At 42.1% G+C, this 57,400-nt stretch overlaps 3 protein-coding genes across 3 annotated transcripts; all 3 read right to left on the minus strand.

Annotated features, from left to right (window-relative positions):
* Nucleotides 1-836: 836 nt before the first annotated feature.
* On the minus strand, nt 837-4,073 carry LOC137285289 (uncharacterized). The gene is made up of 4 exons (XM_067817621.1): nt 3,935-4,073; nt 2,782-3,013; nt 1,302-1,421; nt 837-967 (listed from the first exon to the last, which is right to left on the minus strand). The coding sequence occupies exons 1-4, from the start codon at nt 3,971-3,973 to the stop codon at nt 951-953; spliced, it is 408 nt and encodes a 135-aa protein (XP_067673722.1). The 5' UTR covers nt 3,974-4,073; the 3' UTR covers nt 837-950.
* Nucleotides 4,074-5,977: 1,904 nt separating this feature from the next.
* LOC137285298 (NACHT and WD repeat domain-containing protein 2-like) lies at nt 5,978-29,976 on the minus strand. The gene is made up of 27 exons (XM_067817633.1): nt 29,882-29,976; nt 27,245-27,339; nt 25,895-26,097; nt 25,394-25,509; nt 23,589-23,800; nt 22,815-22,943; nt 22,087-22,215; nt 20,593-20,804; nt 20,166-20,308; nt 19,523-19,628; nt 18,639-18,851; nt 17,649-17,979; nt 16,970-17,272; nt 16,266-16,482; nt 15,685-15,841; nt 15,272-15,440; nt 14,368-14,730; nt 13,393-13,638; nt 12,092-12,416; nt 11,220-11,349; nt 10,582-10,759; nt 10,343-10,452; nt 9,433-9,646; nt 8,973-9,098; nt 8,418-8,584; nt 7,956-8,112; nt 5,978-7,035 (listed from the first exon to the last, which is right to left on the minus strand). Exons 1-27 carry the CDS (start codon nt 29,974-29,976, stop codon nt 6,950-6,952), a joined length of 4,932 nt encoding a protein of 1,643 aa, XP_067673734.1. The 3' UTR covers nt 5,978-6,949.
* A 2,804-nt stretch (nt 29,977-32,780) lies between these two features.
* On the minus strand, nt 32,781-54,805 carry LOC137285307 (uncharacterized). The gene is made up of 15 exons (XM_067817645.1): nt 54,474-54,805; nt 53,242-53,388; nt 47,151-47,320; nt 46,545-46,650; nt 41,718-41,818; nt 41,222-41,383; nt 40,295-40,388; nt 39,226-39,295; nt 38,439-38,494; nt 37,517-37,809; nt 36,649-36,706; nt 36,227-36,444; nt 35,865-35,955; nt 34,909-35,026; nt 32,781-33,850 (listed from the first exon to the last, which is right to left on the minus strand). The coding sequence occupies exons 2-15, from the start codon at nt 53,369-53,371 to the stop codon at nt 33,652-33,654; spliced, it is 1,866 nt and encodes a 621-aa protein (XP_067673746.1). The 5' UTR covers nt 53,372-53,388; nt 54,474-54,805; the 3' UTR covers nt 32,781-33,651.
* Between the last annotated feature and the right edge of the window lie 2,595 nt (nt 54,806-57,400).

The following is a 57,400-nucleotide window of genomic DNA, read 5'->3' on the forward strand; positions in this document are numbered from 1 at the left end:
AACTGTAGCTGCAAGTTAAAATAAAGTGTTACATCATGATATCAAATTCACAGGGGCTTGTAACGCTACAAACTGCTATCAAGACATATGCTGTCTCCGATGGGAGACTATCCTCTTCTATAGTACTAATACCGGATCAGAGACAGTACATGCCTTGATGGCAGTTTTTAGCGTTACAACCTCCTGTGATCAAATCCGGAAATGTCCTTCACGTGTTTAACATAACACCTTCTAAGGCTATGTTCGTTTCTTCAGCGTATCAACCTTGATCAATAAATTTATTGCAAGAATCGTATGATGTTCTTTTTTTCCAAATTCTAATGAAAGAACGTGTCGGATTTGCGTCAAAAGTTGCTAAATGTAGATCAAGAGACTGGACCAAACTACTGGAATATGCTCGACATATTAAAACGTGTTTGGAAAGCCGTAACAGAGTCACAAAATATGAAAACCTAACACTCTGACCTGATGATCACACAGAAGCGTTATAGCATCAGCATGAAGAACGGTTCGAACATATGATTTAACTAACAGTTGGAGTTACTGCAACGCAGTACAGGCAGGAACAACAGGTGCTGAAGTTCACATGAAGTACCTTGCTCATGATTATATTTAGATCCAGTGTCAGGGTTAAGCCGATAAGCCAAACTTCCTGAAAAGCCGCTCCCAGAGTGCACTGCGTCAGAAGTTCGTGAAATCAACTGACAAAAGGGACCGACTAGTTGGTATTCTTTGGTAGCTTCTTCATTCATGGTTTTGATTGCCCATTTCAAAGAAATTATTCTGACTGACTTCAAGGCCTGACTGAAACTGCTCCGTCTTAGACCACGACTAGGTTATACGATGAACAGGCATTTTATTCCTATTGGACATACATGATACAAATGTTTAGGTAGTGTAACACAAGGTACTTTGAACAGTTTTGCTTGTTTCTGTGCTGAATTCATCTCCTAAACACTGCATACACCTGTAGAAGGAAAACACAAATGTTCAGACTACACACTAATTACAGGCTGTCTGTTATCATAGTTCGGTTCCCATATCTATATACGTGGACATTAACACACAACAAGCCTCTGCTACACAGGTTCCGTTGGGGGATCAATATCAATATTTTTCATTTGTTCTAGATCCCCCGTATGCCATCATGCTCACGCTCTGTTCACACCGAAGCAGAATATATCTCTTCTACCATTTGATCGTCGAACAATCTTATTGGAGTGAGGATCGGCTGCGCCGTATGAACTGTCATTTAAATGATACCACCATCGTTCATTCATTCTACCCAGGTACGTACGTACCCACTTGTCCCCCTGGGAGGAACATGCCGTTGGCCACACAATACAGTCCCCTCTGGCACGGGCAGTCGTCGGTCATGTCGTGTGGAGGGAAGTAGGCAACGTCTGTCTTTGTCCAGCAGACTTTGAAGTGAAATACAACAGTGTCAGAACAATGGAGGTTGTATGAATGGATTAGTGACCGTATAGTACAGTATTCCACAGTGTGTCAGCACTGGCAAAGGATTCCAAGGGCCGCAACTCTGACAGCGAATTGCGGCCCCATAGAAAACCCAAGGCCACCAGAGTGACAAAATGAGTGCTACACTGATGACTGTGGCTGAATGTAATTTAACGGTAATACCGTTTTGATACGCCCCCTCCGTAATCATCCTTTCTTTCCTGACTGGTGTTGGTACCCACGTCACTATCAGGAAACACACTATTCCTCGATATCATGTAACGTGGGTCTGATGACTTTGCATCGCACAACTTTAAAACCATTTTTGTTTTTTGAGGAATCAGTCGGCGCATGTAATGTCCACCCATGTCGGACGCAATACCGCCAATCTGGGAGGTCGTGAGGGCTCGGTGACCATTAAAATACCGCTACATGTCAACTGTAGTGACATGTTCACCCTTACGTCTCTCCTTGTCACAGAGACAGGCAGTCTGGCAAACAGTATCCAACATATCACTCCCAGGAACTCGAATGACACTGATTACAATAATAATAAGTATACGAGGCAGGACAACAACAATCACCAACATAACATCAATAACAAAAATCATCTTCATGATATTAAACATAAAATTCATATAGCGCGAAAGATTTCCAAGTAACATAAGTAAACTTGTTGGATGTTTGCATATACGGTCCCATCCTACCGGGTAACAATTTACTACTTGGTAAATAACAGATTTCGAACATACACCCGCCTTGTTTGAGGAGACAGGATATACGTCCCTTCCCTTTAAGTTTGGGTGAGAGTGGGCGGGGGCACGCCCATCCGCCAACCCGCTGTAAATACTGTGTACAACACGTCTTTGTCGGCGTGTTAGATAATCAGTGTCAGTCAGTCTGGCATCAGGTGAGCATAGGTAAGCTCTAATCATGGCTGATCTGTTCATCTTCAAAGTACAGATTACTATGCAGTTCTAAGTGGAAAATAAAATGACACCATCGTGTGTCTGTTGTTTTGTTTCACATCTTGGTCATACGTGCCACTTAATATCAATATTAAATCTTAAATATATTCATGTGTACCTGGTCTGACATACACGGAATGTGAAGCGACTGATATGGAATGAGTGAGTGAGTATGGTATAGCAATATTTCAATACTACGACAGGGGACACCAGAAAGGGGCTACATGTGCAGTACCCACGAGGAGAATAGAACCTGAGTCTTCAGCGAGACGAGTGGATGAACGCTTCAACCACTTGGCTTCTACACTGCCCTTAACTAATGTGGCGAGGAGGGATGTAGTTCCGTGAAACTCACGTTGTCCTTGCGCCTTCATGCTCTGACAGGTACCCCTTACTTCCCTTCTGCCGTCTACGAGGTCGTTGTTGCCGTCATCGTCAGCACGCCTACCTACAACAACGCTAGAGCTGTGCTGCTGGCGAAACTGGTTGTCCACGGAGTTCCCCGTGGGCTTCACACAACAATATAGGAACGGACAGTCATTGGCGGTCAGACATGCCGTCGCCAGCTGATCATGGGTCACAGAGCACTGGAGATGAAATAGCAAATCAAGTTTGTGGATATAATTAGAAGTGACAAACATAAAAGTGAAATATGATGAATACAAATACGCGTACCATGGTGAACGTGTTCTTACCACAAATGAAGTGAAAATATTAGCTAGTAAGTCTTTGAGTGATATTTTAGGTGATACACGTGGGAATTGTGTGGATACCAAATTACCTAATGTGAGCAACACCACATTTCCGAGTATGTTCTTTCTCCTTCATCGGGGAAGTAGAAAAGTCGTGTTCCTTATATTACAGACGTTGGCATCCATGAAAGTTCACTACTGACCGACTCTATTTGTTTAATATACCACTCGGCACTACTCCCCTCAACACTAGCTTTAATCAATATTACAACTAATTCACATCACCCGTGCACTCGTCGTAAACAAAGCATACAGAATTGTGGATGGGGACGGCTGAGGCATATGCTGTAATCGTTCAATCAATACATAGGTTATGAAATTGGTGTGTTCATCTATATAACTTCCCGTGGAAACTCGCCCAGGCATCTCAGGTCAGTATGAAAACTTCCATACGATAAGACAACTACTCGTCCTACATTTACAATAGTTGACGTGTTTATCCTGCTAACGGCGTCCGCACAGGTCAACTTTCGTCGTCGCTGACATCATGTCGTTAGGTGACAGAGCTTTCGTGATCATCCATTACATGACGTCGAGGCTGAACCAGAGAGTTAATGGGGCGATGATGAGCATCGATATACGCATGTAGGTTAAGATGTCGTCCAACAAACAAGATAACGAGCCTGACCATCGATCCATTTAAAAAGGAAGCCGCTCTTCAGGTCGAAACATAGATGCACCTCGTTATAATCTTAAAACTTTCTAAATATATAGGCGGATAAGATACAGTCGCAATGTCTGTGTAAAGCTACTCACGACAAGCACAACGAGTGCTACAAGCGACACCGTCTTCATGCTGTCTGTAGGCCTCTAGTGATCAGTACACAAGTAGGCCAGTGTGACCTTCTCTATGTAGGCTCATTTACACGTGAATTACTTACTGTTCCGTCTGTCTCTGACCAGTACAATGTGCCATTTAGGTTTTATCTGTCGTCACTGCCCCACTGTAGCGGTAGTGTTTAAGTCAGTCGTGGTAGTGTCAGTGTTTGAGATCGGTCGCTGTAGTGGATGTGTTTGGGGTCGATCATGGTAGTGGTTGTGTACGCTATTATACGCTTGGTGTTCGAATCCAATACGGACCTCCACCGAGGCAGAGATGATACAAGGTGTTGTGTTAGAGGATTCAAGAATTCATTGCATGGATTCGACGCTGATGACACGAGGCGTGGTAATTCAAGTTGGTCCAAGACGTGATGAATCAAATGTATATTTAGTAATTCAAACCATTGTGTGTGAATCGAATCATTGCGTTCTGACTTTGACATGCTGTATGAGGATTCAAAGCGTTATGTGATGACTGAGGATGTCGTTTGATGAAACAAAACTTAGAACGTCCTTACAGGGTACATTGTCAGTACTTCCAATAGTACTGACATCATCCTGTAGTGAACCAGTGGTGTGAGGCCAACCGTTACGTAAGGAAGTCAAAAGATCCGTCTACTCCATGCATGCAAACACTTTCTCAGCCAGCAAGTATCGCTACTTCCGGTACTAAGCTGGTCGCCGTCTATCTTTGCGCGATATTTGAGACGAGGTCCAGGTAACTTGCGGTGCCAGATTTCCGGTGCCAAATTAACCATTTCTGGTTTCAAAAAGCTCGACCGCCAAGTATGACTTTAGTAGACCTGACCAGCCATGAGGTTGTCACGACTGTTGACAGTCGTAGTTGGCCACTTTGGGAATGGCGAGATCGGAAATGTGTTATTCCTACCGGCGCCTAACAAGCCATTTTTTCTTGTAAGCACTATAGGTTGCAAAGCTTTGTATTTACATAGTATTGAGGGCTTGCCCAGCCTTTTTAGCAAAAGGTGTGTGTAAACCCTGACTTTATCTTATAATGGTAGCCCTGTCCTACACGAATTATGGGTCCCTTACTGTCAACTGACACCATGAGACTATTCGAACAGGTATGAAACGTTGGTTGTCACCTGAAGTAAAATTACGCTCCCTATGTGCAGAGAAAACAATCATGAGAAACACTGTTCAACCAGAGTTGAAAAATTTATTTTTGTTTGTTCTTTGTTTAAAGCCACTCGCGTGAGTATCCTAGCCATATAACAGCAGGCAATAAAATTGATTCCGAAAGATCAGTTCGTCGTGACACAGAACAATTTCCACATGTAAGTAAAACATGAAGATTTTTCCCTTTTCTTCAAATATGAATGTAAAAACTTCAAACGCATTTCTGTATCTAGAAAACAACAACCGACGGGAATATATATGAAGAGATAACCAAGAGGTGTACATTGTGGTGATACACCCGCGACTTTATATATTTGTGACCGAGTTTAGTTTTACGCCACACTCAGCAATATTCCAGCTATAGGGCGGCGGTCTGTAGATAATCCAGTCTGGACCAAAGCTGAAACATACAACTTTATGGATAGCAGCTTATTCTATATTGCATAGAGAGAGGTTTCGATATTGGTTCTTACACCGTTATTAAGCTAAAAGTGTCTAAAACGGTTGTAAGAATGGCAAGGGTCTAAAATCTACATGGAAACGTGACTCAAGAATACCTTGTCATCAATAAGGACGTATATATGTTTCATTTTTGACTCACCAACTTCTAAAAATGCCGATCTAACAAAGAGTCTGGACCAGACAGTCCAGTGATCAGTAGGATAAGTCTCGAGCTACGCAACTGGGATACAATGATTAACGTCAGCCAAGTCAGCGATCGTGACCACGCGGTCTCGTCATTCGCCTCTTCGGCAAGCATGAGTTACTGAAGTTCACTTCTTTACGGCTCGACTTTCTATGAAGGTAACATGGTGATTTTGACACAAAGGCATTATATTGGTGTAAACGTCCGTATTTTATTGGAATGAACAGGTACAACTAAACAATTCACAATGTATATACAAACAGAATGTTGCGAATATCACAGTTTCACTTTTTTGTAATATCAGATGTGAGCTGGCCCATGCTACAAAAGATCCGCAAAGGAACAATTTGACCTTCCATGAATACAGGTCCTACAAGCGTGATGGTAAACACTTGCAGCTGTTTTGCCACCCAGAATTCTAAGTGTACGTTGTACAGGGAGACCGAAGCACTACAGTGCGAATGCCACAACACATTTCATGTGGTAAACTAGTAAATGGGTGTGAGCACCTTCTTGGACCATAGCGTTCCACGTGCGACGGAAGAATGTAATTCCACTGACCAGAGCCCGTGACGTACGTGTCCCCGTCAAGTCCCACGAGCAAGCCTGTGGCTGTTCACGTCAAAACTGTGAGCGAGTATTTTACGCCGCTTTGGGCACTATTTCAGCAATATCGCGGCGGTGGCACCAGAAATGGATTTCACACATTGTATCCATGTGGGAAATCGAACCCGTGTCTTCGGCGTGACGAGCGAACACTTAAACCGTTCTTCCACATCGTGAGTTGGAAAAGTCAGCAGAGCCGGATGCCACAGCAGTTTGGGTGACTTGTCTACACAAGGTTATCAGGCGTGAAGTGACGATGATGTATGTGTTTAGTTTAAGAGGGAAGAAATACCATGTTTAAAAAAAATATATATATTCTTTGACACTGATTTAACTGCAGTAATACAAATCGCACGGAGATTTTGAAGAAGGTAGAGAGTCACTACGAACCACTATATGGTTTCAAAGTAATTTGCAAACATCAAGACCGAGGATTGTATGGTTTTGATATCACTATCACGGTAATCACGATTCTTCCTCTTTGTGACAGTTTTTGGACGTGGAATTGCTTGAGGTATTTCCATCTTTGGCACAAATGTAAATAGCATCAAGAAAGATCACGTGACCACATCTTCATCACTGTCTGGGTCTTCCGGGTCATCTGTCAAGTGTTCCCGAGGACAGCTCAGGTCCGCTTCCATATCTAAATGAAACAAGAAGACAAAGTCATCAATATCCTCCGCTACGGTACAATACCCTTCATGAATGTGTCTACTAATTATGATTATTACAGTACGTCAACGCTTTGGTGTGCATATGGCAGAGTGGAAGGGGAGTACTGTCAAATTTAGAGGTTCTGCTCCTGAAAAAAAAAACACTTTCACGAAATTTCCACGAGGTTGATCTTCTTGCTATGGAAACCCAAAAAATATTTTATTCAGATATCTAAACCTACCAGTAGACACCACTATACCACCAGACCTATCTGTGCGCCACGTTTGGTGAAGAATAGTGAAGAGATTTAAAGTTCTTCCCCGGAAAAGAGCACAACCATCAATTTCAGTCAAAGTCAAACATGTTGTCATGGAAACCACAAAAATTCACACACTGGTGTAACCTCCAGAAGTCATGTTTCCATGGAAACTGCAAAAATAAAATTCTTATCTGGTTCTAATCCCCAAAAGGCTCAAGTAGGGATCATGCTTGATATATGTACCAGATTTGATGAAGCTAGCATTTATAGTTTAGGATATCTGCTCCGATCAAGGTGACATCCTCATAGTCACAGCTCGTCATGTTTCCATGGAAACCGCAAAAAATAAAATTCATATTACTACGCTGTTATCAAACACTAAAAGATACATAGTATGGCAAGAGGTAAGCAAAAGCAATGCTGACAACTGTATCATTCGGCTTGTACGTACCTTCTTGTAGAAACGCAATAGGGTAACAGTAAAATACGTCAATCAGACCAACAATACTCCCATCACACCAACAATACCTGTATCACACCAACAGTACACCAAACAGACCAACAATACGTCAGTCACACCAACAATACGTCTATCACACCAACAATACGTCAACCACACCAACAGTTATTTTTAAGGTCAAACTGCTTACAGTTATTGCCATAGGGGTTAGGTAGACGCTCCGTGCCCTCTGTGTCACCCCCAGTCGGGGTATCCCTACCGTGCAGCGTCCACAACACAGGGTAGGGGGTGGTGTTAAAGTAACCAAGGAGTGTGCGGCCGTCACGTGACAAAAATATCTCTCGGGGCTGAAAACACACATCATGACCATATAGTTTACAGTCTATATATAAGGAATCGGATACAGTTTCAACCTTAAACAACTTCCATGTGTTCAGGGAAACACGGGTTGTCATTAAGAAAAGTCACTTATACGTCAATGTGTGCCCAAACCAGACCCAGGATAATACAGATGCGACTGCTTAACAATGTCACATTCATAAAGTGACCCGTACACATTTCTAGCATGTCATTTCAGTATGGTTTAAATCAGTTTCATGCATCCGAGTATTAAAACAAGGTTATTAAGCTGGAATAAGGATCCACAGCCTACCCGAATATCCGGCGTAAATGAAGTCACACACTTTACTGGTGATGTCTGCCAAAGTTTCACAGCGTTGTCGTCGATGTCGTTGTTGAATGTGGTGAAGTAGGGGCTGTTGTAGCGGCAACAGATACGTGACGTGCCGTGTCGGCTATGGATGCAGTCTAACTGTTCTCCTGAAGATACACGAATGTGTTTGGTAGATCGGTGTTCCTCTTAACCATAAATCATATAGTTACCACAATCCCTGAGGGCGTGATACATGGTGTATTAAAGGCACTATTTCAAACGACACTTTAGTTACAACTAAGTTACAACTACCGGAATTATTTCAGACATTCTCATGCCTCAACAGGAAGTCACAGTGAATGCATATGCCACGATATATACAATATCAGCCAAAATATTGTTGAAAATGTGTGAGCGCCTTTAAAGTAGGTGACATGACCGACAAAACCAAAGTCTCTGATCAACAACACTCTCTGCCATCTGCCCACATTACACAGACACAACTGACATTCATGTTAACCTTGTGAAAATCCAATGTTTGGGAGTTTGACCAACCTGTGGAAATGTTGAACACGTGTAGGTGCGCGTCGGTGACAACGACAGCAGTGTTATCGGCCACAATATCGAATCTTCGCACTGGGCCTTCACTTTGTTGAGTGCGCAGACAACAGTGCTCAGTCTCTGAAAACATACCAACAATTTAGTAAAGGTAACATAGAATTCTTTTATATTTTTCTTCATCTTCGAATGATATTTAGATGCTGGTATCATGAACAGGAACAGGAATAAGGATAGATAACTTCCTATTTTTTTATCGTATTACACATTTGCGAGCAGTGTTAGTGAGTTTGTTGGACCCGCCTTCAGCAAAATTCCAACAATATCACCCCGTGGGGCACCAGAAATGGGCTTTACGTATTTGTTGTGGCATATGCAGACATTGTAACTGATGACAAATTAACGCGTGCGTTATGTCATAATGAAGTCATAATGAATATATTGCTTCAAAACGTACTTTTTGTCATGTCCCACACAACGACAGAGTGTTTATCTCCTACATCCGGTCTGAACAGCAGGAAGTTGTGTGACGTCATTCTAGCATCAACCACGTTCTTCAGAGACACTGCGGTTGTGTTGACAGAATACAAGAAACAGCACGTCTTTGTGTTGAACACAAGTATCGGACCTTTAGTTGTGCTAGCAAGTAACGTTTCCTCGTCAGTACTAAGCTGTAACAATCAACAACCAACATCTGTCACAATATGTCCTGTTGTTATTGTGACAAAATCTCATCTGAGTGTCTTCTGATATCAAATATTTCCCCTCGGGCTGATGAAAGTGTGAAAACTTAGATAAAACTTGATAAAACATGTGGTGATATATTTTATATCAAAAGATATGAGAGTGTGATTCTGGGTATTATCCAATACCATACTTAATTTGTCGTTTAAGTGAAATTAATACAGAAGCGTCGCCTGTATTGAGTTCATTTGAAGACTTGCGTATGAGTACATCCAAACTTGCAGGAGTGATGGAAGTGGAACACTATTACATAATAAAAATAAGCACATAAAGAAGAAGTGCTAACATTTATTGCCTTGAATTCTGCACAAGTTTCGCCATTTCCTGGTGGCATTTTAAGTAAACTGTTACATCGTTTGAACAAATCATGAACAAAAATAACTGTCAAAAATGACTTATTCCGTCAGCCATCTTTGTTTACAGCTATGGAAGATGAAAGTAGTCTTAAAGTATTGACCAATGAACAATTAGAATACAACATGAAAAAAACGATATCCCCTAGGAGATGTCGATTGATCTGTCACAAGCGATATCACTGCTGAAAACCAGTATTGGACGATAAAGTTCTTTTTATACATTTATAGAGGATGTCAGTTTGGAAGTGGTGATATTGGTCACCGTACCTGGAGACCCGATATTCGCTCTGACTGACCCGCCTTCATCACTGACGTCACACGACCGGTTGCCAGGGAATACACTTTGATGTTCCGCCGCGCTTTTGTTGGTGTCACAGCTGAAACATTGTGACGCAGTGAGTCCTTGAGTTTTCGCTTTCATTCCTGACCTTCGTCTTCTGAAGAAAACTGTTCCTTCTATAATTCGTAAACAAAACGTTACTGGGTTAACTGGTACTTTTACAAACCTTTGTTACTGGCAATCACTCGGATGTCGTTCGGCGAGGTAGCCATTTTTGGTAAATAGCCTTGTAACTGTTTGGTGAAGGTCAAGGTCACAAGGTCAAGGATATTCGCAGTTCTGTCCCATGAGCCAACAAGAATTGTGCGATCGCCGCAGGGAAGAATCAGCTGATCTGACTTTTGCTGTAACAGAGAGAAGGAAGTATAATAGTCCTTGATATATTTTTTCTGAACTGATATTTGAGTTAAGAATTATGATCTAGCCAGTGAATCTAGTGTCAAACCATTATCTCAGCTGTGGGGACACCTAAAATGACCGACAAACATTGTAGTCGTTTTAGTGATTAACCGCTTTAATCACCAGGCTACTCACGCATTAGTGGTAGTTACACAAGTCGTGTTTTTTCACCACATCTGGTCATGGGTACGCATGCGTAGCGTCCCTTACTATCAAGATGGTGACATAGCAGTAATGTATATTTGGTGACAACAACTATTCAGACGCCTACAACAAACGCCATGTAGTCAGCTATTTGATTCCATTCCAGACACAGAAGATCATGGTGATGTGTTAAGTGTCGTCCACTAACAGCCTTAACTCGTTTTCTATACGCGGAAGCCCAGTCAAACAAAGAATACCCACCAGTTTGACCTGTCTAAGAATGGTGGCCGTTGTGACGTCATACACCCGGATGTACTCCTTGGATACGCCCTTGTGTTGGAATGACCCATGAAGCAGGAGGAACCGAGGGCTGTCCATGGTATACATGGACCTAAAACAAGGGAGATAGTGCGTCAGGTAATATAAAGCCTCATGGGAGATTATGCGTCCAATAGTGGCCATGTTGGTGTAGTGCCGCCATGAACACGTTTTTACATACATGATGTCAGTCAGTGATGTACGTCTTAGACATTTACCAGCATACGAACCCAAATGAGCAGGTGGTTTGTGCTGACAAATGGTGATATCACCTGAATAATTATAAACCGACCTAAAACCTTACTCACTTACTCATTCTCACTCACTTCCCTCGGAGCGTGATCAGTATCAACAATATTCCTCCACATATAATAAGGCAGCCTTATTCCTGTACATTGAACTTGCCGTTTCAGTTCGTTTGCTAAGTAGCATGCGATGCCTTGAATTACCTCTTAACTTATAAATACCTCAACGGTGATTGACTGATTAGAATGTTCCTTGGCGCTTTCCATGGAAGTGTCCTAAGAAAGTTATTGTATTTCTCATGGCGTGTGATTTGTACGTTTACGCTGCTTTCATCAATATTCCGGCAATAAAACGGCGTGGGACATAATGGGCTTCACATATCGCACTCATGGGGTGAATTGACCCCGGGACTTCGGCGCTTTAACAGGCTACCCAACCGCCCCTTCGGTGTGACGAGTGAACGTTTTTACCATAGGGCTAACCCACCGCTCCTTCCGTGTGACGAGTGAAGGCTGTAACTGCAACGATACCCCTCTGATCCGTGTCATCTATGGTCAGTAAAGACTTACTTCAGGACAAAGTACTCTGATGATGGGGCGCCACTTGTGACGTCAGTCTTCAATGGCTGTTGTTCTGCAAGCAGAGCTCCCAGCCCCTCAGCGTTATCTCGGGTCAGGTCCCAGATCCTCAGCATCAGGTCAGTGGTGACCGTGACGAAGATGCGCATGCCCACCGTCAACGCGTTGATGACTGACCTGTGGTTATGTTGCAGAACGATATGGCGCTCTGACTTCTGAAGATCCCAAATGACCACGTTGTTCCAGTTTGAGGAGATTAGGTAGTTGCCGTCGGGAGTGGCGTGGAGGAACGGAGACATACGGTCGTGCTTCACTCCTAAAGGGTCGGGACATTATATGATGGTTACACTAGACATTCTGACTTCGCAGTTCGCGTTACATCTCGCGTGTGACAACGAAAATATGCAAGACATGAATGTGAATTGAAATATGCAGGCTAATGACACATTTCTCCTTAATGACACAATTTCACATCAAACTGCCATAAAAATAATTTATGTTTTATGTTATCAAACAATGTAATAGATTCAGAACAACAACAGCAACATATTTAAATATTAAATTAAAGATTTCGAATGAAATCGTTGCATGAAATCGACACTCATGAGCTCTAACGGCCGATCACATTTTCAAGCGGACCCCGTAAAGTTAGGCCCCTCGGAGCGCTCTTTACGAATATCTCATAACTCCTTTGGAGACAGAACTCAGTTCTGCGAATTTAGCCGCTGAAGCAGCACCGGCTGTCAGCGTCACGTTTCGACATTTCTGCAGGAAGGTCAGATGCCTATACATTGGATTTCACCACATGTATGCTATTGGCACCTCTCGTGTATGCTATTGGCACCTCTCGTGTATGCTATTGGCACCTGTCGTTAATTTACATGGCGATCGGAGAAGCTGAAACTACTTACATTAATACACTGGCGACCACAAGCATCAGAACCAATAAGTATACATGACCCGGGGAGAATCGGTCTCCAGCAACCCATGCTTGTCGTACTAGGCGACTAACAGCACAGACTGACTGACTTAAGTGACTCTTTTCATAGTATCGAAATGGCGTAAATTGACCCTCATGATGTTGATCATAGGAATGTTCCTGACAGGACTATTTACGGCCCGCCACCATATTGTGGAGGGTGGAGTTAAGCGACAACTAAAACTAAAAAACTATAAAAATCAGCTTCAGAGATTAGACCAGAAGTCGTCGAAAGCATTTTTATGGTTGATGGACGAACAACGTGTATTAACAGATATTCTCCTCGAACAAATGAGGCGTTAAACTGACTTACCGGGCAGAGTACGAACTAAATCACCATTGTGGATATCAAAGAACATATGATGGCGTGACACTCCCCCGCCGATAACCACGTGTTTCCGGTCGGCTGAGAAAGCAGCACAACTGATAATGTCCTTCATATTTCCTATGGATACGGGTAACGCTATCGTTGTTGACAGAAAAGATGCATCCTTGATGTTGAAGATGAACATCTTGTTTCCATGGTTACCTTCAGATACTGCCACAAACTCTTCGCTTCCTGGAAACATATGAGCTTTCCTAGAGCATAGTGTGGAGGAACAGAGACAGTCTTGTGGATAAGGCGTTCATTCAAAACATACTATTTATTCCATTACATTGATAACGTTAGGCAATGGCTTGCTACAGTATTCTACCCGGGCATGGTCACTCCACACATTCTACGTGGCATGTGTGTTCTAACAATATATGTAAATACAAAGTATCTGATTTGTATATATTGGATGGCTAAAATATTTCTGACATGCAGAAATTCTGTCACCCATAGGAAAAGCCCAAATTTGACTTTTAAACAGTACAGTTTGAAACATATAATGAAAGATGGCATATATTTTTGTTAATTGTTTGTTTATTAGATTGTTGTTTAATAAACATTTAAACAGACTACCCAATTTAACCATTCACACTTGCTTATTAAGCGCCTGATCCCTGTACTAAAATATATATCTCCTATGCCACGCTCCTAGTATAGCCCACGTCAAAGGATCGGTGTGCACTCAAAGTATATTCTCTGCTCTCTTTGGGTATACAACGTAACCTTCCAATTTGCCGCCCAAAGCTATGCAATATGCATTTGCACAAAAAGTCCATACAAGCCGACACAAGGCTAGTGTAATGGTTCACTGATGATGAGCAATGCTGTTGAACATTTATTATATGAGTGACTGAGAAAGACGAGTTGGAATCTTTTGTTCCCTTACTTAAAAACAACCATTGCTAACTAACAAACCTGCCACAACAGATGAACTTCCCATGTTCTCATCTTCCTGCAGATGCGCATTAGAAGATGTTCCCAGAAACGCGCCATCAGCAGTGGAATATATCTGCACGTTCTTCCCGAGAAACACAAACATGGCGGTCCTGTCCTTTCCGGCAACGCAGAACCCTGAGTTGGCCATATAACTGGACACAGTGTAAGCTTCCACGCCAGAGTGGAGGTCGAATGCCCGGATGTTGTTGCTGGTGACGACGACGACGAGTGTGTCGGCACAGGCTGTGAAGACCCTGTTGGATCCAGGGCCTGTATCATCTATGGAACAGAGGAGTTTGCCGGTCCCTACATCCCACGTTTTTACGGAGTTGTCCATTCCACCTGTGAGAACGGTGAACAATGGTGTTTATTGTCGTCCCGATTCAAGGGAGATAACTGATTGTAAAATTTCCACTCGGCGCAAATAGGTCTTCCTAAAACCTACCTAACAGTTTCCACCTTTGCACAACAGGGCAGGAATTAGAAAGTTGTAATCTGGACGAACGAGCTGTTCATGGACTAACATAGTTCTGTGAAAACCGCTGATAAAACAAAGATTCTAATAAACAACATGGCGACTGAAGCTGAGACTCTAGTAGCTTCATGTTCCAGTAACTGAGCTCCTTCAGATATTTGACTTTTTTCATGTTTTTTTTTATAAAAGTGCCCGTAGGACTTGATTAAAGATCTTTAAAAGATCTTCAGATTGTCTTGACTATTCGAGACCATCTCATTTGGAGCTTGTGCAAGTTATGTGAAATGAGGAATCTGACTGGCCGATTGAAAAGACATGGAAGGGACATAACTCATCATATCATCAACATACACAAAGCGTTGCAACAGACCATTGATGCAAACACATCTGTGTTAAGTCTGCACTTACATGTGACTGCCACTTTACCATCACAGGTGAGATCAAGGCCGGTGATCTCCTGTGTGTGTTCCGCTGGGGAGTGGAGAAGAGCCCCACCAGTCTGGGTCACTATACGCTTGGACGGGAGAAGAAAGGGGGTTGGGGAAGCGTAGCACTGAGCGAGAAAATCCTCCAGACCCTGATAACACATAGAAACCATAGCAACGTGACATTATTATATCTCTCCAATTTTAATTAGGATCTTTATAAGCCTATCATAATGACATTTTATATATGTCTAGTCCAGTGCGGTGCAAGATTGAAAGTATCTCCTGACGAAATTTACGTATTTCTTGTATACTACGTTCTCTTTTAACTGGCGTAGTGAATGTGCCTCAGAAATCCATGCGATAAGCGAAATGTATAACCGGAACGCTACTGACATTTCTGTCCTTGATCCTGCTGATGAGCTGAGCCGGAAGTTCGTCAGGACTGGTGACCAATGCACTCTGGGACAGATGTATAGCTTCTGATAGTGTCTTGAGCGGTTGAATATCTGGAAAGCGTGACGTAGCATCGAGGTAGTCGTCTGTAACTTGCCTGTAATGAACCAAAGAGAACGAAATAAATCTGTGGTATTTTACTACAAAGCATGTTGAGTTTTATTGGACAGTCACTGCAAAATCGCATCTCATTGTTTGCTGTAAGTGAGAATGGGATTTACCTGCTTTAGGTACCATTATTGCGATATCAAGGCGAAATCAGTTTCTCCCTCGTGAGATATATCGACGTGACGAGTGAACGCTGTAACCATTAAGATACCCCATCACCGTTTCCACTGTCTAGGTCAAAGCCAAATTTAAAAAAATGTATCTATATTTTCCAAACATTCAGCGTTCAATGACGGATAGACGAAATGATCAAATAGTCACCACGACCCAAAATAATGAGGAATGTGAAAAGAAGATGGACATGCTTACCGATTCGTGTTAAATAGGCAAGGCAAAGCAAAAAGGGTACTCACCTAAGACCCTCGGACTTCAACTTGGCCGACACGAACTCCAGATTACACAAACATTCCTCCATGAGGAGCTCGCTCTGACCCGCCCTCTGACGGTGGTAGGTTAGGTTGTTTAACTTTCGGCGATTAAAATTCGTCCCATACTTGACTGGCTGCGACGCCACATGACGGTCAGCTTTTCCGGACTGACCTTTAGAATCTGTGTATGGTTTAGCGTTTCCTTGAGATAAAAAATAATATATTTCATTGTGCGTAGTAATTATTATCAAAATTGATTAATAAGAACAAACTGCATTATGTGATTATGGTGCTGTCAGTGAGTGAGTGAGTGAATGACCATGATTTTACGCCGCTTTTAGCACTACTCCAGCAATATGACGGCGGGGGACGCCAGAAATGGACTTCGCACATTGTACTTATGTGGAAATCGAACCCGAAGGCATGACGATCGAACGCTGTAACCCCTAGGCTACCCCACGGCAATGTATATATTACTTGTCAAAAGAGAAAAACACATGAAATATCAGTTATTAACCAACCGATCTTCAGCGAAGTTCTTCCTTGTAAACATAAACAAAAAGGTTCAATGAAGGTGAATTCAAACGGTGCAAGCAGTGTAACCGGTGCAACCAGTCGTATGTGTATGATTATACAAAGATTACTTGAACCGTTTGACAGGAAGATTCGCTAAAAACTACTTAAAGTACCATTTGACCAAATTCCCGAGAAGAACTCTCCCAGAGCGCGATGTCTCTGAACAACATCTTTAACATCTGAGCAATATCTGTCTAGTGCCGCCTCGATGAACTGTCTGTGGTACCAGTAGAACACCCTCACACTGTCAGCTCCTCGGTCCGCCAAGTACGGTCCAAGTTCGGCCTTGACCCTCACTAGGAGCAGTGGCGGAAGTCGTCTGATTGGCGGAGTCCAGTACATGTACACGTCATTGAGAACGTCATCGTCACATGACAGAATGTCCTCCAACTCCGTCTCTGATAGGCCAGATCTGCCTAAGGAGAAGAAACAGATGATGAAGAGAAATTAAGGGGAAATGGAAAATTTATTCCATTCCATTGGAAATGTTTCATCCGTATGAATATATATTGCATTATCACACATGCATTGGCTTTGACTAGTGGCATGCTCGCAAGATGGAATATTCTCTGCTTCTTTTGAATCGAGCCTCAGAAGAGAATTTCAAAACCCAAACCTGAGGAAATGTAGCCTTCATTCACTGCTTTTAGCATTGCAAAAAGGACTGAGCGGATTGAAAATTTGCATTTCACAAAGCGTGAGACAGACTTGTACTCGTAATTTATAGTACAGCTTGAACAAGAGACAATTCTTGCAGCTTTATACAATGTGGATCGTTCTCTGTCTACTGACTTAGTGTAAGGTAGCCGAGCGCCCGCTCCACGAGGATCTTCCCATGCAGTTCTTCAATCCTCTGGAAGAGAGTGTCGATGCAGCCTCTCACGGTCTCCTGTAGCACGGTAGTGTCGCTAGGGGAGTAGGACCGCCACTTCAGCGTCTGGTCAAAAGACAGCTTCAGGAACAGCGGTAGCGGGCACCTGCTGAAGGCTTCCTCTACTGTTTGTCTCTGACCTGGGGTCAGCCTTCGTCCTGCTTGGTCAAGCCATGTGTCCACTATGCTGGTCACTTCAGTCAGCGCCAGAATGGGCACTTCAGCAAAGTTAGAGCTACTGGGGAACAAGGCCTGAAATATTTCAATAGGCGTATATACAGCTTGGCCAATGATATTGACAGCAACCATCGCCGATAACCTTCATAAATCCAAACATTTCGAAAACGTGTACTGCTAAATCCACATCAACACATTAATCTGTGTCTTTAATACGTCTTATAGGGCCAAAAGAATGGTGAACATTTTATTTATAGCAATGATTTAGTTAGCAGGTGAATGTTATTCTCAGTTTCCCTACAAGCGGCTTCGTCAGCCATTAAAAGCAAGAGATGCAATCTCTTGGTTCGCTATAACGACATCATGGACAACGGAACCAATTTTTACAAAGTGAACGGTGGTAAAACTAAAACCAGAATCAGCCAATCAGAGAACAGCTCTCTAACACGTCCCCCATTTGGTCCCAATTCTGAGGTTGGCCATTTATGCAAAGATGATTTCAAAGTGGCGACGTCATCGTTATCATTCACTATTATTTAACAGATGTATCCTTTAATGGGATAGATAGAAACTCCCGCGCACAGCGAGTGGAACTGCACTGCGTAGTAATTGGCGCTGTGCAAAGATCTATAGGACAACGCACTTCTGACACTCGTGGGGTATTAGATTTGGAAATCTTTAAGCAGTGACACAAACCAGGTTGTACTGTGACCACCATACCCCTTTTTACTCACCTTTAACCGTGGTAGAATTTCATATTTCTCTTCCGGTAGAGTGGATAAAACAATCTTAACATTAAGAGGAAGTTCTCGTGGTAACCATAGCAACTGCTTTGCATCACCGGAAGGGTCGAGCTGGTCCAAGGAATCCAAGAAGAGGACGAGTGGCATCTCTGCGGTTGCTCTGGACAACACTGACTTGAAGAACTCTCGCAGATCCTTAATTGTCTGTTATATACAGAGTAACTGCCTTAGATTATGATATACACGTTGTACACAGCAGTATGACCGACGATAACATCGCGGTGTACTGTAAGAGGGGTGACTGGGTGGCCTAAAGGTTGTAGCGATGTGTGCCATACAGTATGCGCAGTTCTGGTTCAACCTGTTTTCTTATTTCTAAAACTGTACTAACCTCATTTAATATACTGCTACATTTATACTTATTAATTAGGTAGTAGTTTTCAAGTTAAAAACAAATGTGTTCGGACGGACAGAATTCCTAGGTGTCAATATATATTTTAGGTCAGTGGTATAAAAATGAGTGTGATAACTGAGACAATGTTATTGACCTCTAGTCTCTATAATAATCATTATATTACATCTGCAATTTGCATGATTTGTGTCGCACATTCGACGTTTTAGGTGTAAATTCACCTGTTACGAATTTGTGTTATCTAAGAGTGAATATTGATATTGAAACAATCGATTTATGATGTCACTAAAGTCAGTGTGTGATAACTAAAAGCATATTTTATTGATATCGGAATATCGATTTATATATACTGGTGGACGTTATTGTGAAACAAATAAAGTCGTGACTTCATGAGTAGGGATTAACATCATTCCAGCGTGTGTAACCAAGGCAACGGACAGGATAGACTGCTAACTGTAGTTACCGGAGGGAGATCGGATGTGTCGAATGTGTACAATTCCCCGAGCTGCGATATGATGCTGATGAGGAGACTGGCGATGTTGGAGCTGTCCGGGGTCGTGCCGATGAACCTGCAGAAAATTTACTATAACTGCCGCGTCCAAGACAAATCATTTAACACGTGCTTTGGGGTTTATCACGTGACCATGCAGATGATTCCAGCTCGTAGAAGACGATCTACATGGTCTAGGGATAGTGCGTGAGTGAGTTTAGTTTTACGCCTCTTATAACAATGTTTAAGCAATATCATTGCGGGGACACCAGAAATGGCCATGGGCTCCACACACTGGTTCCAGGAATAGAGCGTCTTCCAGATGATCGGTGGCCTATTCCCAGCCTTGTCATAGACATGCTACTTGTTGTTGCTGTGCCTTCCGCACGGCATTGAGGTGATACAACAACTTGTCGGCTAGTAGTCAGTAACAACAATATTGTTGATTGTTGCCATACAAACAAACTTAAACAACGATATGTCACTCTTGTCAGAAATAAGATTTGGCTTCTTTTTCCAGCAAACTGGGCATTTCATTTCAATTCTGGGCATTTCAATTTAAATATCTGGTACTTCTGATGCACATTTAGACCCCCTGTCTCTCAACCGGTATTACCTTGTAATAATTGCAGCTTTAGACTTCAGTGTTTCCCACGCACTGGTAGCTGCTGTGGCTATGATGGAGGTTTTGCCGCTGCCGGAGGGACCGTGGAGGATGAAGGGTTGACGACTCGAACCAATCAGATAACCTCGGATTTCCTACAATAACAAAACCTCGTTTAACAGGAATCCGTAGAAACCTCAAAAACCATATGTTCATCGAGTCAGTCTCTGTGCTGATAAACGAGTGGCAGGTCTTCAGAACTCACCTGCGGTGTTTTTATGTTGCTCTGAGGAGGACGCCAGACATTGATTACTAACTGGGTCACCTGCAACGTTTGCTCTGCTCTGAAAGTCGTCAGACACGGGCTACCTCGCCGACTCACCTATACAGTTTAGTCTGCTCTGAAAGGCACCAGAAAACGTCTGCTCAGCTGACTAACCTGTAATGTTTCTGTCCTGCCCTGAAACGCCCGACACTTCTCCTGACAGAAGAGCGTGTGCTGTACGACCTCCTCGAAAACTGGGTGGCTGAGGTAGGTGTCCTGTCGGGCCTGGATGGCCTGAGTGATCATGCTGGACACCTTGAACTGGAAGTCTTCACACAGACGGTCAATGTACTCCTCGTGCTCCTTGACCACGCTGGGGTCAATACCTGTCCGGGCACAGAGACAAGACATATTTCCTATGTATATGCCAGTCGTATAGCAAGAACCATAAGCACCACAGTGAACACATTGATAACAACACACACATCCTGCTTTACAAATACGCATTGCGAGAAATGTGGAGTCAGAATTATGCTGGAGATCAGTCTTACAAGTGAAAATATCACCCCTTCCTGCACACCCGGAAAGACAGGGCCTTGATACTTCACGATTCCCTGGAATCATCAGTTCTGCCCGATGATTTTATTACCTCCCTTGAGTGACTTTTTACCAACCAGGTGTCTACGTTGGGGAGTTGAGCGTACCAGTCTCAACCCACTTTCACTTTTTAAATTATCTAACCGATTCAGCTTGGCAACACAAATTACGCAGAGGTATTCTGAAAGCGGTAGAAGGAGTTCTTGCACTTTTTGTAAAATTTCGGACCTGTCAATGTCCCTGTATGATTTCCACCAAAATCTGAGTTGCACTGTGAAGAAACCTGCGACCGCCATCTTTGTGACACTAGTAAACTCGGGTGCAAAGGCGGCTTAGCTGATTGGCTACTGTGAGGATCCGGGGCCAGTAAAGGGAGGTAACAAAATTATCGGGCTGAGCCGTAGCTGCGTCCAGGGTATAATGGAGATTTATCGGAACGTATAGCCCGGAGATATCTAGGATGAACAGACCTGTGAAGGTCCCGGGGTAGAATAGGCCTTCAGCAACCCATGTTTGCAATAAAAGGCGACTATGCTTGTCGTAAGAGGCGACTAACAGAATCGGGTGGTCAGACTCGCTGACTTGGTTTACACATGTCATCGGTTCCCAATTGCGCAGATCGATGCTCATGTTGTAGATCACTGGATTGTCTGGTCCAGACTCGATTACTTACAGACCGCCGCCATATAGCTGGAATATTGCTGAGTGTAACGTAAAGCTAAACTCACTCACTCACTCTCTCTAGGATGAACAAGAAATTAAGGTTTACATTCTTATACAGTGTAGACAGTGGGAAATGTAGTTCCTGTCACCTGGTCGTGAGGAACTGTAATGTAAAAATAAAGCCATTTAATCTGAAAAGGAACTCAGCAAGTTGGAGATTCAGGCAGCGCCTAAACTTGCTTCATATATGGCTTTATCTTTGCAGGGAGGACTAGGCAATAGACAGAATAATGTGGTTCAGAGACTGTTAGAGAGACTATGGTATATGCGAAACCTTGTCTCATATTGCATTTAATGTGTACGAAGACGACGTCGTGTTCGGTGACGCAATGTTACGAGGTCGTTTACCGTTAGGATGCCACGTAATGTTGTAGGACAGGATGTTCTGGGCTGGTAGTTGTTTGGCAAGAGTTATGTCCCTTAGCTGGGAGAGCCGTTGTCTGGAATCGCGGTCACGTTCCTCGGGACCGAGACACTCTGTAACACAAGGGGGTAATGGCTCAACGAAACTCTCAGAACTAATTCATTCTTAAATGTTATCTTCATGACAACATCCATACCCTCATTGGACATTTTGGTGCCTCACTGGTACAGTATGGTGCTTACATTATCAGACGGGGCATCTACGGTCGAACCTGGTACAGAGTTCACGCCAAAGCTTAACTGAAAACTGCTCTCTAAGAAACGCCACTAAATGTTGTTGTCGAACATATCTGATTTCAAATGGCCAGAATCTGCATGCTTACGTTTGGCGTGAGATTAATCAGTGTTGCCATGAGAACGTGACATGAACAATAAAAGTATGAGTCTCAAGACAAAGTGCATAAGAGTTGGTAGATATGTAAGCAGCAAGGTGGACTTTTCAGAAGACAAATTAATCTACTATGTATAAACAATTCCCCCAATATACGTTAATGTACCGTGTACCCCTTTTCTCTCAGCAATGATACGAAATTTGAGACTTTATTTGCTTCGACGTATCTGACATTTACTGGTATGTATCAGAGATACTGATGTCGTAGGACACCCATCATGCTACGCTGCACGTTCCACCTTGATATCAAGGGATAGTGTACCTTTGTATCTGCTGAGCAGGTAGCTGGTCTCCTGGCTGTCAATGTCTTGTATTTTCCTGTCAAACCAAATGCATTGTCTTGACACATCCTTGTTGGAGTCCATTGCTCGACAGATTTCTGACTCTGTCACTGTGGAAGAGAAGCGAACAACCTGTACGTTACATGAATATGTGAGGTGGACTTTTCGCATTGCATTTAGTTGGTTCAGTTGTGCATTCTATAAGTACATATATGATTTACCGCTTCAACAAATCCACAAAAGGACAGCCGTGACGAGTAGACCAAACAGGTTTCGAGTAACCATGTGTCATAACCCAGGGATATAATTTTTCAAAGGTAATACATCAGAGAAATGGCTTTGGTCAATATGTATAAGCACGTTTATGTTTAGATGAGAGTTACCCCCCTTGATGTGATAGTCTTGTCCTTTACGTAGGGCTCACGTCCATCTTTGCTCGACTGCTCGGGCATCTTGCTAATCAATATTTTGGGTCGTATTACAGTAGTTAATGGTAGGTCACTGTTCCTGCCTGAAAAGTGTTGAATTTCAGTCCTACTCGGGTCTTTTTTACCAGTGCCCCGCCCTACAGAAACGTTCGATATTCATTAGACTATGATAATCTACAGTTACAGGTTGTGATGTGTTGAATGCCTTGTGGATCAGGATCTTGGGCATTGCAAACGAGTAGACGTTCTGTCCACATATAGAACGGGGGAAACTGGTGGGGAGGAAAGTGGCGCCGAAAGAAGATGTTTAGCGTTCTGCAGCTGTACCTGACTCCGCGTAAAGATGCGCTCTGTCGGCGTCCACGGCGTGTCTCGCGGCATCAGCTAGAGCTGACTGCATCACCATACTTTGTTGAGACCATTCAGATTTGGCACTGTTCTTACGGCTCTGATCATTGGTTCGGAAGTCTGGGAGCATGGAGCTGATTGGCTGTAGGACATAGATGGGTGGCACCTTATTCTCATCCTTCTGGAACCATCTGTGGGGTACAATGTGGCAGCGACAAGTTTAAACCTAGGTATATCGATGTGCACATCGGTTCGGTCCGTTTCGTTTGGTCCGTTCCGTTTGGTCCGTTCCGGTTCGGTTTATGAAGTATGATGACAATGCAGAAAATTGATAACAGCCAAAGCATACCTTACATTGTTTAATAACACGGAAGACGTAACCATAATCTGCGTTATATTGAATGCACAAGACTTTCATTATATAAACTATATTAAATAAAGTAAATAAATTAACACAGCACATAAAAACTGGGTAGCAAATGGTAAATGATCCTCACAAACATGTCAAGAATTACTGTAGGTTTGGCAAATCACCAGGATGTTGTTGTTTTTTACCAGAACACAAGTCTCACTGGACTATCTTTTCCCTTTGATGGATAACAACATCACCAGATGTTATCTTTATATATACTACGAACAAAAAATATGTTATCACCCAAAAATTTGATAGCCACGTGTATTTTGAAACGTGGTGAGGTCATTTACACTCTTGGGAAAATGTAACTGTTTGTGTGCGCAATCTACTCTTTGAACGACATGTTAGAATTGGTAGTAATGTAACTGATTCAAAATTTGTTGAATTTGAGTGTGAAATGAAACCACGTCAAAAAACACGAAAACAAGGGTGCTGAAATACACCATGTTTGAGTCAACCCCCCAAACACAACACACTAGTGCATGTGGACGACAAACTTCCGATTAGTGTCTTTTTATGTTTCAGGCCATTTTTTGCATTTATTCTAAAGCCCAACCGTTGTGTATTCTACCAGTCGTATTTGGGTAGACCAAGTGGAAATTGTACGATATGTAACAACTCGTCCGTAATGCAAATGATATGTTTACATAACGTATACAGTTACACACGATATAAGACGACTAGACAAATATTTGTATTTGCAATAACTGGAAAAGGAACCCGGGTACTGATGTCTTGCTGACTTGTAGATCTTAGAAGACGACATTCGGGGAAATGGCGACCGTATAGGAATGCATAGATTTGGACAAGATAGTTCGATTTCTAGACATTTTAGAAAAGCTGACTTGTCTTCATGTGTTTGTCTGCTGGAACAGACTTTTTTGTGTGGACATTTGCCGTCATCACTGTTTCATAGTAGTTCTAGGACACGTGCTTACGGTATAATCTAAAGTCGTACAATCGCCCTCCTTTCCAGTGAATATGGAAAAAGGTATTAACGTTTATATTTACAACAATCACACATGTCCGGATTGCCTGACAGTCATATCCTGTCTATAAATATTATAGTGAGAGAGTGAGTTTAGTTTTTAGCCGCACTCAGCAATACTGGAGGATACAAGGGCCACCCAATCGTGACAGACTGTCTTGTGAAGACACGAGTTTGTTTACAGAGCACCCGGTACGTGTCAGTAGTGAGGTCAGGGTTTAATTTTCCTGATCCAACCTCGTTACTCGCGGAGCACATGGATTAGGTATGAATGCAACGTATGTTGGGTCGAGGTGTCGTTTAAAGCAATGAGCAATGAGTTCCGAAGTATTTGCAGTACATCATGTTAACACTGTGTTAGGAGTACTCAGTCCTCCTCACCTCTTCAGTAACGCCACCGCCTCGTCAGTAGGAACTTTTGTCAGGAGCTTCTCGAATTCAGTAGCTTCTATCTCCCTTGGGACTTTGCGGTAGCCATATTTGTGGGACAAGAACGTCTGTAAAAAATAAAACATGTATTCTGTACACCAGTCATAAGCTAAGCTCCATGTTTTTTGTTTGCTTGTTTGTTACTAAACGCAGCACTCATCAGTATTGAGATACGATGACGTGTGAACCACATGATATACAACATGTGTCTGCCTGGCCACTCGATATCTTGCGACAAGAATGGGTTTGCTGACGATCAGTTCTAACTCGGATCTTCATGTGTATGTGTAAGCTTACGAGTGAGTGAGTGAGTATGGTTTTACGCCGCTTTCAGCAATATGTGATAGGGGTGATAAACTGACGAGAAACACATCACTAGTTGAATGCTCCAGTCCAGCAATATAGCTGGAATATTGCTGTATACGACGTTCACCAAACAACTAACAAACTTGCCACAAAACATGGCCCGGTGGACAACTTCCGGCACAGGTCAACTTCCTTCAGACAAAGCTCTGGCCCCATGTGATCGTCCGTGGCCTCCTCCCTGACTCCCCATCTCATGTCCACCACCTGGAACTCGTATCCCTGCTGCTGACACATCTCCTTCAGCACCGGGTACACCCTCTCCATCAGGGCGTTCCGCTCATGCCGGGTGTCTGGGGATGGAACAATGCAGATAGTGAGTGGATATGGTTTTACGCCGTTTCTGCAATATATTAGCGATATCACGGGGTGGGACGCCATGAAATGAGCTTGACACATTGCACCCATGTGGGGAATCGAACCCGCGTTTTTGGCGTGACTAGCGGACACTTTAACCACTAGGCTACTCCATCGGCCCAAATGTAGATAGACATATGCTCACGGTATGACGTATAGACGTTTACATGTCATCTCAGGTATACTTATCCCATCCTTACTTGTCAAAACGTTTATGTCTCTATTCTATGATGATAAATACCCTGGATCCATTCTCCACCATAGCTTGTGTCGGAAGTGACGTCACACGTGACGTCAGATTTTCTCTGTGATTTCGTCGAAAAATGGATGTTTAGCACACTGCATACTCGATGCTTTTGGTGACATGTACGCTAAGTGGACTATATTTTCCGAAACGGAAGCGATCTAGCACGTCTAAGATGCTGCAGTCAGTTCGCCAAAAGTTAAAGATAGTTTAACAAAATAAAAATAGTTAAAAGTTTGACGTGATTATGTTCATAGGTTAGTGAACACCATGCTTCTGCCCCTGGGTTTCACCAAGGTAGTAAACGTGTGGAATCCGCCTGTTGTTCCTCAAAGAATCAGGTTTACATTTGCTTGTAACTTGTTCTTAATTTTAGTTTCCACATTGCCCATGGGTTACTCGTCTTAGATGCTTGATTAAATAAAACGTAAGCGATTAATATAAATCATTATAATTCATAACTTACATACGGAATAATTCTGTAAACCACCGTCTCCCCAGGACATTAATCTTCATCTGCTTCTTAGATCTTCACCCGTAAGGTGTTATGGGCCGCCTGTATGATTTTGGACTGAATCTACCTGTAAGGTCTTAGCGGTAACTTGCTACTATTTTGTTGGTGATGGCAGTTTGACCTGTAAGGTGTTAGGGTGGACCAATCTCAAACATTTTGGAACGGACCTACCTGTCATTTGTTACCATGAACTCTACCTGTGTAGTCTAATAAGGCGGACCTACCTATAAGATGATAGCATGGATCCTACCTGTGTGGTCTTAAGTCGCACTTAACTGTATCTTCTACGTGTGGGCCTACCTGTAAGGTGTTATGGCGGGCTTACCTGTAAATGTGCTGCTAGTGAATATGCGGACGATCTTGGCAGTGGATGGACACTCCAGGGACGTGTTCCCCCTCAGCAGCTCTGCCTGGTGCCACCTATACAGGGACAGGCAGATGGGGCAGTTTAGTGTGACTTTAAGCTAACTGAGACACTATCAGCTAAAAGATAGGGGCATCATAAATGAGCTTATCAATTTTTACTTATATCAAACTGATCAGTCACACATCTTCACCAAGTTTCTGGGCTATTCCTTGCCCGTTCGTCAGATGGATACTAACTGGCAGTTATACAGGATACGCACGCAAGCACGCACGCAAGCACGCAAGCACGCACGCACGCACACAGACACACACTCATACTCAAGTAATGCATATGAAGCCAGAGTGAGGATTTCAGGCGTGCATATACAATAGACAGCAGATTATAAGATGAACGCGAATTAAACATACAAAAGCCGACATGGTGTTGTTACTACGGATTAAGTGGTTAAACGATAGAAGCCAATGAGTGTACAGCTGGATAGCTGATAACTACGATATACAAAGGCTAGGCTAAGACATACAAGGTAGGGGTGAAGCTGTTCCAGTGGAATAATAATCTAGGTGATAGGTGAAGCCTTAAGTCCAATTAATTTCCCAGGCATTGGGTAGGTAAACCCCGTGGTCTCTCTCCTACATGTCTGCGGCCACAGTCAAACATAAGCTTGTAGATGCAGCCCCTGGGGCTTGTGAGTGGTGTTGGTTGATGTACTTCTGCCATTGGCCTTCAGAATGGTCTGTCCCAATATTTCTGTAGACAACCTAATGTTTTAATATGTATCAATATGCCGTGTGCTCTCTGTGTCACTACGTGATTTTTAAGAATAAATGTGTTCTCTTCTGTTCACAAGGTTCAGTTCCACGTAAACTCTAATTAGCAACGATAAGTCCATACTATAGGACAAGTGAGTGTGCCGTGTTTTCTACGCCAATGTCTCACAACTGGGAGTGTCACAGCTGGGAGTTCTGACAAATGGGAGTAGACCTATTGATTTTCCACAGGCGTATGGTAAAACATCAGCACACAGTGGGACAGGGCAAGTACATACAGTGTTCCCAGAAATTATTGAGAAAATCTTTGTTTTTTTTTCTAATGATGCTAAGATTGGAAAAAGGGCTTTCACTATGCACTAAGCATACTAAATAAGGGAGACAATTCTTGAAGACTTAGAAGGCAGCTCATTGCGTCAAGAGTTATCTCCCTTGTCTGAGCAGACGGCTTCCTTTGTTGACATGGCAGAATTTACAGCAAGAGAGAAAAGAAAGGTCATTCTAGATGATTTTGAAAGGGGTGAGGCTGATGCTAAAGTGTTAGCTTGTAGACATGGTATTCCTCTGTCTACAGTATACAGAACTTTGAAGAATATTCAAACAGGAACCGGGATAGAGCACAAAGCAGGGGCAGGTCGGCCTAGGAAATTCAGTGTTGTGGAAAGCCGAAGACTTGGGCAGATTGTGAGTAGGGGCAATTGAAAAGTGTTGAGAACATCAGAAATGAAATGATTAGCAGAGGAAGTCCTCAGGTATGCAATGAAACAGTTAGGCAGGAATTACAGAGACTTAATTGGGTGAAAAAACGGTGAATGCCCTCGCCGTTGATGAAAGATGCACAAAAGGACAAACGTTTAAACTGGTGTCGGGCTCATGAAAATCAAGATTGGGATAATGTTTCTTTTCGGATGAAAGTTCTGTTTGGCTTTTCCCTAATTGTGTGAAAATTTGGACCAAAGATACTGTCAAACCTATCTACCAGCGACCAAAAACATAGCCCGAAGTTTCACATGTAGGGTGGCATATCGGCTCGCGGAGTGACGCCATTGTTTGTTTTCACGGGAAACTTAACAAAAGAAAGATACGTTGACATTGTAAATGGTCACCTTCTTCCGACAGCACAAACATTGTATGAAGATGATTGGATTTTCCAGCATGATAATGACCCAAAACACACTGCGCGCTACACAAAACAGTGGTTGTCGGGCGAAAATGTTCAAGTTTTAGACTGGCCCAGTTACAGCCCAGACCTAAACCCAATTGAGAATGTGTGGGGAGTCATGAAGGACAGAATAAACCAAAAGGGACTGAGAAATATTGAAGATATGAAGGCCGAGGTGGTCCAATATTGGGATACCCTGTCACACGATTACCTACAAACTTTGATGGGTAGTGTGCCTAGGCGTATTCAGGCATGCATTGCTGAGCGAGGAGGTCTAACAAAGTACTAAAACAAGACCGAGACTGTAAAAGGATGATGTTTTAACATGTTTATGTAAGTAAAACGCCAGAAGTTAATAAACGTAATGAGTTACATGACGCAACATGATTCTCAATAATTTCTGGGAATACTATATGTACGTCACATATCTGATTGCTATAGAACATGATTTTAATTGATAATAACCCCAGCACGTGCAACCCCGGTTCGGGTGTAACTGGTCGCTCTCCCATCTCATTCAGACGCCTTTGCTATGTAAATCATATGCCTGTATCTTTTTCAAAATCCTACGTTTTAAGAAACAAGGCGTTGTTATAGAGTCAGCACAGCTTAGGTGTGGGATAGATGGTTGGTGTGGTAAATATGTAAAGATGATTTAATACTTACTGCTTGTATCGCTGTTTATCAGTACCCGCACGTGTAGGTACTAAACCCCCTGGATTTCCCCGCGAGGGGGGCAGTTGACTATTAGCACACCCCATGGTAACACAACCTGTATGTATGGATACTATGTATCATGTTACTATCATACACACTTCGTCTACAATGTCCGTCCTCAATCAGGCATCATTTGCCTCATATATTAACGCAGCTTTCCGTACATGTCTGTCATAGGTATGGCGGACGCCATGTCTAGTATGTTTACACCGGGAAAACTCTACCGTAAATGCTTTTGTAAGTCAGTGGAAACGCACACGCAAATATTACATGGATGTGTGCGTGTGTTTTCTGAGGAAACTTTACTATTTTTCTTTCAAGATACACAATGCTATGTATATATTTCAGATATATTTATTGCATCGATTCCTCTTGTATTTTGCGTGGTATTTCTCTTCTGTTGTGTGTCTCCTACAACGACTGCACTACGGTAACCATATACCCGTGGCTCCGTTCAATCGATGATCCGATGTCGCCTAGCAACAAGGTAACAACAACGTTTACTCGTCGCTCGTGAGTGGTTATTCACTGAGTCGTGTAAATAAGGTCAAAGGTCAGTACACTGAACTCGTTGTGAATGGTAGTAGTCTCAAACACGCCCTGTGAAAAATAGAACTCATTCAGATAGTAAAATCATGTAATATTTCATACGAATTACTAACCATTATCCATCTGGTATTCTCTATTTCCGAACAGTTAAAATCCTTGTCAAATATACACCTAAATAAACTGACCTTAATTCATCATTCTTTAAAAAAGTTTAATAATTTCGTGTTAGCTTGTAAAACCTCGTAATTTCCTACATAAACTACTGGAATAAAGAAGCTGAGCTATATTCTAGGGATGTCGTGATTCGCCGATGCATCGTCGGCAAATTGTGCTCGATGGGATACACGAATCATGTGATTTTTATATCGAATCGGTTCTATTAATCTCTACAACAGAGGTTTCCAGGTTTTCAGTGAACTATGGTTTCAACATCACACAACGTCCCATCAAGGTAATGGCTGCTTGTTATGCACAAAATGTCAAAAGTGTTCGTATCGTATCGTGACCTGGGTATCGAGATACGTCCTGGCTAGCGGACGTCCATCGCTGCGTACCAGTTATCGCCAGTACATCAGTATTACACGTTAAGGTAAGCTACAATTCCAGTATTTTCATCCCATGGTATTTACAACAATAAATACAGTAAGTAACATGAGAGTGAGTGAGTGAGTGAGTGAGTGAGAGCGAGCATTTGGTCTTAGTCACTCAGCAATATTCAAGCAACATGGCGGCGGTCGGTAAATAATCGAATCTAGACCAGACAATCCAGCGATCAACAACACGAGCATCGACCTGCGCAACTGGAAACGATGACGTGTGTCAACCAAGTCAGCGAGCCTGATCACCCGATCTCGTTAGTAGCCTCTTACGACAAGCATTGCCACTTATTATGGCAGGCATGGGTTGCTGAAGGCCTATTCTACACCGGACCTTCACGGTTAAGTAACATGAGAGAAGAACAGATAATTTAGTATCATTATTAATTCTGTTTCATTAATTTAACGAACGGTGGAGTAATTTTGTAAAACTACTACTAAAATATGGCGATAACTGTTCACTTGCCACTGTTATGGTGAGGGACCTGTATCGTGACACCCCTACTTTATTTGATGTGGTGCCATTTTAATGCAAAACGATGATAACACGATTTATGGTGTTTCCATTAATCACTGTTTTACTGTAGACAAGATAATATCAAAATCTGCATGATTTGACCCAAGGCATCGTGAGACGCCCATGGTGTGAAAGAAACTCTTCCTGTCTTTTCAAAACGAGGTCCTTTATGTTACAGGTAGTTTAAAACCACAGAGATCTTGGTATTGTTTAAATCTTGTTTCTAATACATTTCTAACCCACTCTTGTAGTAAGAGGCGACTGTTGGCATATATAGAGATAGCTGTCCATGCTGGTGGTCATTGGTTCAGACCACCGCCATCTAGCTGGTTTATTGCCGAGTGGCGTCATTTCAGTTCATAACGTAATTCAGTTCTGTGCAGGTCGTGATCCGGAAAGAACTGTTATCCAGCAGCCCATGCTTGTTCCAAGTGTCAATTGACGGGATCGGGTGATCAGGCTCGCTGTTTTGTGGTCATGGTTGCTGCATGTCATCGTATCTCATTTGCGTAGATCGATGCTCATGCTATTGATCACTGGATTGTCTGATGAAAATTAAGATTATTTACATACTACCACCATATAGCTGTAATATTGCTGAGTGCGGTGTAAACCTAAACTCCACTTTTCATGGGTTTGAATGCAAATGTCGGTTCAATTATGATCCAGGTCCTGTAATCACAAAGGTATAAAATAAATGATATTCGTTTTAAAAAAAACTACTAGGGAATGGGAAAAATACTCAAGGGACTCCAAACAAGATCTAACATAAGGACATAGAAAATTGAAAATATTGTTAAAATACTAACATACATATTTCATACGGTGTTTTGTGGTTAGAAGTTTTAGGTTTGGTTGAATAAGACCTGGATTTCAATTTTCACCATGAGGTTAGTATCCCTAACCACAAGATCACGTGTAGGCTACTCTCCTGTATGTCAGTAAATACAACTATACCATTTAAGAAAGTAGGAGATATTCCATTTTACGAGCATACCACTAACCAGTGCTGATGCATATGAGAACATTTGATTGGCTGATGGCTCCATGCATCCTGCATCATTTGTGGGGATGCAGATGTCTCCTGACAAGATGTTCATTGTCATCACAGTGTAATCAGTTGTAGTATGTTGTTGCATGTTCATGTGCTAGACCTCACTTACAGGACAAACTGACGATAACCCTCTCACAACATATATCCATGTCTGTACAATATTTATTTCACCAAAAATAACTTTAAATGATCATTGGAATCTATATCACATATGGACATTGCACTATATTCTTATAAAAGTTAATGCTATATGTGTTGTGTAAAGCTAATTGCTCAGGATATAGAAACAATTCTAACATAATTAGTAATATTTGGGGGAACTGAACAAGATCGTAAAAAGAATAATTTATAATATACCATTGTATAGTCTTGATTACAAAATACATTTCCCACTGAAATGTGAAAACAGTTTGTGAATGATTTCGGCTTATCACTGCTTTAAACAGCACTGATCCATGAATAATTAATGAGTGTGGGTTTGAATCCCTGATGTGACTTTACTTAAACAGCAGTGCCAGAGTAAATCTGTACATTGAGAAAGTGTAAACCCAAATGTAACACATCTTGTATTAAATTAATGCAGTTACATCAGATGTGTCACCTTGATTTGTGTTAAAACCTACATTCATGTAGGACTCAAATGTTCACCAGCTTGGTGAGACCCACGAGTCCAGGTCTGATGCTGACACATGAATGAACAGGGACTACATGAAAACATTCCTTGTATGTCCAAGTCTCCACAGTTAATAATGGCACTTTACACGACGGGAGCATTTATGGTCCTTCTCTACAATAATATAAGGATCTACTGGCGGTGTCCTCTGTTCTTACACTATTAAGGACACCCTTGAAACACCATACTTATATTCACATACTTATATTCACATTCACTCTCTCACATTCTAATGACAAGATTTTTCACACTGGTCTAAGATAAGCTGTTCCTTAATCGCTGGAATGTATGGAGGTACCACGACCCAACAATACACAAATGAAAGGCGAATCATGATTTTGGTTTTCCACGAACCCTAAAAATTGCATAGCCGACACAAAAGTAAACTATGAGAGTTACAGTGTTTGCTAATAGATACATATACATTGGTAGAACAGTTCCAACTCGTTCCAGCACCACGTCTGCTGTGACAAAGTCTGTACCATTACGTCCACACTGGGGATACGAGTCCAGGGTCACATTCGAACATCTGTAACAAAACATACAAAACTGTGGGTTTCTGGGGTCTAATCTTGAATTCCCATTAGTTTGGAAGGTAAAAAGGTGAAGAATTCTTCAAATGGTTTTGGACAGTGATGGGGTAGCCTGGATGTCAAAGTGTTCACTCATCACACTGAAGACACAGGTTTGATTCTAAACATACAATGTGTGATTACTGAAATATTGCTAAAAGTGGCGTAAAAAGGTGATACAAGCAACAAAAGTTGTACCTGCATTCTCTTTTGGTAACTTATTACAGGATACGAGCAAATCACTTGAATATTAAAGAAGGTTACATTGATAACATTATTTTGTATTTACCACCACTAATTTACCACCATTAACTGTATGAAAGAACATTAATCTAAAAATTAATTCTTTTACTTGAAGTATGGGAGAAAACAGTGTAAAACCGGAGCCCCGAGGGATTTCCCGACCCAATGGTTTTATATTGTCTACAAAAACCAAGGAAAAGTGTTTTCTCTAACAATTATACCGTCAGTGATGGACAATTACAATGTAGATGATCATTTAATGAAGCTACATAACAATAACAGAAGCACTCGTAAAATCAGTTTCACGATAGTAACTGTAAGCATATCATTTAACCCCAGCAACTTCATCTGCCTGGTGGCCATGTGCTAGAGTATCTGCATACAGATCTGACATTTGCAGTTCCAATACCGCTTGGGAAAACATTTGTAGTGTGAGAATCTTCAATGATACTTTTCAATTGATTTCAAACACGCATGTATCATTTGAATGTTGATGTTCATGTAAAGTTAGGAAAAGTAAAACGGTCTAACTAACGAAAAGTAAAACTTGGGAAGAGGTCTTTCTAGCGAAAAGTAAAGCCTGTCCCTCCAAAAACAAAAACCTCAAATGCGGTTATTCTGGGAGAACAAGAGATGACCTAATATATAGTGGGTAGCACACTTAGGTTTATATATCAGAAGTAAACACTGCCAGTTGTTTGCTGCAAATGCCAGCCTACACTGACGGTACTCATGAATGGGGGACAAGTCAGCCTACACTGAGGATACTCACGGAATAGGGGTGAAGTCTGCTAACTCCAGGATCAACATGGCACTGAGGGTGTGTCCAAACACAGACAGGTACCGAGACCAGAACAGCCATGGTGGCATCTGAGTGATGTACAACCCACCTGGGAACAAACTGGCACAGGTTATATTGGTAATGGTGTGTGGTCCTACGTATAGAGCTCAGCTCACAATTCCATTGAAGCTAAGCAACATTGGGTGTGGAAAGTCATTGGATGGTTCACCGTGTTTGGCAGCTTGTCTCCTGAGAATTTCTTGGACTTCTTTCCTGCCCCAACACAAAGCACATGTGATACATGTTGTCTCAACTTCGGTAAGCAAGTTTGTTCAAAATTGACTCTGTTAATCCAGGAGAAAATGGGTACCCGGTGGGATATGTCACGTGACCATTAACCTTCAAGCGACTGACATTCATCTTGCGTTATGTAGGGTAATAATGAATGGTCTGTGCTATGAGCATGCTGTCAGTGTGGATTTAGTGCAATACAAACAGACTGATGAATTATAAAATTATTTACTACACCTAATTCTAGGAGAGTAAACTATAAGACTATTCCAGACTATTACCTCAGATACATTATGGAAAAGGTATGGCAGGAGTTAGATATTTATCACCAGTCTAGTATTCAATACATGCTTCCATGACAGATATACGGCTGACAGATATATCTCCTAGCCACTGGAAGTTCATTACTATTAAATTGTACACCCAAGGTCAAACAATTGTTACCAATGGCAAGACACAGCATGACACATGGTCCACAAGTGCACTGTGGTACTGATGGTGAAAAAGAGGTACTTTGCAATGCTGAGTACAAACAGGTCACACAGGTCAGTATATACACAGGTCAACTGAGACACAGGTCAGTAGACACACAGGCCAACTGAGACACAGGCCAGTATGTCTGGAGTGATGTCCCCTGATGGAAAACTCCAACTCACCAACCATGATGAGGGACACCATGGTAGTGCTGGTGACGGTGATGGCCAGCTGAAGTTTCCAGATTCCTGGACCAATCATGAAACCTATAGCCTGCAAAACAACAGATACATCCAGATAAACATCAAGATGTATATTATCTATGTCTAGGGATATACTACCTACATCCTGGACTAGATTACCTTCATCTAGGGCTTTATTACCTACAGCTAGGAGATACTACCTAGATATTACCTACATCCAGGAGGATATCACCTATATTCAGGAGAATATTACCTACATTCAGAAGTATATTACCTAGAGCCAGGAGGATATTACCTAGATCTAGGAGTATATTTCCTACATCCAGGAGGATACCACCCACCTTACAGTTGAGGAGATGGAGAATCATGACAGCCAGCGAGGCGAAGAAGACATCGGCCATGGGTCGTAGTCCTGCCATCCAATAGGTTATTGTGAAGAAACACACCGGCAAAAGAAAGGACAAGGGCAGTTCACTTGTAATTTTGGCCAGATATAACGAGGACAGCCGATACATTCCCGCTCCCCTCTCCTTCAACTGAACCGGGCGTTCTTCAGAGACTGCAATCAACAACATGTAGTATTTGATTCCCCTTGCCTCAAAAAGGCCGGAGCTAGCACAAGTGTTCTTATTTTGGGATTACACCAAGTCAGAGAGCATTGTCAACCAGCAACGTGTTGTAATATTTGGAAACAACCATCAGACTTAAGATAAGGGTATGTGGATTTCTGTTCTTTTTCCCTGGTTACCATGGTTACACTTACAAGAGAGAATACCATCAAAGATGGTGATGAAGCCCATGTGACCGATACCAAAATACAACTGCAAGTGAAAACAAACATTGGGTGAGCGAAATATTTCAGTAAGTAGCAGAATGCGTTAATCAAAGGTTTAATTGTGTGTGAGAGTGTGTGAGTGAAACAGTTAAGAGTTTTTGATGCATGTAGCAATATTTAGGCCAATTAACTGTTGGAGACTGCATACAGTGTCTGTGTGGGGAATCAAACTCTTGACCAAGGCATGAGGAGATAGCACTATAAACACTGTGCTCTTCTACTGCACCTAAATGAGTACAAGATGTCAGATTTTGCCAAACATTATGGGTCCTAGAAGAATTTTCAAAAGTGGGATTAACAGAGACAATCAGCATTGGAGTTATTTACTTGAAACATCTGTATGACTTTCATATGACATGAAATGAGGTTTAAGAATAAAAAATTGTTAGCTTTACAGGCAAAGTGGGAAGAAGGTAGTATTTTGTCATCAGTGAGTGAGTGAGTGAGTGAGTGAGTGAGTGTGAGTGAGTGTGAGTGAGTGGTATGTATTCGAGGCAGGGACGGATACAGTTTTTGAGACAGGAGGTGGCAGAGTTCAGAAACCTGTCTGTGTGTGTGTGCAAACACACAGTTCATTTTTCAGTTTCACACATTTTCACATGAGTTCAGTGGTCACTGAATAAACTTTCAGGACAGCATATGATGGGGGTTACAAGCAAAGCAAAGGCAAATCACAGTTTGCTCACAAGCCTATGGAGGCACTTCTGTAACTTGACACAAACAGGCCACCCTAAGTCAGATGATCTCAAGTATTTCCTGTAGACATCTCAGAACAGCCAATATGTGTACAACTCACCAGACCCATCCTGTCCCTCACAGAGACAGATGTCCGAGGCATCTGAAACCAGATGATTCCAACGACAACAGCTAGCACCAATGAGCCAATGATGGCGTGCAAAGAGAGGATCCGACCATGTGACTGCTTATATGTCCGCCACATGTGCATCTTGTACTGCGTCCAGAAACTGGTGGGATAGGGACTTCCTTGATTTGGGTCGTAGTCAAGGTCAGGGTCAAGGTCAGGAGTAAATACAAATTTGGCTTCCTGGCCTGTCTTTGTTGATGAAGGCAGTTTGGGTTGAACTTGGTCTGAAAGGTGTTAGAAGCAAGGACGGTGGAAGTTGTCTAAACCAGCACTCATTGAGACTGAGAACAAAATTTTGTTTAGTCAGTGTGCCGGATTGCAATGCTGATGATAAATGTACAAGCTGCAGACAGGACTGAGATTTTGTGCCGGTGTTGACCACTTGCTGGATTGGACAGATACCGATTTTGACAACTTCCACTGTATTAGTATGTAAGTTAGGCATCATAAATTGATACTTCCTCAGATAAATCAATAGCAGTAAAGATGAATCTAAATATTGCAGATTCCATTTATCCAGTATTCGCAGGGCCATTGATTGGTTAGTTTCAAGGGCTGTACAACACAGTAACAAGCCAGTGATTGGTTAGTTTCAAGGGCTGCACAACACAGTAACAGGCCAGTGATTGGTTAGTTTCAAGGGCTGTACAACACAATAACAGGCCAGTGATTGGTTAGTTGCAAGGGCTGCACAACACAGTAACAGGCCAGTGATTGGTTAGTTTCAAGGGCTGCACAACACAGTAACAGGCCAGTGATTGGTTAGTTTCAAGGGCTGTACAACACAGTAACAGGCCAGTGAGAAAGCATAATGATTAAATCAGCAAAGTTAAATATGACCAATTGATCCTACCTGGTGGGGATATATCTGTTTTTCCAAATTGACCTGGTTTTATGACTTCTGCATTTCTGGGATGAAAATAAAAATAACGTAGAAACAGCATATTTGTACAGTGTTTGGAATACCTCCCCATCCAACAGTCTGGGACAAGCTATTTTCAACACGGACTGCCAGATTTTCAAATTCATGTGTCCGACAGTTGGGTTAAAATTTAGACACATGTACATAAAGATGTTTTGTGGGCAGTTAAGTATTGGTCAGAGTTAGCAAAGTTTTACATCTAACCACCTCTGAGGTCTGGCTGAAATATTTCGGTGTTTCAATTTTTATGCACTTGAATGCATGCATACTGTCAATAGATATTCATTTCAGACTCTTCATCAGTGAACAAGAAGCACTGTTTTGTGTTCTGGTATGTGGCAGTGACTGATATCATTGTAGAACTGTGTTATATTTGTATCATATTTTGCATAATATTGTCTCAGTTAAGATTCAGTAGAAGGATGTTACTGTATTCAGTGATGACGTCAAAACTAACAAGAACACTTGTATCTGTGTTATACCACTACATTAAAGCAAAAGCAATGCAGGTCTGAGATATTCACCATATTGCTGACATGCGAGAAAACAGGAACATTACTCACATACATAATAACATTTCATCAAAGATAAACAAGATTCTCACAAATCTAAGGGACACAACTCTATACAATGAAATAAAATATTATTCCCTTGACATCTGGATACCTCTTGTCACCATCTGTCAGAAAAACCCACACAAGAGGTTGTTAAAGGGTACCTGGAAGTACTATCTTGTGTTCTACTCAACAGCCTCCCCACAGCATCACTGTCCTGCTTCAACACCTCCACTGCAACATCAACCACAGCTACAAGTAAACTGTGAACTCACATAGTGTCACAATGCTGTTGGTAATTACTATATATAGCCTTTTTATCTTAAGTATATGTCTTTACTTACTGATTAACTACAATAATAAACCTCCAGTGATGTCATTCTATTGTCTCTACTGGCAGTTTCAAGAGCATGCTCCATGAAATCCCATGGATTTTCTGAGGAATGGCCCTTGACTTTGAATTATTACTGAATTACTCCTTGTTCTGAAGATCGATATAATTTTGTCTTGCTATCTCTGAATACGACCATAAAACATCACATTACTGAAAATTTTTAATGTATGGTGATGATACCTAGTTTCTAACTTGCAACCCTTTGCTTACTAGCGTAGACTTTTCTTCCACCAGGCTACAGAGGATTGTTGAGAAGACTGACATAGTCTGTAGGAACCATGTGCTCATCACAAGATGGGTAGTGTGGGCAGCACATGGGTAGTGTGGGCAGCACATGGGTAGTGCGTGCAGCACATGGATAGTGTGGGCAGCACATGGGTAGCACGTGCAGAGCAAGTTGTCAGCTGCCAGTTGTATCCCAGTTGATTTCAACCATAAATACCAAATATTAAAATGATATCTAAAGTATATCTTTGGTGGGTTCCTACGTTGGATCAAAACTTCGTCAGTTGGCCCTCCCCAACTTTCCTCTGCTGTGAGCTTACTTTTTCAAACAAAACCACAGAGTCGGTTTTGATCCTTCACGAAAGACATCTACTGCCATGAATATAAAACAAGAAGCTCATCCTCAGTAGCCTCAGTGTATCTATATCTCATTCTGCTGGGATAAATATTCTGAAACAATTCACTACCAAGAAATTTGTGAAAAGGTTGAGCAAAAAGTGAGATGGAGATGGTGACATCATTTCTGAAACAAAACTTTGATGGCAAGCAGGACCAAAGTACCTATCACAACAAAATACCCAGGACAACTGAGGATGGTTTCAGTGAAGACTCACACATGAAGTCTGCTGGGTTGCAATGGGGGATGCAAGGCAGCCCAGCATCAGCGAAGAAATCCAGTGCTTCTTCAGTTTGGCCAAAGTAGGCAACCTGTTGGATATATATGTGTTAAAGTGAATGTGCATGTGGGACGACTCTACGTAAGGGACGGAAATATCACATATCCAGCTTATCATCCATGATTCTTGGACTTAATACATAACTAAAACATGCTAATTACCACAAAGAATATATTTCTAAGAATACACTTATGACATTTAATAACATGACATATGCTGAAGCTAGTCACCATGTCAATTGAACTGTCTCTAAATCCCAAAATCAAAGTCCTTAACTCTAGATGTTTATGAGGTTGGCATGTACACCTTTCCAATCAAAATCATATCATTTCACAGACTATGTGTTAGTCTCACCATTTATATGTAATCTATGAAACATCCTACTTGGAAATATAATCTTTCCAGAGCATTAGAACCATCTCTCCATCTAACAGAATAACCTGGCAAAGGCCAAAAGGGTTATAAGTGAAAATGAAACATTGAGAAATGATATCCTGTCACATACAACGAATGTAGAGACGGTAGCTTTATCAACTTTCTCAATATGTTGTCACTTATTTTACTGATGTCAGGTCTTCCAATCGATTGTTAACAGCAAGCTAACCTAAAAGCATTTACATCTGATGGAATGACCATATGTGTCAACCAAGTCATCTAGTTTGGTCACCAAATCACTTTATTCACCTCCAAGATGTGACTGGGACCAGAGTAAGAAGGGACAAGAACAATCTGGTCTGCTGCTTTGATTGACCTTCACAGGTGTGTTATGTTAAGAGAACACACACGTAATGGTGTGTTTGTGACTAAGAATCCCAGTCCTGAAGTATGTTCTCAAACCAATCGCAGCTATACTGGAGGACTGACCTTGCCCTTGGTGAGCAACATCAGCTTGGTGAACATGTAGTACATCCGACTGGAGGGCTGGTGGATGGAGACGAGGACGGTTTTGTTGTAGTCACATGTGTAACGCTTCAGGAGAGACATCAGGTCACAGGCTGTGCTGGCATCTAAACCCGTCGTGGGTTCCTGAAGTGGTCGGGATACAGATACAGTTGTAAGAATATGCATGTTAGTTAGAAAACACTAGTGCATTGGTGCCACAGTCAGAAAACACAGATGAGCTAGGGTGATTGTCAGAAAACAGATATCAGTGTCTGAAAACAAAGGCAAATAGTGTGAACATATGACAACAACAGCATACTTTAAGAAGCTGAGAAACCTTGAAGTGGTGATAATGGGGGTGACTGCAGGTGATGCTTAGTCAGTTCAACTGGTCAGTATTGAAACTCGGCCAAGTTAACATATGCATTTGAGTTAACTGTGAACTGGGTTTATTCAGACACTATGGCTGAAGGCTTACATCTAACAGCATGACATCTGGATCCATCAGCAGTTCGCAGCCGATGCTCGCCCTCTTCTTCTCACCCCCAGACAAACCACGCTTTAATGCGCTACCCATAACTGAAACACAATCAGCAGTGTCAGTCCTCACATCCCTGTAAACTCTAGTCTTCACATACCAGTAAACTCCAGTCTCTACACACCATTAAACTCCAATCTCCACATACCACAAAGCTTCAGTTTCCACATCAAGTCCAAGTAAACTCCAGTCTCTACACACCAGTAAACTCCAGTCTTTGTAACAGTATCTTGCCGTGTTCTGCATTAGGTGAAAGTTGTGTTTTAAACGATTCTGTTTTTTGCATGCTACCTGTTTGTCCGAAGTGCTCAATGTGTCTTCAAGAATAAACAGTCTTGGAGTTACTACCGACCTTCGTGTAACATATTCATAGTGTACAGGTACAAAATGAAGAACAACACCTTCAAACCAGTATTTCTACCAGTGAGTTGGCTTTTAGTGCAAAATCAAGCTCAAAACCCATGAAATGTGTGAATGTGTCTACTCAACGCCATATTGTTGAACTTCTCACATATTTACTGTGTCTGAGGCTACGGTAAAGAGAATTATCGACACACCAACAATCAGTTCCATATTTTGTAAGATTTGTTCTTATTCTTGAGGAAAGGTCAACTTTATTTCAAGCAAATCGCTATAACTGAACGTTTACGTTACGTTTTGCGAATTTGAAAATCTATGTCATCACAGGCATATGATGCTCCATTTCAACCACTGTGTGACATGGAACTTTACTTTGTTATCAAACAAGTGTAGGAGGAGGAGAAAGTGGCTTATATCCTCAGTGGCATTGATGATGAAGGACTTCGTAGATACAATTTTGGGGACTCAACAGAAGATCAGAAAAAAGATCCTGTCCACATATGGAAACAGTTTGAGGAGCAACTCAATGCTAGTCAAAAACTTCCGAGTGGCAAGACTGAGAGTGCACTTCTATCAAAAAGCGCAAGGTGAAACTCTTGATGAATTTATGACGAAGTGCAGGGAACAAGCTAAAAAATGTGACCTCACTCCTGATCATCCTCGATATTTCCAGGGTATACGTTCCAACGAGTCTCTACTATACCCTGGACGCATCTACGGGTCGGTCCGACAAATTTATTACCTCCCTTTGCTGGCTTCACATTCTCACAATAGCCAATCAGCTAGGCCGTCGTTATAACCGAGCTTGCCAGTGTCAAGAAAGGTAGCGGTCGCGAAAGTTTGCTCGCAGTGTGACTCAGAATTTGGGGAAATCACACAGACATATTTTTAGGTCCGAAACTTTAAAAAGAAATACATGTGTATGTGCAAAAACTCTTTCTACCTGTTTCAGAGAACCTCTGCATGGTTTGCTTTGCCAACTTTAATCTGTTAGATAATTTGAAAAGCGAAAGCGAGTTGTGATTGGTTCGCTCAACTTCGCAGCGTAGACACCTGATTGAATAAAAAGTCAGCCAAGGGAGGTAATAAATTTATCGGACTGAGCCGTGGATGCATCCAGGGTATAGTGGAGACTGATCGGAACGTATACCCTGGAGATATCGAGGATGACTCCTGATGAGCTCAATGAGAAAATCCTGGAACAAATCATTGCTTCAACTCCAATTCAAGATTTCCAGAAGGAATTGTTAAACAAGGCGAAAAAGGTTACACTGTGGATGAGAGAGTGACTTAGTTTTATGCCGCACTAAGCTATATTCCAGCAATATGGCGGCGGCCCACTGTGGATGAAGCCCTAAAGCTAGGTAGAGCTTATGAGGTGACTGAGGTGGTAAACAGGGACACTGGCAGAACATGTGCATCACAGTCAAATATTCAAGGAAACCATCAACTGGTTACAGCAGGCCATCAAGATAAACCTCAAAGCAGCAAGGTAAAGCACGCAGAGGCAGATCACACAGTAGAGAACGACATGACAAAGGAACAGGAAACCAGGATCAACGACAAATTGACATGATAAACGAATTAGATTCTCTATCATTCGAAACCATTAATGTTCAAGTGTCTTCTCTTTATCTGGAAGAAGAGGAACGTTATTGAGATGAAGCTTTTGCCTCTGTTGGGGAAGATATCAACAGGAATGCCAAATGTAACATCAAGTTGAAAGTGGACAAAGGTGCACAAGGCAACACCTTGCCTGTTAGAACTTTCCGTCAGATGTTTCCAAACAAACTGGATGCTGAGGGATTCCCCCAAATGGATGTGATCAAGTCAGAGATGCATACCAAACTGATTGCATACAATGAAACACCCATCAAATGTTTTGGGTCCATTAACATTCCATGTAGATATGAGTGTGCCAAGTGGCAACAAACCAAGTTCTACATCATAGATGTGAATGGTTCACCAGAAATAGGTCAGAGATCATCATGCAATCTTGGACTATGCATTGTGCTATCACGTGTGTAGACTCTGTGGGCGAACTTCAAAAGGCCAAACTGAAGCTTGACACAACAGTGATCAACACTGTGAGTGTTCTTCAGAGCAGGTCAATGACATAAGAGCAATGCCAGCACCTTGTAACAGGAAGGAAGTACAGGAATTTTTAGGACTGATCCAGTACCTATCACCTTTCATTCCCAACTTGTCAGAAAAAGCATCAACCCTCAGACAGATGCTTAAGAAAGATGTGCCATCTTAAAATAGCTTTGACGTGTTGAAATCACTGCTTGGTGCTGATGCAACCCTGTAGTACCATGATGCAGCCTCATCGGTCATCCTACAGGTTGACGCAAGCCAGAAGGGTTTAGGAGCAGCACTCCTACAACCGAATCAGACAGGTGAAGAGCGACCAATTGCGTATGCATCAAAGTCTTTGATGTTCGAAAACCAGATATGTGAATATCGAACATGAACTCTTGGCAGTATGCTTCGGTGTGGAAAGGTGTAAGACATATATATGTCTATGGATGGAAGTTCCACATTATCACAGATCACAAGACTTTGATCATGATTCTCAACAAGAACATCACCTCAGCTCCACCAAGGCTCCAACGAATGATGCTCAAACTCCAAGGATATTGCTACACTATCGACTACAGACCTAGAAAGCAACTTACCTCACCTGATTTTGAGCCATCTCCCTAATCCTGACAACAAGGAAGGAATTGATCTTGACCTGAGAGTTGACCATGTACAATTTCTCAATACAAAAGATTTCAGTTGTACAAAGTTTAACCAGGGCAGATCCAGTATTGAATCAACTAACAAAGCTGATCATTCTAGGTTGGCCTGAACCAGCAGCATGAGAGCCCGACTCCAACCAAACCTTGGGATTATGTTAGGACTGATCTATTCTTGCTTGATGGGGATCACTATTTGGTCACTGCTTAGAGGTATTGTTAGATGCAATCGTCACCAACTTTGGGAGAAGTCTCTGGCATTTGAGCCCAATGTAAATGACTGTAAAAGATGTCTCAGGAAACTGTAACAGTCGGCACACCAACCTCATCCAGTGGTTTCTATACCACCAGATCGGAGCGTTCAATCTGACCACCTATTCGTTTTGGTAATGAATGACATTTAAGTGTTTTGCACCAGTTTCAACTGGCAAGTTGATGTTGTTGACTCCTTCATTCAGTGTAGAAGCACAGAACTGCTTCTAAGGTATCATTGCTCATCACAGTTGTTAGGTTTGGGATTTACATTTATCATTTATGAGTCAACATGTTGCATTCAACAAAATGTTCTTAAACTATTTCATCTGAGTTCATTGTGCAACCAATTAATAATGTATCAGCGTATGTAAGTGGCTTGCCGTGTTCTGCATTGGGTGAAAGTTGTATTTTATACGATTCCGTTTTTTGCATACTGCCTCTTTGTCAGACATGCTCAGTGTGCGAGCGTCTTCGAGAATAAACAGTTAAACAATACTACCAACCTTTGTGCAACTTATTCAGTCTCCACACACCAGTAAACTCCAGTCGCCACATACCAGTAAACACCAGTCTCCACAACCCATCCCTGTAAACTCCAGTCTCCACATCTTGTCCCAGTAAACTCCAGTCTGCATGTCCCATCCCCCTGCACTCCAGTCTCCACATCTTATCCCAATAAACTCCAGTCTCCACACCCAGCAGACTCCAGGCTCCACATTTCATCCTACAAAACTCCAGTCTCCACAACCCATCCCAGTAAACTCCAGTCTCCACATCCCATCCCAGCAGACTCCAGGCTCCACATTTCATCCTACAAAACTCCAGTCTCCACATCCCATCCCAGCAGACTCCAGACTCCACATTTCATCCTACAAAACTCCAGTCTCCACAACCCATCCCAGTGAATTCCAGTCTCCACAACCCATCTCAGCAGACTCCAGGCTCCACATTCCATCCTACAAAACTCCAGTCTCCACAACCCATCCTAGTACACTCCAGTTTCCACATCCTGTCCCAGTAAAGTTCAGTCTCCACATACCATTAAACTCCAATCTCCACATCCCATTATTGTAATGTCTTTGGTTAATCTCTCTTCTGTGACTCAACATCCTTAATTGTATATTATTTCTGAGTTTACTTTCTTTAGCTAAAGTATGCAGTACAAAGATAATAATCCTTGATTCAGAAATAAAACAAGGTATTAGCAACTAAATCATAAAGAAGGAAAAACCCTAGCTTGAAACAAAATGTCTTTAACAGGTAGATGAAAATGATTGGTTGAAAAACTGAAATTCCAACAGGCACACTCGAAAAAGCTTTATGATCACCCTGTGGCACACTTGAATGAACGACAATTTTATAATTCACACCCTAAACATGACCTTCTACCAGTCACTGTGGGCCAACTCACTTATGTCTTTACAGTCATTCAGATCCAGAGCGTCCAGGATATCCTGTATACGAGACATCTTCACTTGGTGGGGCATCTTCTCCGGGAGCTGTATCATGGCTGCAAACTAGACAATGGTCCTCTTTTGAAATACCTTTTGAAACACCTTTTCCTGGTAATCAGAATTCAGTTTTTCAGCACCAATGAGGCGATAGTTAAATGAAATCTTTGGTGAAATCAATTAGCACCAATTTGTTGCCATAACACCAGGACACACAGCAATATTCCAGCTTGTGATAGAGTGTAAATATTTGTGACCAGACAATCCTGTGATCAACAGCAGTAAGAGTGAATAAGAGATCGAGGGAAAGAGAGAGGGAGATTTTACACCGCTCTCAGCATTATTCCAGTTTGGTGGGGACACCAGATTCCCATCTAAATGAAATAATGAAGGCAAGATGGCTCAATCAAGTACAATACGGAAGAAGGTGTGAAAACCAAGGGATGTTGCTTCAGCAGCAAATTTGTCTGAAAAGCTATCATTTGTGGTTGTTAGGGACAACCCTGTCAGCTATTAGTAAATGTTTGTCTGCCAATGCCTCCAAGATGAAAGTGTTATTTACTTACATACAAAGTTTCTCTAAGTGTAAGAGCACTAAAAAAGACGTCTTCTTGCATCACATAGCCCATACTCTTCCGTAATCTGCGAGTTAACTTGTGACCATTTAGAGTTATCTCCCCTGATTTCCTCACAATTCTGCCCGCAACAGAATTCAAGAGTGTTGTCTTGCCGGAGCCTGAAAATTAATAACAGAAATTTGTGATGAAAGTATAAATATACTGAACATCATTGAAAACGCACCACCTGTAAATTTTGAAATAAGGCAATAGAATGTTTTGGAAATGGAAAATTAATGGTGGGAATTTTGATAATAACACACTAGATCGTAAATAACGCTCTACAGTAAAAAACGGATCGTTCGAACACATCATCGAACACATCACATGAAAACAACAAAATTCATGCACATCACACACGAAGGGCACAAATTGCATGCAGAAAGCATGCTGTTCAGGGGTATAAATGACCTTCGGCACAAAACTGTTCTCTTTTTCGCAGTACTTTCGTAAGTAAAGTTTTTTCGCCATGCCAAGATTGTCACCAGAGGAACAAGAACAGGCCTTGGGTATGTTGCAGGTCGGCGCTTCAAGCAGAAACATTGCACGATGATTTGGGTGTCATCATTCGACCATTCTGAGGCTTGCTAACAGATACCAACAAACAGGAACCAGCAGGGACCGGCAACGCCCAGGTCAGGCACGTGTTACCACCCCTCGTCAAGATCGAGACATTGTACGGCGCCATATTCGGGATCGAACCTTGCCCGCTGCCAGAACCGCCAACGCTGTCCAGGGTCGACGTGGTTTGATCAGCGCTTCCACCGTCCGACGCCGTCTCCGTGCGGCAGGGTTACGTTGTCGACGCCCTTATGTTGGACCCATCCTGACTGACAGGCATCGCCGTGAACGCCGACAATGGGCTGAACAGCATCGTGTGTGGTTGTTACGACGTTGGCATGGTGTGGTGTTCTCCGACGAGTCGCGTTTTCACTTGCGAAATGCTGACGGGCGTCTACGAGTATGGCGTCGACGGGGTGAACGTTATCATCAGGATTGTGTTGTGCAAACCGATCGGTGGGGTGGAGGCAGCATTATGGTGTGGGGAGGGATAAGTTATCACCACAGAACCGCTCTGATTGTTTGTCGTGGCAGAGTGAATGCCGTTTACTACCGTGACAACATTCTTCAGAACAACGTCGTTCCCTTCTTTCACCAGCATCAAGATCTGCACACATTTCAACATGACAATGCACGAGCCCACACTGCACGTGTTTCGATACAGTATCTGGCTAACAACAACATTCCTCTACTTCATTGGCCTGCATTGTCACCAGATTTGTCACCCATCGAACACTTGTGGGATTACATCGGCCAACACCTCGCACGTCGTCCGCAGATCAACAACCTTGGGGAACTCGACAATGTCTTGCAGCAAGAGTGGAATGCAGTGCCTCAGGACTTTATTCAGAGACTTATCCGTTCAATGAGGAGACGTGGCACAGCTTGTGTTGCTGCTAACGGGGGTCATACACGCTACTGACTTTCCATTTTGACTCCATCTTTATTTCATTGTCAGCTGCATTAAATCATCACTGTTCTGCTTGATTGTTTTTTGCTTCTTTTCTTTATCAAACATTGGTCTACACAAATATGTAAAATTTACATAGATTGCTCACTTCTGCTCTTAGAAATCCACAATTTTAGGGGTGGTGCGTTTTCAATGATGTTCAGTATAGTTCGGTTCCTCATTGTCTTTTCCAACATAAACGGCTTGTGTTGGGGAAGTTGGGCTTGTAGGAGCTGTCAGGTATGGGTGTGGAGGCTGGGCTTGTGTGTGTTGGCAGGACCTGTCTGTGGGGCAGGACCTGTGTACGTTAGCAGGCTTGTGTGTTAGTGTATGGGTGGGGATGGGGTAGTGCTTGTGGAGGCAGAACTTGTGTATGGAGGCAGGGCATGTGTGGGGGGAGCAGGCCTTGTGTGTGTGGGCAGGGATTGTGGGGGCACCGCTTGTGTGTAGAGACAGGACATGTGGTGTTGGGTGTGAGGGGGCCGGGCTTGAGTGTGTGGAGGCAGGGCTCGAGTGTGGGGGAAGAGCTTGTGTGTGTTGGCAGGACATTTATGTTGAGGCAGGGCTTGTGTGTGGAGGCAAGGCTACATGGGCAGGACCTGGGGCGTGGGCAGGGCTTGTGTGTGAGGGCAGGACCTGTGTTTGTGGGCATGGCTTGTGGTGGCAGTGCTTGTGTGTGTTGGCAGGACTTGTGTGTGTGTCTGTGGGGCAGGACCTGTGTGTGTGGACTGGGCTTGTGGGGGCAGGACTTGTGTGTGAACGCAGGACTTGTGTGTGTTGGCAGGACTTGTGTTGGTGGCAGGACCTGTGTGGTCAGAGCTGGTGTGTGATGGCAGAACTTGTGTGTGAGGGCAGGACCTGTGTGTGTGGACTGGGCTTGTGGGGGCAGGACTTGTGTGTGAACGCAGGACTTGTGTGTGTGTTGGCAGGACTTGTGTTGGCGGCAGGACCTATGTGGTCAGGGCTGGTGTGTGAGGGCAGAACTTGTGTGTTAGGGCAGGACCTGTGTGTGTGGACTGGGCTTGTGGGGACAGGGCTTCTGTGTGTAGGGCTCTCACGAGTCCAAAATATTGGACTCGAGTGCTCGAGGGGTCAGACCCGACTCGGACCTGAGTACCCAGTCATCTGGATGCCTATCTAAAGCTAACATTCAAGCATACACAACTTCTAGGCTATGAATAATGAAACCTGTACACATGAATGTAAACTTTATTGAATAAGGAATTGATATTCAACGTCAATGGAAGTATCTATTACCTCAGTACTATTGCAAAAAGCATGTGAAGGGAGAGTAAGTGTCATTGTGACATTTAAATCTCAGAATTTTATTCAACTTAGTATAAAAGTTGTTTAACAAATGATCATAGACTCAAATTGCTGTTATTGGTTTGTATTACAAGGGGGTAACCGCAGCTGTTAGAACAGTGACACAAATATCCTTGCGATACGTGATGAGCGTTAGCTTCGACTAACCCTGCTTGTTTTCGGTGTGTCATTTAATGTTCACAGCCCCCTTGTAATACAGACCAGTAACAGCAATCTGAAACTATGATCATTCGTTAAAAAAACTACATGTACTCTGAAACATAATGTGCAATTGGCAAGTTAAAATTATGAGAATTCGCAATCTTAATTTGAATTTGTTCGATTTACTTTGTCTGTTTAAAGTGAAATTCATCGGTTCGTTTCTTTGTGAACTGCAAACAGACTGTAGACGATATGTCACAGTCAGTGAACCTTGATCATGGTTAAATTGCAGGAAAGCATGTGCGCAAGCTGGAAGATAGTTAGACAGATCATTCATTAATTGGTACTGCTTTAGATAACCTGCAGTGATGGAACTCAAAGAATAAAATATATAAATGCACTCACATATAACCGACAGTTGTTAGTGACAGTTATATAGCCATGTGTGTTTACGCTGGTCCACATCTCCGTAGTTGGGGCAATGCAAGGTACTGTTTTGAGTTTTGATATTATATTCTCCTTGCAGTCTTCATATCACGTCATGATGTAGTTCTGAATATTGTCACGGTACATAGAACCGAGTAATTTGGGTTCAATGCTTCACAGAAAGCCATGAAACCCTCTCCTTTAACAAAGTTCAATGATCACATATTTTATCGCACATAAGCATTTCTTTCTCGTAACAGCTTCATACCATTTTCTGTCAACAGGCTTGCGACTTTTGCTAATAAAAATTACAACAGTGCCTAGCTTTGCTTACTGAGCTGGGCTTGTTTTCTGCATACAGTGCTTATTTGCGGGTAAAAGCAACAGAGGTGGAATTTCAGGGATCAAAAATGCGTCCAGACTTTTGACTTTTCTCACGACCATCCATTTTGATTGCGTGAGACGTTTAAAATTATCTCCCTTGCAAGTCCTCGACTCCATTCAATTGGACTCGAGTCCTCCTTTAACCAACTCGGACCCGAATACTCAAGTACTCGTGAGAGCCCTATCTGTGTGCGGGCAGGGCTTGTTTGTAAAGGCAGGATTTGTGTGTGAGAGCAGGACGTGTGTGTGTGTGTAGACTGGGCTTGTAGGGGCAGGGCTTCTGTGTTTGGAATGGGAAGGACTTCAGTTGCAGAGTTGTGTAATACAAGCACGGTCAAGTTACTACTGTTTTATACAAAATGCAAACCATTCTTAAGCTTTTAGCTTTTCTGCACAATGACAAGTGTCAACCAAGTCAGCGAGTCTGACCACCTGATCTTGTTAGTCGCCTCTTACCACAAGCATGAGTTACTGTAGACAAAGTCTACCCTGGATCTTCACAGGTCTCCAGTATATAGCACATAAACTAGCAGGCAAAAGAGAGCAAACACCCTTATTAATGATCGATAAAATAGTACATCTAATGTAACCAGCATTTTGGACAATGCATCAAAAGTGTCTCTGAGAAACTCATCACAAATGAACAGCACATGTCATGTAATGGAAAGAAAGGTAGGAATTGCACAGTTCAAAGATACAAGAGTCAGTCATGGAAGGTCTCGGTCATGTCAAGTCTCTGGTCATGTATACACCTCTAGCAGTAACACATGCCCAAACTCGCCATCTCATTGATGTTGTCAGCAGACAAGTGATGTCATTCAGAACGCCATTCCTCTTGTTCCTGAGAGCATCTGCAAGTTCTTCTCGGTTCGCTTGGGGCCGTGATCATCTTCTTACCTGGTGGTTCTGGTGATCCTACAAGTGCTCTGTGGGGAGTAATCCGGTGAGCATGCTGGCCATGGAAGAACTTGGATATTCTGGGCATTCAAGAAGTTCTGGACAATTTACCTGTGTGGGACCTGGCATTGTTTTTCTGCAGTAGTGGTCCCTGTTGTTGCTGGCGAAGTTTCAAAAAAATAGTATGACCAGTTGTGTTCTTTGATTCCCACCAACTCCTAAACACACCTCCAAAAGGATGCACTTCTTGGACACAGTTCAGCGTGAGTCTTTATCCCATGCAATTGTACACTCGCACCGGGCCATCATCATGGAGCATAGTGAATCCACTTCCGTCTGTAAAAATCACTCACTGCCAAGTTCGTACCAGCCAGCAACATACAGTCCTTGCCCACTGTAACCTATGACAATGATGTTCCTAGGTCAACTGATGACATATCCTAGTTGTTGCTGACACGGTTGCACATAAAGAGTACGCAGGTGGCGGTCTTCCTGTCGGATCGTCATACGTGGTCCTCTTGATCGTGGCCTCTCTTGGGTGCTGCCAGTCTGCCTGTAATGCAGGGACAGCCTGACAATGGTACCTTGTGTACAGTTCAGGGTCCTAGCAATATGGCTGTTGTTTGCACCCATCTGACTCAGCTATGGCCCTCTTTCTTTCATGCGCTGTTAGCCGTGGCATAATTTCAGTAGTTTTATCTGTCACCTGAGATGTATGGCCACCGATTCACTGCCTTTTTATACCAGTTCTTCACATGCATTTTGCAAAATCTCCAAGACGCATGTTTTGCCATTTTTCACAAATGCATGTGCCAACATGCTGCCTTTGGGTCAATGATTAGTCAGTGTGTGGGCAAAAAGTTCTGGCCAAAAATGGTTTTACTAACTTGAACAACTTTGTCAAAATAAAAAGTGTTCACTTTCTATTACCCATGAGTTCATATCATAATCCATATCACCTACTGGTATGACAGAGAAATAGTAAGTGTGGTTAGTTTTGGCAATATTCCAGCAGTATCACTACGGGAAACAGCAGAAATGGGCTTCACACACTGCACCCATATGGGGATCTGAACTCAGATCGTTGGCATGAGCACCAAATGTTTGAACCCCACCAGACTACCCCACTTTCCCTCTGGGTAGATGAAACCCAATGTAACAACAAAAGTCACCCTTGCAAGCTGAGTTCAAATCTGACATCACATCAGTAGTATTTCAACCATTTAGTGATGCACTAACAAGCATTTAGTGATATATGTGATAGAGCTCAATGTGAATGAAGATTCCTACACAAAACATTTCAAATTATAAACTCTGGGTGTGTAGAATGTGTTGTAAAGTAATTAGCTAACATACCACTTGGGCCCATAACTGCAAGTATCTCTCCACTGTGGACGCTTCCAGTAACACCTGCGAGAATTTCCTTGGCATCAATTGTCACATAAATGTTCTTAAAACATAACTCAACTTGTGGTGAAGTCTTCATTGTTATATCAAAGTTTCCTGGAAACAGAACAAAATTATATTTTAATAAATCAATACAGAATGAAATTCCAACAAAAGAAACCAAACAATACAACAAATGAAATACAGTGAGAAAGGCATATGTGATATCCAGACATATTCATTTTGTGCCAGTTGTCCAGATAACTGAATAGGCAGATATCTGGATTTCTGTCATCCACGCTTTGATTTTGATCCATTACAGACAGTCAGTTTTAGAATGTAAGACACTGCTTTTTCAGAAGAATTGACCATAAGGCGAGGTGTGTGGATATTTGAGGACCGAGTATCCTAGGTCTCGCTCTATATTAGATATACTGTATTTACTGTAATAAGCATTATCTGTTAAGTTGCTTCCTGACTCTAAAATGCATAAAGTAGACTACAAAATGAAAAGAGACAGATTTTGAAATCTGGTTTCAGATGATTTCAAACGGTAACTAAATAGCACCAGATAAGTAATAAGCATTATGCAAAGCATGTACAATGTGAATGCGAATTAAAATTATGCAAAAATTAAGTACCACCCCCCTCCATTCTACCCTTTTTCCATATTTTCGAAGATTTTTTTTAATGTACCAAAATTGTTGATCCCCCTAGTATGTGTACAAAATTGATGATCCCCCTATCTCCCCACAACAAGATGGGTGACCCCCCATGAAAATCACCCTAATACCCAACCATCCTAGTCATAAATTAGGAACAGTCCCTAAACACACAAACAACATATTTCCTTTAATGTATTTTGATTAGCACCCAAAACAATTATTAATTTCAAGGCAAATATTATTTTGGACCTGAAAGTGACTGGGTTTAGCTCTATGCTGGCTTTAGCAATATTTCAGCTGTATCGTTTTCGTACCATGTTGAAAACAGAACCTAGATCAGCATCACAAGTGAGCGCATCACCACTAGCCTACCAAAATGGATGAAAAAGAAAAAATATGCATATTACTTTACCAGCTGCAGATACACCTGCAGATACACATTAAAATCATCCAATATAGTGAATTAAGTAAGATTTATCAAATTGCAAGGTCACAGTCTGTTACAGCAGTATCTGTGGGATAAAAACCTTAAATTACCTGATATCCTAATGATCGCCACCGTCACACAATTTCGTCAGCGAGATTATCGATTCTTCTGTGTTGGACATAAATAGACCTACTTTCCATCAGACTAAATTAGTCTGCAGAACTCATTAAACTGAACTTCTGATCTTACGTGACAGTGGTTTAGCGTCATGTGTCACGTGTTTCAACAGAAACTGTTTCTGTGAATTTTGAAATTATTGAGATACGTGAGTTGAATACTCAAAGTGTCATTTCCTATTTATCAGTTAATTGGGAGAACGAATGCGTTGACATTTCCAGCCAGTCCCAGCTGACATTTCACAGGCGTGGTGCAATTTGACCTTAAAAGGCGGACATAACGGCATACCTTTAAAAGAGGACATTGAAAGAACTACCCGGGTATCAATTCCAGCAATCAAGAACAGTTCATCAGGCCAACAGACCTCCAGACTCCGTTGGTACTAAAAGGGAAAGTAAGTATAGTGCAGGTACATTTTATATTGTGTAATGCAACCAAACACTCCATTTAAACACGGCTTGGTTTATTTGTTTTATGATAAATGAAATTCAAACCCGATACATCAGGGGGACAGTCGCTTTAAAACAGAATTGATATATAGTGAATATCACTCGTGTGTCTTTGGATATCAAATATATCACCAGGAGCTGATGCAAATATCCAAGGTTTGCAGAGTGTATTTTCACTTTTATCAACGAGTGTTGATATATTAGGCAACGTAAGACATGAGGGTGAGATTCTGCTTATCATAAAAAAATCACTCTTCATTCGTTTTCAACGTAAAAATGTTGATGTGCAACGATGTCATAGCATTGTGGAGTCATCAGGTCCTTGACGTCATAGCATAGTGAGTCATGTCATTGATGATGTCAGGGCTTTGTATAAAACATACTGTCAAAACGGTATCTCCAGGGTGATATGTAGAGATTGTGACACTTCATTTTTCGCACCCATCCTCGAAATCTCCAGTATACCACTGGAGTAGAGATTTATTTTGAACGTACACCCTGGAGATATCGAGAATGTTTTCTCACCTTGTCCGAAGTCATCCCGAGACACTCATTTATTACTCGCATCACTGTTTAATAATTTTGCAAAGTTATTACACGTTGTGTAGTAACATTGAGTGATGCCGTACGTATGACATCAAAGTGTTTTACAGTTACGACGTCACAATGCTAATACCTCTGTCATAATGGTATTAGACCTTGCTTGACTCGCTCGTTAGATACCAAACCATTCACTCGTGTCATAAAGTATCACTGCCACGTCATAACTCTGAACCCTTGTGACGTCATACGCCTAGCGGTATTACACCAGTGTAATATTAATTTGTCGTAAAAATATTACACTGCAGTATCACCCATGGGAGTGATAAAATGATATATTATTTTTCACATCTTGTCCGATATCATCCCGAGACATCCATATCTGACCGAGGCCGTGAGTCGAACTGTGACATTATATCTTTATAAGCATAAACGCAATGTATTCACCGGTGATGTTGGCTGAGTGAAGCAACTACAAACCAAGAAACGGGGTGCTATTCCAATTCAGGGCAAGAGTTCACTATATATTACAAAATACATGAGGGTAGAGACAAATGTATTTCTTAAGTATTTATGTTTTTGTAATAGACAGTATAAGGTGGTGGTGGTGGTGGTGATGATGATGATGATGATGATGATGATGGTGATGATGATTGAATATGCCTAGGAGCGTTTTTGAGGTTTATCGCTTGCTGAATAATGTCATGTGTTACTGGTAATAATTAGTTTACATTTTTTTTCATGAGCTCTTTTGTGACATTTTTATTTACAAATAAATGAATGCAGTAAAGAGGCCACTATTGCTCCGGCACTGTCAGACTGGTATGCTCGTCATTAGCTCAGGGCACTTGCCCCCTCCACACACGACCCACACAGCGAATGATGCTTCACCCAGTATCCGAATATCCGAACCCAGCAGAACCCGTAACTTTGCCCACAAGGAACCTTTTTCCCACATGATATATATTTGTGCTGGCCACAAACATTTTTTGTGTACTTGAGACAAATCACAGGATGATTTGTTTTGTTAAATGTTTTGGTATACATGTAGATTAAAAGAGATTAAACATCAACTGCACTTCATCGAAACTTCTATGCTGCTTTGTACTTCTTCTAAATGCAATCCATAATCACTTTTTACCCACTAGTAAATGGTTAAAGTGTTGTTTACAGTTCTTTTGACATATGTAGTAACACTGAACGGACAGATAATTCATAGATAATTGTTTATCTTTATGAAACAACATGGCCATGTTTGTAGGCATGGATGCGTCTTAGACTGCATACTGGCCTACGTAAAATAACAACGTAACATCATGGTCCATGACTCGATGGACCTCAGAATCAAAAGACAGTGGATGACGAGGGGAAGAGGAACGAACGACACCATAATGTCGCTTAGGCATGCAATGACATGGTGTTGCACAGTCAGTTCATTGTATAATAATCTACATTTCTGCAGATCTTTGTAGAATATTTGATGCTATGGTAAAACCGATTCTCTGCTACGGTTCAGAAATTTGGGGTGTTACCCACAGTAAAATCATCGAACAAATACAGATAAAAACATGTAAATATTTCTTAAAAGTTGGTAAAAAATACTTGCAACAACATGGCACTAGGTGAATGTGGCGGATTCCCTCTTCAGCTTACTTATATGTCAAGGGCAGTTAAATATTGGTGTAGACTTTTAACTCTCCCAAGTTGTAGGTTGCCCCACCAGTGTTTTTTAATGCTATAGTCACTAGATGAATCTGGACGAACGACTTGGGCATCTCACATCAAGAATATACTATATAGACTTGGGTTTGGCTTTGTCTGGATTGCACAGGATATTGGTAATATTGATGTCTTCATGGCTGTTTTTAAAC

This window comes from Haliotis asinina, chromosome 1 (genome assembly GCF_037392515.1).
Source record: "Haliotis asinina isolate JCU_RB_2024 chromosome 1, JCU_Hal_asi_v2, whole genome shotgun sequence".
NCBI classification, from domain to species: domain Eukaryota; kingdom Metazoa; phylum Mollusca; class Gastropoda; order Lepetellida; family Haliotidae; genus Haliotis; species Haliotis asinina.

Excerpts from the sequence above, each read along its gene's own strand:
- LOC137285307 (XM_067817645.1), bottom strand. The coding sequence starts at position 53,371 with ATGAAGACTTCACCACAAGTTGAGTTATGTTTTAAGAACATTTATGTG. Across the intron at positions 40,389-41,221 it reads TGTTGCTCACCAAGGGCAAG|GTTGCCTACTTTGGCCAAAC; the intron begins GTCAGTCCTCCA and ends TATATCCAACAG. Across the intron at positions 39,296-40,294 it reads CAACCCAGCAGACTTCATGT|TGGAGGTGTTGAAGCAGGAC; the intron begins GTGAGTCTTCAC and ends TTGATGTTGCAG.
- LOC137285298 (XM_067817633.1), bottom strand. The coding sequence starts at position 29,976 with ATGGGGTGTGCTAATAGTCAACTGCCCCCCTCGCGGGGAAATCCAGGG. Across the intron at positions 23,801-25,393 it reads GCGGTGGCGTTACTGAAGAG|ATGGTTCCAGAAGGATGAGA; the intron begins GTGAGGAGGACT and ends TGTACCCCACAG. Across the intron at positions 18,852-19,522 it reads ACACATCCGATCTCCCTCCG|ACAATTAAGGATCTGCGAGA; the intron begins GTAACTACAGTT and ends TGTATATAACAG.
- LOC137285289 (XM_067817621.1), bottom strand. The coding sequence starts at position 3,973 with ATGAAGACGGTGTCGCTTGTAGCACTCGTTGTGCTTGTC. Across the intron at positions 3,014-3,934 it reads TAGCACTCGTTGTGCTTGTC|TGCTCTGTGACCCATGATCA; the intron begins GTGAGTAGCTTT and ends TTTCATCTCCAG. Across the intron at positions 1,422-2,781 it reads CATGAAGGCGCAAGGACAAC|TCTGCTGGACAAAGACAGAC; the intron begins GTGAGTTTCACG and ends TTCACTTCAAAG.